Genomic DNA, 66,902 nt, shown 5'->3' with positions numbered 1-66,902 from the left:
TCATGACATTCCTTTTGCTAGTTCTGTAATTTCAATTACATGTGACTTGTTTCCTATATGTTAGAATGGGGCTGGAAACATCTCTAAATGCTCTCTGAATCTTGCTTGATTTCTACTCCTTGTTGACAATGGTCTGATCCTGAATATGCATATAGTTGTGTTCTTCCATGTATGATCCTGTCTCCTTGCATTTTAGCTTTCCTGCTCCTGCTTATTTGCCTATTTATGCAATACTTCATCTGAAATAATTCTTCACATGCATTCAGTCATTACATAGTACTTTACCAAGACCTTTGTGTGACTCTGTTTTGGGCTGTGCAGTATGTGCTATAAATCTTGCTAATTGGTCCAGAATTCTGGGTCTTAGAATGTAGATGGAGGTTTTTAGAGTTTGTTTTCTTCCGATTGCAAAACATGGTATCTATGAACTTCATTGGATAATCTGAGGAACTTGCACATGTTGGAGGTCTTATTTTGGTTGAAATATGATCGAAATATACCATGCAACACTTATGTAAATCTGTCTGTTCTTTTATTGGAAAGTACCTTAAATCAATTGTGTGTAATGCATGTCTGTATCATTTGTTCAAAAGGGGATTTCAAGGTCTGCTAATCTGCTCATTTGTATTCTGCCTATGTACATCTTTCTAATTTTTAGTGGTCATGTACTGCTTTCTGATTTGTCTCATTTTAGTGGTCAAGATGTCTAGATGTTCATGTTTTAATTTGGTTCTAGTTTCCAGCTAACAGAATCTGTCTGTTTATGTCCCGATTCCGTTCAGTTATTTTCAGTCTTTATTAGTATTTATGTGTTCACGTGAGTTTATACAATGATGAATAGGTAAATTAATAATGATATATGATGTGTTAAATGATAGAACTAGATGTTTCGTAAGTTTACATGCCTGTTTTGCTGAGATGCAAACTGCGTATACTAAAGGTATACCAAATATACCAGGTGCGTACAGAGGTCTATATACCCGTGGTATATATGAATTGTATATCCAGCGTATATATGGTATATCTTTCGATTATAATCATAATGCTCCTACCCTTGTCTAGTTTAGTCATATCATGTCGTGCTTATTCTCATGTTATTAATTTAGTTTGTCCTATAATTTTGATATTGGATTTTATGTTCCTTTGCTTGATTGGTTTGTCCTATTCAGTGGAAAGTATGTTTTTTACTACTTCTGTGGCAGCAGGCCTAATTGTTAGCCATGCCTGGGATTCCGATATTGACCTTCTATACATCCTTATGAATGTATATACATAAGATATACCAAAATATATACAGTATATATACAATCTATTGATTTGTTTTGAGTTATATTTTACATGTTTTAACCTCATCCGTTGATTATATACTAATCCTTCTCGTTTCATTTTATGCATGACCATCGCATACGAGTCTGAGGGACTCGTTCTTCTTCCGCATTCGTTGTTGGGCTAAAAGCCCAACGAAATCCTCTCGAGTCATTCCCCATCAGTCTATCCGCAACAGCATATAAAAATTATTATTGGGCCAAAGCCCATACAGCAGCAGCAGGCCGCGGCCCTACAATGAAAATTACTGGGCCGAAGCCCAATAGCATGAATAGGCCTGAAAAATGGGCCAGATCCATTCAATTTTCTTCCCCCTCTACCTTATTTTATTGTTGTGTATTTTAGATTTGCTTTGTATGACTAACCTTATCTTATTTTATTTTCTTAACTTAGATGAATCCTAATGAATTAGTAGGTTGAATTTTAGTAATGGATAGTTAGTTTAAGGAAGACTAAAATTAATTCCAAAAGATGACGCTTGGAACAATTGATTTGCAAAATACCATGACTATATATTTTAAGTAAAGGGAATCATATTTTATTCTTACTATCATAGACATTTCTAAAGCGTCACTAATACGCAAATATAAACTCAAGCATATTTTATAAACATTGTTTTCAAGACTCATCAAATTATACATATTTTTAGCCGAGCATAGTTAAATAAAGTTAAAAAGAGAAAGAAAATTCATCATCTTTTGCATTCTATTTATAAAATAAGTCTATGATTTTCTACACCACTCTACCCATATGATGTAATTTTATTCTAAGTTTAAATTGGCTAGGTCTTTTCTTAAAAGCTTGCAAGTCTCATTTTTAAAATAGCGTTTTTTATTTAAAGTCTTAGCATATTTTTTAAATCTTATTTTAAACAGCGTTATCATATTTTTTCTTTAAAACCTTAGTAACATTATAAGTCATTTTCTTAAAATTTAAGCATCTTATTTAACCTTAATTAATTAACCTAAGTTTGGTCGGATAACCGTAGTTAACGGATTCTAAAGGATGCCTAACCCCTTCCCTTTAGGATAATATATAATCCTTACCTAGAATCACACTGATTAAGCAGACTATTAATGGAGGTTTAGTTAGCTTTACCTTAGTTAATAATTAGGTGCTCTAATTCATCTTAAAATCAATTAGGTGACGACTCCTTAAAATAAAACAAATAGGAATCACCAATATGTTGTACTCCTAATTTAACCCGGTTTAAAATGATGTATAACAAGTCTGTCCACAATCACCCAAATTAAATCATGCCTCCTAGCTGAACGAGGTAGACCTAGAATGGTGAGCTTCTGACATAATTAGCTCTCTGATCCATCTACATCTGGATCGCATAATCTGCCTCGGTATCTCAAGGTACCATTATCTCCCCCTTGTTCAAAAGCTAAGGCTTTCTGTTCGTGAATTCCCTCTTTCATCTGCAGCAAGTAGGAATCACCAAACTGCTTCTCTCTAACTTCGATGACTAAGGAGGAATAAGCCATGTTCTGGGCAACAACTCCACCTACTTCGGAGCCTGAAAGTCGAATTCCTAGCTTGGATAAGCGGTGAACTTCTTTCACCATAGTTCTCTAGTCTGCCTAAATCATGAGCCATATTTCCCATACTTGATTTTTTTTTTTTTTTGAGATACTTCCTAAAATACTCATAGTACTGTTGTGTGCTAAGTCTTCCACTAGCACCTTAAAGATTAGAGTCTTATGCAATGGCACTATCCTTTTGACACATAACTGGGCATGATCTTATAGCTTTTCTATGATCGCCTAATCGATAGTAATTGAACTTGACACGATCCGTTCGACGATCATTCTACTCACTTCGGGTTTTCTCTAAGATGAGGCATATTCCTTATGGAGACTATCTCATTATGTCAACCTAACTGAACAGAGGTTCTTCATATCTCATACTAACCCTTCGAGTCTTCAATTATCTCATTGGACTTACTGGCGATTTATGTATCTCCCCCTTAGACCAAGGCTAACGTCTTATACTTACAAATTCTTCTCTTTTGATGGGATCCAATTAACATTCCTTACCTTCTGCAATTCCTTTGTACTCTACAACACTGACTTTTTTTTTTACTCACATCCGAGCAATTTCTCATGGGGAAAAAGAACTAAATTTACTTACATGAACGGGTTGCTCTGTATTCATAACTGGCATACTCCATCTTAACGACTTAACTCTGCTCACACTTGTAAATCTTAGGACAACCTCTTTTGACAACTCTTAAAAGCTATTCTTCTGTAGTTTGCTCTCTTACGGCTTTAGCTGATTTCTTCTTCCACTAATCACTCTACTCTGAACTTAACTTAAGCCCTTGTTTTCTAACACACATTCGGATGTATCCGAACTGTCACCCACTCAAGGTGTTCATCTGAATAGGAAATCAAATCTTATTTCTCAAAGTCATCCGTACTCGTAACTTAGTCAAATCTTATCATTACTGTTGACATGGCTTTTCCAGACATATTACGAACTTATATCTTTTTCTCCTTTTATTTCTAGGAAAATTTTGGCAGAGTTTCCTCTGTATTTCTTACTATCTCAAAACCTGCACGTAGGAAATACCAACAATGCCTCACAAGGCCAGCATATATACATATATATCATATCATATCATAGCCACACAGGGCTCCCAATTTCAACAACAGTATAAAAATGATGAACTTACCTCATATGTCCAAATCAAACTGTACCTGTTACACTTTCCTGTTTATTTTCCCTTTCAATCTTTAATTGTAGATGGAGTGGGTCCTGATGACCTCCGGTAGAAAACTGTCTGCCACCACTTCCTTGAGATCCTTCATGATTTACGTTTCCTGCAGACTTAGCTCCTTTTCTAATTTCTCTAATATCCTCTCCCTGTGGTATCCCATTCTTCTTTCTCAAGAACATCATTATCATTCAACATACCATTCATTCTACTACACCCCTTCTCGGGCATCTTACATTGTATTCCACTTTCAATAGCACTTGAAGTCTCATTCGTTACCAGTAAGTACTGCACAATTGTACCCCCTATGGGTAAACATCCTTACTTAGACCTTGAATTATCTGTTCGTCGTCTGCGCATTCGAAACATACGTAATTTGATTGGAAGAAAAGGTTACTTATTACTCAAAGACATGGCACGATCTAGAGTAGAAAGAAATGAGGCAATCCTGAATGTTTTGGTGGTCAACTGTTTATATGTATGGGGCCTTCACACATATAAAAGTGACCCCACTGGACACGGTTTCATAGACTCCCTAAAGACACTTGAACCTAGGCTCTGATACCAAGCTTTGTCACGCCCCGAACCATGGCCTGGACGTAACACGGCACTCGGTTCCTGACTGCATGTGACCGAGCGAACCACATGGCTTGTTGAATCATCATGATACATAACATATGCGGAATATAACGTGAATGCATGATGAGCCTTTATAAAACGTAGTAAGTCATAATACTTAATAAAAATACTTATTTAAACATGAGTGCAGAAATAACATGAATGAGCCAAAATGGTTATACGACTTCGAATGTCTGACATGACATAACTGACTTGTATAGTCTATGAAATCTCTATCATGAGTCTGACTGAAAGACATACTTACTGGGACAAGGCCCCCAGCATACCTTAGTTGCATAACTAAACATAAAACCAAAGTTGACTAAACCCCGAATGAGATGGGGCTCACCAATAAGCTGATACGAATGTTGTCCTACTGAGCAGATGTGTCGTCCTGTATATCAGTACCTGCATCGTGAAATGCAGGCCCCCGGGCAATAAAAAGGGGACGTCAGCACATTGAATGTACTGGTATGTAAAACAACTGAAAGAAATAACATGGGACATGGAATAACATGATAAGAACTGAAACTGAAAACCTGGACATGAACATGAGTGCATACATATATATATAAAACATGGTAAAAATATCATAAGTAGGGAGAGCAATAACTTATAACCGATCCATGGTCTGGTGCTTGCATCCCGCCAGCAGAACACTCAGTCCTTGCCAGGGAACATGAGATTTAATAAAATATTAAAGGATCCAGTCATTATGAGAGATCGTCCGGGACATGGGTGGAGCGATCCTCATCCTACGGTGGCTACGTAGTTTCAGGCTATCTGAAGCCCTCCTCGGTAATTAATGCAACTCCCAAAACATGAACATGTAAAATAGTGGCACTTGCTGCCCATGGTATATCATGAATCATAACTTACTTGTACATGGTTTTCATGAATCATACATTGCTTGTACATGGTTTTCATGAATCATAACTTGCTTGTACATGGCTTTCATGAATCATAATTTGCTTGCACATGGTTTTCATGAATCATAACTTGCTTGTACATGGTTTTCATGAATCATAACTTGTAAATATAGCTTCATAAGATAACTTGTCATAATCTTGCAAAACATGTTTTTGGTTCATGAGTAATAACAATAGTTCGTAATCATATATATATATACTTGACTTGAAAACATGCTTGTAACTTGCTGGATGAAATCATAAAGTTTCATATAAACATAATGAGAACACATGAGGAAGAATTCATGATTCATGGATTAAGCTGGGATTCCTAATAACCGTAATGGAAGATTAGGAATACAATAACGAATATAGATACAAGATTCATGTACATAAATACATAACTACGGGCTACCAATAAGTTGGATTTAGTGCCCTAGGATTTGAACTTCATGAATATCAAGAAACGGAGCATGGGGAAGAACGTAGAGATTCCCACATGTGGATGGAAGTTCTACATACCTTAACTTCCTGCTTTTGAGCGTATCACAATGTCCTTCAATCCCTTCAACTTTAATCTATAGCAATACAGATCATAGGGACTCTATATTAGCAACAATATCCATGTTTTGTTCATCTAAGCATTTTATCAAACACTTGGTGGGCATGAAGCTCCACAACCTTCATTAATGGTGTCTTCTTCACCCAATCCTCACTCTATTACTTCTAGCTGATTCTACAATCTCAATTAGGTGTAATTAACATCATTCTTCATCACCCACATGAATACAACTATCCCAAGTCAACAATCCAAAAACTCTAGCATAGGTCATATAATTCTCTTTATCAAACCCATTTATTATTCTCCCAAGAATTCATCAATTCACAACTATAAATGATTAGGGAGTAGAAACATTACCTTTTATGAGTAGTCACCACGAAAACAACATCCCCAAGTTCTATTTTTAGCTTAGAACGACGGCAACAACTTGTACTACACTTTATCCTTCACGAGCCTCGGGATTCGGGGCCTCCAACTTGATTGATTCTCTACTTTCTCTCTCTAACTCTCCTCTCTCTCTCTCTCTCTCTCTCTCTCTCTCTAAAATATGAAAATATGAGAAAATGGGGCTGCTAGGGTTGAGCATTTCCCTTAAATACCAAGGGGATATGGGTTTGACCCGACTTGAAATCGGGTTGGGACCTTTCTGTCTTAAAACGTCCATATCTCCCTATCCTGATGTCACATTTAGGCCCACGACCTATGGTTGGAAAGGTATTTCAATTATCTACAACTGTCCTTCTTTGCGTTTTCCCAAATTCCCAATTTATGATTGGGTTATGGCCTCTCGAAGTCAGGTTACCCGAAACGTACTTAACGGACCAAAGGACGCCCCATGTTACGGCCCTGTAACACGAAGGACGGACCGTAACTTGGGACCGCTCCTTTGTGAAAATTTCCAGTGAGTTTCTAGAAATTTTTGGGACGTTACGGCTCCATGTTACGGTCCCGTAACACGTGTTACGGCCCGTAACGTCCACCGTAACACAAGCAGAATTTCCAGCGAAGACAAGCTTCAGTAAAATGGGCATAACTCTTTGCACAGATGTCCGTTTGACTCCCATAATATACCGTTGGAAAGCTATTTCAAAGGTCTACGACTTTCATCAAGGAGGTTTCCTCAAATACCCAACGTATTTTCACGAAATTTGACTGGAAGGAAGACGTATCGAAAACTTAGCCGATTCTATAGGATTTCAAGTGCCTTACTATTAGCCATATTGAGACGATCATATCTCCTTGCTCCGATCTCTGATTGGCTTGGTCCTTATATCGTTAGAAAGGTATTTCTACATACTACAACTTTCATTGAGGGTACTTTCCCAAATTCCAAACCGATCAAGGAGTTATCGCTGCCCGAAGTAGGCCTATCAATCATTTTCGCAAAACGTTCAAACCTTCAGTGTTTCCACTAGAATTCTAATGATATGAGCTTAAACTCAGTTCCAAGATGCGGGGTGTTACAGTATTGGTCTTTCCTCCTTCATTTTAATTGTTCTTGGGCTTCTAACTTAATAACTAATACAATATATACTATGTGAAGACAATTAGTAATTAATATGTAGAAAGTAAAGGACTTACTAAAGTATTGACCTATAATTAATTTAACGAGTACAAATTCCGAAAATGAAACGATGACGAACCATTAAAAATTGTGATAAAGTAATACTAGTAATGTTTATAGTAAAATAGTGAAGATGAAAATAATAAGAAGGATAACAATGTTAATAGTAATGAAAATAAAGTATTTAGATTGTTAATAAAATTAGAAACCCAAGGAAATAAATTGGAATAAAGGAGGGACAAAATTGGGTGTCAACAGTAGGCACCACATAGAATAAGTTAAATAATATATAGCGTCCATGTTACCCAATTTCAATGACTAGACTTGTTTATATGGAAATATATTAGAAATGAGGGTGTTTTTGAAACTTTGCTAGCGGTAAGGGTATATTTGGCCCCAACTTGTAATGGGAGGGGTATATTTGATTACTTTAGCTAACGGAGGATAAAGTTAGCCAATAAACTAAAGTAGAGCGGTATATTTGACCCTTTCCCTATAATTTAAGTAGTAATAAAAATAATTTACTCCCTCCGTCCGATTTATGTGATATAATTTAATTGGACACGAAATTTAAGAAATAAAAGAATTTTGTGGTTTAAAACATGCCAAATAAATTATTTTTGAATAAAAAAATGTATCATTCTTTATGGAACGGACTGAAAAGGAAAGTGTATCACATAAATTGGATAGAGAGAGTACTGTATATCAATAATGATTTTGTGAAGTTCTTTGTTTTTTTTGCAACCTAACATTACAATGTAAGTGATACACTTTCTTAACATTATAATTTATGTGATACGCTTTCCTAACATTACGATTTATATGATACGCTTTTCTTTTTAGTTTGTCCTGAAAAGAATGAGTAAATTTCTCTAGTTAAAATTAATTTAACTTGAAACTTCTCATTTTATCCTTAATGAAATGATTTACAGCCACACAAATATCAATGTTTTGTTTCAGACCACAAGTTTCAAAAGTCTTTGTTTTCTTAAATTTCGTATAATCAAATTATACCACATAAATTTGAAAATAAATGTTTGGCTATTAAAATTAGAAAAAATGAGGGCAGATAGGTAGTGGTTATTGTTGGGTGTGCGAACCGTGAGGGCTCTGATACCAACTTATTGGGTTTTGGGCTTTTTCCCTTCCTATGTGAATAAATAAATACCCAACTTGGTCCAGCCCACTTATATTTTTTGGCTCATACATTAAAAGACCTATTAGGTCTAATTTTGGGCCAAGTAACATGAGGAGAAAGAGCAGCCTTTCAACAAAAATAGAGAGCGAGAGAGAGAGAGCAAATTTTTCCTTCTTAAAAATCAATCTGTGCAGCCAAATTGTTTTATCGATTCTCGCTTCGTTCCTTGTCCGATTGAGCTGATTTTTGGACAGCGTGTTCCTTTCATCTTAATCTTTGATTGGAAACTGACAGAGGTGGAATTGGAGACCCGCAGCTTCATATTTTCGTCAATGAACAGTAGCTGCGTTTTTTGGGTGACTTTCTTCCAATTTTCTCTTGTTTGATGGTTGTTCTTATTGTTATTATTGCTCCGCAATTGGCATTCATATTGTAGCCATTTTGGAGAACTTTGGAACTCTCTCATTTGATAAAGTGGAGCTTTTGGACCCGTGGATGTTTCCTCTTCACCTTGAAGGGGTTTTACCACGTAAATTTGGTGTCTCTTGCAATTGATTTATTTTGCTTACTTTGCTATTTTGTTGTTGGTATAGTTGTTGTCCGGATTTCCATTTTGTGCTAGTGTATATTGTTTTCTCTTGGTTCAAATAGTGTTGGAAGTTTTGACTTGGTATTTCTTCCGCTGTTACCTCATTGTGCAATTTGGTTATTGTTTGTTTCTTGTCAACCGTTATAGCTTTCAACCTTTTCATTTTTGGGTAAAGATATGTCAGAATAATCAAGAAAATGAATTAAAACGATCGATCTTCTAGCAAATTAATTTGGTTATTTGTGGAAAAGATTAAAAAAGAATCTCGTAATTTTTCTTTGCTAAAGCTCATCATATTTATATGCAGCCAAATATGTTGTATGGCCCTTGGAACGATGAGAACTGTTGATCGTTTAAAAGAAGCCGATATCCGTCATAGATGGAAGATCTGCGAGTAACAAATAATATAAAGAGCGTGGAAAATATTTATTTCTATCAATATTTACATTAAATTGATTATTTAATATTATCGTATTTGTAAATTAAAATGAGAATATAATCATTTAATGTAATAATTGAAAAATACATGGTAGGAACCTATGGATTTGATGTATACGGATAATTTGTTTCCAGAAAAGCTATAGATGACAGGTGAAACAAACTTTAATTCACTACTCCAATAAATTGAGAAAATGATCAAACTAGTAGTCTTTAATATATATACCCCTCAAATAGTAAAAATAAAAGGACTTTTCTAAAGTAACCTTGTCAAAAACTGTATTTTTTTTTGCGCGGATTGTCCTTCTTTTGGGGCGGTCTTTAATTTTTTTTTCCCCTCAAATTGCTTTAAATTTTGCTCTCGCTTGAAAAGAGGTTTTGGGTTTGAATCTCCGCTTAGTAAAAAAATAATATCGCAAGGCAAGACTTTTGGAAAAAGTCTGCATTATGCGGCAGACTTTGCCTTAAGACATAACTAAAAGTTTGTCTTACAAGGCAAAGTCTATCGTCTCCGGCATAGGTTCTATGTAACTTCGTCCGAATAGGCATAAGTTCATAGAAACCTATGTCTTGCGAAAATATTATTATTTTTCACTCTACTGGGTTTCGAACCCAAAATCTCGAGATATTTTCGGCCACCTTTTTAAGCGGAGGGTAAAAATTAAAGACCAGTTTGTATGAAGGGAAATCATACAAATTGCCCAAAACTGTTACGTTCAATTGAAATAGTTTTTATGAACTGTTTCCGCTAGTTTTAAGATTTAGGACTAAAAATGTTCAGTGTTTGCATATTTTAAGAACAATTTATGTGAATTAAGATACATATGAAGGACCAAAATAATTCAAACCCCCATATATTATGGGCTATATTTATTTTTTCTTCCGATAAGTTACTTAATACTTTAAAATTGGTTAACATCATTGTTCCAATAATTGCCCCCCTAAAGTATTGTCGTAATTGATGGATATACTGCAGTGGTTGGTTCAAAAGCTATACATATATGATAAGGCGTTTCAATTTGAAATTGATCACTTGATAAAAATACCAAAAAGTTTTATCATTACTACCAAATTCTTTTATTATTATTAAATATTTTATTATTATTATTATTAAAACATGGACGAGCCTTGTAGGTACTACACTTTTGGCTTTTTGTCACTGTACACCATAAGAATAGTAAATTAGCTAAGCCAGTATTGAAAACTAAAACAAAGTCCCATAAACTAATAAATTTTGATTGTAAATGAACAAGAAACTGCTTAATTTAATTACCAAAATTCTATGATAGTTACACGGATTATATCAGTTTACTTTTCAAACACATTTAGGAGTGTATATATCTATCTCATAAAGTACACCTCACATTCTCCAGACCTCACTTGTAAAATCACAGTTGATATGTTGTTCTTGTTTGTTTTCGAAAAAAATTAATAATCTCTCATTATTGAGCAAGCAATTCTATCTATATATTGTTTGAAACTATTATATCATATAGTTATATAGGGGAGTGTGTTTGGCTCAAAGACTCTGTGATATTATTCTTTCACATGATTTTAGTCTATAAATTTACACGTTTGATGCCTCTATCATTGAACAAGAGGCAAGACATGTTTCTGCTCAACTGCGTAACCAACTTGCACACTGTGAGAGCAATTTTTAACATATGAAAAGCCTTAATTCTTGCTGCATGGTGTATGGATGTGGCCAATTGTAGTGAAGCGACACCCATGCCGAGGAATTTCACAATCATCAATTGACTTGTCATATTCCTATGAACTTGAGGCACCAGACTTAACAATCCCAAAAGGCTATAGTCCCAAAATATTAATATTTGTCACTTTTTGTTTCTCGATATTCAAACTACATGAAGTTTGATCAACATTTTAAGATATAATTTTTCACCATAGTGATATGAGAAGAATTGTAACTTATAGTAATTTTTGAACAATTATCAAATATCTAATTTTAATTATAAAATATTAAATTAACCTAATTTAATTTAGCTCTTAATATTAATCAAATTGACTTTCTAGAAGATAATGTGACAAGTATTTTGAGGCGGAGGGAGTAGAGATTTTAGCTATTTGGGCCAATTTGTGCATATCGGTAATTGCTAGTTTTTATTTTATCGATACCTGCTAGCTTCTATCGGTGCATATATTGAGAACGCTGCTTACCGGTTACCGCGCAATAAAGAGATGAATGTAAAGAAATTACCTAACTTGGTCTATTTCTACTAAAATTAAATTTCGACTTTTCTTGATATTCATCCATTTGGGGTACTCTCTAGAATTTGTAAAGCAGGAGACTTAAGGTATATTGACGTACAAGTAGCATGAAATTGGTTAATTTATGATGAATTCTCATAATATAATCGGAGATTAATTTAAATAGAGAAACATAATCAATGAGGGTTCATATAGCTAGCCAGCCCCATAATATTTGGTATTGATGCATAGTTATTATTATTTAGGGGCGAAGCTAGCATAGGAAGTACGGATTAGGTAGAACTTCGTAATCTTGATCCGAATCTTGAATATTTATTGAGAAATTCACTAACTATGTACGTATAATAAACTTTAGGACCCATAAATTTCGAGTCGAGAACTCCTAAAATTTGAATCCTCATATACTACAAGTGATTTCAATTCCTCATATACTACAAGTGATTTCAATTATAATTTGATCTTTATTTTCATTGGGATGAAATGGCGTATGTCTTATCATATTTCTTAAGCGTTTTGCATGCCCTATGATTGAGGGAATAGATAATGACAAACTACCTTTTCTTTTACTTATTATGAGGGAATATATGATGACAACCCACCTTTTGTTTTACTCATTATCAGCCTTTTTAGGCTCCTATTTTTATTAGATAAGATAATGACAGTGGGATAAGACGTATGACAAAAAGCCACAGAGAATTATCAACTACAAAATTCAAACATGTAAGTTCAAATGTCTGAATAGATGAACATTTTGGGAAATTATTGATGGGATGATAACAGAGGCAAGTGGCAGCATAGGAAATACGGATTTGAGAAACATAACCAATGAGAATTCATAGCTAGTTAATCCTAAGATATTTGGGGGCATAGCTGGCATAGGAAGTAATTCGGCAAAATCTAATAATTTTTGTTTGAATCATGTATACTTATTGAGAAAGACGTATAATAAATTTTAGAACTTATAAATTTCATATTCTAAATTCGTCATCTCTGGTGATCGTTGAGTGCACTTTTCGCATTATTTCACTAGGTACAACGACTCTCAATTTTTCACATCATTTTTTTGTAACTAATTATCCGCATTTTAAGTCTCCTATATATTTTTACAAGATAATGGGAAAAGGCAAAGAGAGTGGGCATAAAATGATAAGATGTATGACAAAATACCACATAGAATTATTACTAAAAAACAAACTACGTACAAACATGTAAAGTTCAAATATGTCTTATAGATAAACATATTTTGGAAAATTATTGAGGTGATATGATAAAAGTGTGATAAGCTTAATAAAGGCAATACGTATAATAAACTTTAGAACTTATAAACTTTAAATTCTGGATCCATCATCTCTGGTGATCGTTGAGTATTCTTTACACATTGTTTCACTAGGTACAACGACTTTCAATTTTTCACACCATTTTTTCTAATTAACTAATTATCGGCATTTTAAGCCTCCTATTTTAACAAGATAATGGCAATGCAAAGGGAGTGTGCATAAAATGATAAAACGTAGTATGACAAAATGCCACAGAATTATTACTAAAAACAAACTACGAACATGCAAGTCCAAATATGCCAAATAGACTTATTACTAAAAACAAAACTACGAACATGCAAGTTCAGAAAGTCTTATAGATGAACACATTTTTGAAAATTATTGAGATGATATGATAAAAATGTGATAAGCATTAAAGAGATAAGTGGTAGAGAGCCACTCATCTGTTTCTCCTAATCGGATGTGGTTTCAAATATTCACCTCCAAATACTCATCCCAATGCCAAAGAGAGTGGGCATGAAATGATAAAATGTATGACAAAATACCACATAGAATTATTACTAAAAGCAAACTACGAAACATGCACGTACGTTGATATGATAAAACTAGGATAAGCACAATAGAGACAAGAGAGTCCGGAGCCAAAATGACTTATTTTTGCGGCTATTAAACTAAAATAGGCTGTCTTTTTTTTTATATACCACAATGGGCATTTCGTTCATTATTCAACGAAATACCCAGCATTTACTGTTCATAGCCGCAACATTTTTTTTTTGTTTGCAGTTCGTGAACTGCTTAACGAAATAGCTGTTTACCCAGAATTTACTGTTCATAGCCGCAACAATTTTTTTTTTTTTTTGTATTTCCTGAATAAAAACGATTTTTTTTTTTTTTTTTGCATTTCGTGACACAATCAACGAAATAGATTGTTTTTTTTTTTTAACTTCGTGAATAAAAATCGAAACTGTTTAATTTATTTTTTTTGGCATTTCGTGAATTAATCAACGAAATGTGTTTTTTTTTTGTTTTTGTTTTTTGCATTTCGTGAATTGATGAACGAAATAGGGTTTTTTATTTTTTTTTCTTATTTTTTGTATTTCGTGAATAGAAAAACGAAATAGGAAATTATATATATATATATATATATATTTGCATTTCGTGTATTAAAAAACGAAATAGGAAAATAATTTTGTTTTCATTTGGTTTATGTAAAAACGAAATACGAATACATATATATATATATATTTTTTTTTTTTTATTTCATTCATATATATATTTATACCAATGAAATAGGATGAATATATATTTTTTTTTTATTTCATTCATATACCAATGAAATAGGATGAATATATATATATATATATATATATATATATTTGTATTTCATTTATATAAAAACGAAATAGGAAATAATTTAGTTTTTTCGTTTATATACCAACGAAATGTTTTGTTCCATTTCGCACGTATATAACGAACCCCCCCCCCCCCCCTTTTACCGCTTTTCTGCTCTCCATATCGCTATGGTTTTAATTTTATTTTTTTGTTCATTTCTGTTGGTTCAATCAGTTTTAGACGAGCATTGAATAGTTGTCAAAATAATATCTTTTAGATTTCGTGACTTAATTTACGAAATTTTTTACTTTTCTTCATTTATAAATATTGTCCTGTCTTTACTTATGGTATATGCTTAGTCTTTCAATTTTCTTTTATCCATCTCATATCTTTCATCTATTGTTTTTCTCTTATCTGTTTCATATCCTTCAACTTTTATTTTTTCTCTCATATATTTCATAAAAGATGACGGAAACTCATGTTAAAGTGTATTTATTTTGGGGTGGTGAAGTTGTGTATGAAGCAGGTTCGGTTAGATACAACTGTGGTCCTGAAATAGGGCAACAACTTCACCACCCCAAAATAAATACGCTTTAACATGAGTTTCCGTCATCTTTTATGAAATATATGAGAGAAAAAATAAAAGTTGAAGGATATGAAACAGATAAGAGAAAAACAATAGACGAAAGATATGAGATGGATAAAGGAAAATTGAAAGACTAAGGATATACCATAAGTAAAGACAGGACAATATTTATAAATGAAGAAAAGTAAAAAATTTCGCAAATTAAGTCACGAAATCTAAAAGGTATTATTTTGACAACTATTCAATGCTCGTCTAAAACAGATTGAACCAACAGAAATGAAAAAAAAAAAAAAAAAAAAACCATAGCGATATGGAGAGCAGAAAAGCGGTAAAAAAGGGGCGGGGGGGGGGGGGGGTTTCGTTATATACCTGCGAAATGGAATAAAACATTTCGTTGGTATATAAACGAAAAAAATAAATTATTTTCCTATTTCATTTTTATATAAATGAAATACAAAAAATATATATATATTCATCCTATTTCATTGGTATATGAATGAAATAAAAAAAAAATATATATATATATATATAATTTCCTATTTCGTTTTTTTATTCACGAAATACAAAAAATAAGAAAAAAAAATAAAAAACCTTATTTCGTTCATCAATTCACGAAATGCAAAAAACAAAACACATTTCGTTGATTAATTCACGAAATGCCAAAAAAAAAATAATAAACAGTTTCGTTTTTATTCACGAAATTTAAAAAAAAAAACAATCTATTTCGTTGATTGTGTCACGAAATGCAAAAAAAAAAAAAAAAAGTTTTGTTTTTATTCACGAAATACAAAAAAAAAAAATAGTTATTTCGTTAAGTAGTTCACGAACTGCAAACAAAAAAAAATGCAAAAAAAAAATGTTGCGGCTATGAACAGTAAATGCTGGGTATTTCGTTGAATAATGAACGAAATGCCCATTGTGGTATAAAAAAAAAACAGCCTATTTTGGTCTAATAGCTGCAAAAATAAGCCATTTTGGCTCCGGACTCAGAGACAAGACGTATAATAAACTTTAGAGCTTATTAACTTTAAATTTTGAATTCGCCGCCTCTGGTGATCGTTGAGTGCTCTTTTTGCATTCTTTCACTAGGTACAACGACTCTCAATTTTTCACACCATTTTTTCTAATTAACTAATTATCGGCATTTTAAGCCTCCTATTTTAACAAGATAATGGCAATGCAAAGGGAGTGGGCATAAAATGATAAAACGTAGTATGACAAAATGCCACAGAATTATTACTAAAAACAAACTACGAACATGCAAGTCCAAATATGCCACATAGACTTATTACTAAAAACAAAACTACGAACATGCAAGTTCAGAAAGTCTTATAGATGAACACATTTTTGAAAATTATTGAGATGATATGATAAAAATGTGATAAGCATTAAAGAGATAAGTGGTAGAGAGCCACTCATCTGTTTCTTCTAATCGGATGTGGTTTCAAATATTCACCTCCAAATACTCATCCTCTATATGTGTCTCTCTCTTCTTTTAGGCTCAACTTCTTTGTCTTCTTTCTTAATTCTTCTATTTAATTGGTGTCTTCCTGATATCTTTGTCAGTAGTATTTCTTATGTTCTTTTCTCTATCTTTATATCAACTATAGTTTCACTCCTCCATTGCTTGGGAGTACTCTAAGGTTTTCTCTAACTTCCTTTCAAACACTTTCTTTCTTTTTTCTTCTCAAGAATCTTGAACTCTTTACTATTTGTAGTTGGCGTAGCTACATAGACTGAAGAGTGGTCAGTTGAAATACACACCTTGTCGGAAAATTATACTTTGTATATCGAAAATAATATTGCATATATAGATATATATTAAATCTTGAACATCCCCTAAGCTATATTTGTTGCATGCATGTTTTATACCTCTTTTTGTTCAAGATAGGTAGGAAGTACCTCACTATGTCCTACTTGATATCTTTAATCTTTATTCTTGTTTTCTCTTATTCAAGTGATGTGTTTTCTTCCAAGCATGTCAATGTTGCATCTTGTTTATAGATAGATATATAATCCAATATTATCTTATCTATTACTCTCTCTGTCCTACTTTATGTGATGCAGTTGCTATTTGGAGAGTTATAGGAGTTTTTCTGAGATTTTTTCGTATTTTAATATTTTGAATTTTGACTTAACTATTTGTTTATATAGTTTCTGAATATGTAAATTTTATTTCAAAAAGTTTAAAGATTTTATATCTGAATTCACACAGAAAATTAGATAATTTGACGCTCGTACTCTGAATCCTCTCATATAAAATGGGACGGATGGAGTATTATATAAATATGGTAACCCCGTTATACCCTAGTTGGATGATCAATTATGGCCCAAGTACCAACAATGGTTGTGGTGAGATGGATAAGGTCCTCTACCCTTACCTAGAGGTCTCAGGTTCGAGCCCTAGATATGGAAAAAAACTTGTTAGGGCGCTTTCTACTTAAATGGCGGATCCAGATTAGTCGGGCCTCAATACGGGTACCGGATACTGGATTGAAAACCAAAAAAATTATGGTCTAAGTAAACTTTACATTTTTTGTGCACCCCTTGGCTAGATGGATCTTCTTTTTTTTGCATCATAAGATTATACAGATTCATGGAACAGTACTAAAGCCTGTTGAAATGTTTGTTGATTTATCACTTGACAGACTGAACTTATATTGTTTTTACATAATTAAGGGGAGCATAAAACAACTACAAAATGGGGGAGATTACCAATGTCATGGAGTATGAGGCTATTGCCAAGGAAAAGTTGCCAAAGATGGTGTATGACTACTATGCATCCGGAGCAGAGGACCAATGGACTCTGGCTGAGAACAGAAATGCCTTTTCAAGAATTCTGTAAGTTGCTCTAGCCATCATAGACCTAAGTCCTAAATTGCTTGAGAGTTAATATCGGTCACTGAACATTATCCACTATATCAGCAAAGTCATAAAACTTTTGTCACATTAAAGTAATTGAACTTTACTGGCTAAGCAATAAAGTCATACTCCCTCCATCTCAATTTATGGGCATCTTTCGGATTTGAAGAGTCAAACAAGTTTTTCTTTGACCGGGATTTTTTTCGATATGCCTTTCAAAAATAGTTTGAATTGTTAATTATTGTGACGTATAATACTTCTTACATAGTTTTTCAAATATGTAAATTTTATTTTTAAAAACTTAAAGATTCTATGTGCGAATTCACAGTCAAAATCAAAAAAATTGACTCTCGAAATTCAAACTGTGTCACATAAATTGGGACAGCGGGAGTAAAAGTTCACCTATTATGACAGTAAATCACAAAACCATGTATTCTTACATAAAGTAACTCAACTTTACCCAATATAGTTAAAGTGGGTAATGTTTAGTGACTTCACTGTCATAATGGGTAAAGTTTTTTGACTTTACTGTTATAGTGGATAAAGTTCAAGATAAAGATAGTTTTGTTACCTCACTGTTATAGCGGGTAAAATAGTTCTGTGACTTTGTTGTTATAGTGGATGAAGTTTAGTAATGATATGTGAAGTTAATTCCAAGAGATCATTCAGGATGACTTTTGGCCATTATCCAATATCTACATATTTGTTGTATTCATGAGCTGTTCTTTCTCTGTTTTTGCAGGTTTAGGCCCCGTATTCTTATTGATGTAAGCAAGATTGACATAAGCACAACCGTGCTCGGCTTCAAGATCTCGATGCCTATCATGGTTGCACCAACAGCTATGCAGAAAATGGCTCATCCTGAAGGTATACCTTGATTCTTACAAGTATCTTCATATTTTATCCTTAAGTAATGTTGCCATATAAGTTCTTTTAGCAAAAATAGAGAAGTTTTTCATTGTAACATTCATAAGCGCTCAATGAATTTGGAATGTTTAATGCCTAAACTATTAGACTATTTCCTGTAAGACTTACTGCAAATATGAACCAGATATTTGATATGTATGTTATTGTAATGGATAAATTGTGGATCATGTTTGGTTTAATCATTTTGTCTATGTTTGCGCGCCTGGATTAACGAGTTTTTATGTATAATGTCAAAAGTTCTTTTCGAGGACTTTAAATCCTATGTATTTGTAAATCTAGTAAAACAACTAGAATTTACATATCTGATGACTTTAATTGATTATTTGTAGGTGAGTATGCTACTGCAAGAGCAGCATCAGCAGCAGGAACAATTATGGTGAGTCTGTTGTGGTCTGTCAAGTATGACTTTGAACTATGCTGTCCACATTTTCAACACAAATAGGCTTTTACGCGCGTCGAGTTATTGCTGAAATTATCACTAAAATCCTAGAACACCTTAGATAATATGCATGATATCTGACTAAACCATCCAAGCAGCTCAGTCAAGATTTAGCCTTAACTTGAAGAACGGAAAGTTACTGTGAGTTGTAATGTTTTTTCTTTCACTTTGTTGATGGCCTGACAAATTGGTGTTGCAGACATTGTCATCTTGGGCAACTTCAAGTGTAGAGGAGGTTGCTTCAACTGGACCTGGTGTCCGTTTTTTCCAGCTCTATGTAAGCATGAAACTAAAGTATATCAGAAGTATACACAAATTATATATACTACTCTAGAGCCTAAACATATATGATGTGGCGATTATCCAGGTCTATAAGGACAGAAAAGTTGTTGAGCAGCTGGTGAGAAGAGCCGAAAGGGCAGGTTTCAAGGCTATAGCCCTTACTGTTGATACCCCGAGATTGGGACGTCGAGAAGCTGACATTAAGAACAGGTGCATATTCCAATTGTGTAATCACTACAAAAAGAATTGGAATTAGCAATAAACTTTGTCTCTAAATTGCTCATAGCAACAGATTTTTCTAATAATCCGTTGCTAAATTGGATTAGCGACAGATTTTTCTGCATAGCTACAGAATTTGCCTGTCGCTAATTCCTGCTTTTAGTAGTGAATTGTATTACTTGTCTTGTCAGCTAAGGCGCTTAAGATAAAGTTCCACAAGTTAATGTTTTCTCGCCCTTTGCAGATTTACTTTGCCACCAAATTTGACACTGAAGAACTTTGAAGGACTGGACATTGGCAAGATGGACAAAGTGAGTGGAAAAATCAGAGTTTTTTCTGGCCCCATTGTACTAAATAATTTCTAAGATTTTTCATGTGTCTTCTTAACAAAATTCTATTTGCAGGCTGATGACTCTGGATTGGCTTCTTATGTCGCTGGCCAAGTTGATCGCTCTTTGAGTTGGAAGGTACGTTAACATCCTTATGCTTATGTAGCTCAAGAACTACAACTTTTAAAATCTTAAATTAGGTAGAAACGGATAAAAGTGTACAATACAGATATTTTGACCACAAAATGAAATGAGAATTCTGCAGGAGCTACCAAATGTTGTAGTGCTCCATCTTTTAGCCCCTTGAATTCATAGGAAATGGTATTCAAAACTATTTGGCATATAAAATGTAACTCCGTCCTAGTAAATGTGATGCAGTTTTCTTTTTAGTCTATTAAAAAAGAATGATAAACTTCCTATTTTACCCTTAATGAATGATAAACTTTCTATTTTACCCTTAATGAGATGATTTATAGGCACACAAGTATCTACGACTTATTTTAGACCACAAGTTTCAAAAGTTTTTCATTCTTTTATGAACTCTATGTTCAGTCAAAGTGCGTCACATAAATTGGGAAAGAGGAAGTTATTGTAAAACTTGCGCATCGGGTGATGTCACTATCATGTGATTTAAAACGAACCTCAAAGTATCAGATATCAAAAATTTCTTTCTGAATACGCACAGGATGTTCAGTGGCTTCAGACAATTACTTCACTGCCGATCCTGGTAAAGGGTGTACTTACAGCTGAGGATGGTAATATTATAACACTCTTGATAATTTCTCATCTATCATTCGGTTCAATACTTGTGCACATATCAGTGGTGAAACACTTTTTACCTTGGACCTGCAGCTAGAATTGCAGTTCAGTCTGGAGCAGCTGGTATCATTGTGTCGAACCACGGTGCTCGCCAACTTGACTATGTCCCATCTACAATTATGGCTCTTGAAGAGGTATCTCACTTGTTTCTAGTTTACTGATTATCACTATCAAAAAACAGGAATTAGCTATGAACTTCAGTGCTAATCCATTGTTATATTGCTCGTAGCTAACAAAATTTTATGATAATCCATCTCTAAATAGGATTAGCGACAGATTTTTGTTTGTTTCTAGTTCCTGTTTTTTTTAAGTAGTGTATTGTTTTGGTTCCTCTCGCCTCGTCAGTCGTCTGTCCTCTGGAATTTGCGTTTGTTTGAAAGCTTGTATACTCTTCTTTACAAGCATCGGTTTTCATGTGAATTTATAGGTTGTGAAAGCTGCACAAGGCCGTGTCCCCGTGTTCCTGGATGGAGGTGTCCGTCGTGGAACTGATGTCTTTAAAGCTCTGGCACTTGGTGCCTCAGGCGTGTTTGTAAGTACAACATAGCACAAACCTCAATATTTTATTGTTCATTAGTCATTGCCAAGCAAAAACGTGTCGTTTCAAACTTTAAAATTTCCATATTTAGGACTAGGAGCATATCGTTCTATGGGCTCAACTGAATCCAGTATTTCGGACACGAAATATAGTACGTGAAAATCACTAAATTTACAATAAAATATTAAATTCTGAACCCTTGGTTTCCAACAGTGCAATGAGTCAGTGCAACTTTAAGGTTGAACTCATCGAGTTTAAATCCTAGATTTGCGTTAGGACCATTCTGGAAGTGATTGTGAAACTTGTATATCTTTTATGGTGATAATTAACCATACCTTTGTGATGCAAGAATGTGACATACCATCAATAATAACTTGTTCATTTGAAGTCTAATTTAGCATTTTCAGTAGAAGTCACTTCCACTTGTAACAAATTTTCAAGGGGGTCATATATATTAGCAGAGCTGGATTCAAAATTTGAAGTTTAGTGATTCCTTCAGCGAACACAAGTTAATATACAATAATAACTGGGCTCAAAGTCATATAATTATAGATATTAGTGGATTTCTTAATACAAATACAGGGTTTGGGCAAAAGTCACTAGATTCACATGAATCCATAACTTCTAACCTAGTCCGCCCTTGTATAGAAGGCCAGCTTTTTGGCACTTTGGTTATGACATACTATTCTTGTTTCTTCTTATAACTCACATGTTTTAGAGAAAACATGACATTTGTGGTGGCATCTGCAGATTGGGCGACCGGTTGTTTTCTCATTGGCTGCTGATGGAGAAGCCGGTATCAGAAATGTATTGAAGATGATGCGCGAGGAGTTTGAGCTAACCATGGCATTAAGTGGCTGCCGTTCACTGAAGGAGATCACCCGTGAGCACGTCGTGGCTGATTGGGAGGCTCCACGGGCTTCTCTTCCAGCGCCAAGGTTATAAACATAAAACTTTTGGTGTCAAATAATTTCACCAAGGCTAAGTATTATCAGTTCCATATAAGTTTTGAATAACTTATTTATCTTTCATTGGAACACTCATTTCTGTGTGATGAGTTATGCATATGTTTTGATGGTGTTAAAGGTATTTGTAATTTTGTATTAGTTCCACATGTTCTGAATAACTTACTCATCTTCATTGCAACACTCATTTCTGTGTCATGAGTTTGCATATGTTTTGATGATGTTAAGATATTTATTCCCAGTAATGTTAGCTGATATTTTTTTGATCAATGGCCAGAGATTCCTCCATTATATATTCTCCCTTTTTGTGGTATACTGATAAGAGTTTTAAGTAATATACACAGTCAGTGTATATATATTTTACACATGTTATAGCAGGTAACAGATCTTAATCTCAAGATTTTAAATCTCACATTTTAAGGAAGTTTACCTGTACATATCATCTGGAGACCTGATGGTGTAAAAAAATAATTTACTCTAATGGTGTATAAAACTTAAACTCTACTGATAAAAGTCCATAAGAAGTTGCAATGCACTCCCTTATTATATGACATTTTTTCTTATCAAGAGTCTATTTGATTAATCTCTGAAGCTATATTGGATTAGACAAACTCAAATTTTAAAATTAAAATTTTGATGTTAAAAGACTATGCGAAAAGTACTATAAGTTGTAATTCTTCTTATGTCAATATAATGAAAAAACATATTTTAAAATATTGGTCAAAATCTAAATAATTTAAATTTTGTAAAGCGAAAAGTATCACATAAATTGAACGAATATTTAATTAACTAATAATTCTTTGCAACATAAATTCTATCTAAATGTCTTGCTCTCTACTTCTGAATTTAAAGAGACATTCTCTCCATTTACTATTTTGAGTTCTGCAGTGTTATATGGACTTATTTGCTAAATAAAAAATTTTATTTTCACATTCTCACTGTCTGACAGTAGAAATAGCATTAACTGGCCATTTTTCAGCCCAATCTTTGAAAAATAGCGGCTGCCATGAAGTTTTTTTTTTTTACTATATAGGGTGATACAATAACGGATACGCGGAAGCAATAAAATAACAAGGAAAGTAAAAGATAGATAGATTGACACAAGAAAATGGAATTAAAAGCAACCTAAAGTTGTATCAAACCTAAAGACCTCAATTAATTAGCATAAACAAGCACCAACCTCTTAGGATGACCTCAAGGGAATTGAATTCCCAAGCAACCAATCCTCTCACAATCAAAGGTTCAACAAGAGCCATCCATGGCCTCTCTACAAGTTTCTCTCTCTAGAGACAACTCTCTCAAAAATCACTCATCTTTTCTTCAAATGTCAAAAGTCCCCTAATGAAATGAAAGACAATGTATTTATACTAACTAAATAATAGAAGACCCTATTATTACACAAATGTCATTAATGAGGCAAGGGCCTTGTTTGGCTAGTCTTGTGGAGATGGAAATCTTGAATTTGCGGATGTGACCTCTTGCGTATAGCCTTCCTTACTCGGTGGCCACTTTAATGCTGTTCCATTTCCCATCCGTCCTCTCCATGCTATCATCCAAACTTTGGCTCTACGAGACGGTCCTTTAAGTGTCCTTGAGGCAACTCGTCTTGCATCATTCTCCCCTTCTTGAAAAGGATTCGTCCTCGAATCTAAACCTTGAAAAACCATAAGGGAGACAAACAAAAACATACTCCTCAAGGATTAAGGGTTAGCACACAATGCAATAATCACATATTCATGCCAAGGATGAACAAACTTGTGGTACAACCACACATCTATGACAATCATGACTAACATTTGCACACATGAGGTATCAAGTAGTTGATTCCTCCAAGGTTCATGACATAAGGGAATAATAAAACCAATGGGTTCAAAATACGAAGTATGCCACTCGACATTGGTTCTATTTGACATGTAGAATAATGTCCAAACAAGAACACTCTCATTTTTCAAGCAAGGACTCCCCCAAGATAGTGTTCTCAAATCACACAAGGTGTCACCCGGATCAAAGGGAACGAACATCCATCTAGTGTGGTCAAGAACACAATCGGCTAGATCATAAGAGCCTTCTCCCACATAAGATGCACTCCCTATATGCTCGAGAATGTCATCATAGGCAAGCAAGTAATAAAGAAAGGTATCACGTAAAATAACTTCCTCATCAATATCACTCCCCAATGTAACCTCACCATACGGTTCAAGGACAAGATTATCCAAGGGGCTACTATGAAGTTGAACATGAAAGGAAGAATTTGCAATTTCTAGACAAGAATTACCTTCCTTTGTAACACTTTCCTTCCCCACAAATGGATCACAATTCCTCAAAGGAAGATCTCCATCATGGGAAAGAGTGTCTTCATTCCATAGTGGGTTACATATCACATTATAGCCTCCAAAGGAAACTAAACGTTTGACATTACCAAACATCCCACTAGGTATTTCACTCTCAACAGTCATGTCATCCTCAAATAGAACATTATCCTTTACAAGAGAGTAATCGATGAACAATGAGGAGTCAAACCATGTCATTTCACTCTCAAAACAACCAATGTCATCTTTCAATGCATTTTCGCTCACATGACTATCCACATGATACACATCACCACTACAAATTGGAGTCTTATCACGTGACACTAAAGTACGATCAAGAGACTCATTTTGACATGAAACAAACAAGGGTGAGATGTCACATTCTTTCAATTGAACAACTATATCAACATTATCACTAACTAGAGGTACATTAAACACATCACAAAGATCCTCACGTCGTGAATTATCATTACAAGCAAGTTGATCAATACAGGTTTCAACACGATTTGGTAGCATGTCAAACTCGCAAGACTTACTAACAAGATGACCACATGACATTGTACTACCAATCAATTCACAAGTGCCAACACTAGGTGGACACAAATCTATCTTGCAAGAAGAATCAATTTTGTCATCTAAAGGATCAACTAGTGTTTGAGCACCTTCATTTGATAATGCATTATCATTCAAAGCACAAGTGTCAACACTAGGTGGACACAAATCGACCTTACAAGAAGGAACAATTCGGTCATCAATAGGATCAACTAGTGTGGGGACACTTTCAACACTGGCATTACTAATACACGGCAAAGAAGCATTAGGCGTAACGCAAGGCAAACTAACTTTCATGCTTGACTTGACATTAAAATCACACAAAGATGTAGAAGTATAAGGATAAGTGATTTTACCTTGGTGTTCATGCAAGCTCCTTTGACCAATGGAAAGAATGGTTGTGGTCGCCGTCCTTGCCTTCAAGCATGGGGCCCTCTCAAAAGAGGTACCCCTCAAAGATTCATTTCTTCTCACATGTGGCTTGGGATATTGGCTTCTCAATATCCTTTTCATGTCCTCCCAAGTCTTGATGGGATTCCTCACTTGTCTCCCACAACATTTCACATACTCCCAAAATTTGACAAGCTTTGAGTCAAAAGTTTGAACGGCTAAGCCCATCTTCATTTCTTGTGAATAGTTGTAGCTAGCAAAGATTTCATCTATTATGGACTCCCATTCCTCATATTCTTCTCCACTAGCTTCCCTAGCCAGGGTAGGCCATTTCACATGGGTAGATCGCACTTTTGCACTTGGACTCTTCCTAGTAAGTATGCATGGAAAGAGAAATTTCCCTTTCTTGTCCACTACAAATCGATGCCAATCTTGTTCATGTGGGATTCCATGGTTTTGGAACCAAGGGACTCCTAAACATACATGACAACTATCCATTGGAAGCACATCACACCAAACCTCCTCTTGGTACTCGCCAAGTGAAATGGATACCATCACTCTCTTATCAACCCAATACCCTCCCTCGTCATAATAAGGATTTCGCCTATTCACACAAGGTAGCCTTAACTCTTCAACCGCGCGAGGGGTGATGAAATTGGTGTAACAATCGTCATCAAGCACAAGAGTTCCCTCTCTACCACACAGGTTTACCTTGGTCTCCATGAATCTCATCTTTGGAACCACCTTCTTTTGCATAGGACGACTCCAACTAGTACTCACATTCCCACTCATGCCTCTTTGCTTCGGGTAGGAAGTACTACAAGAAGAAGCATATGTATGCCCACTAGACGTCCTTCCATAATCCACATTAGCACTTCCACTACCTCCATAGACATACCCTCCATGAGTCCTATTTGTATAAAGATTTTCCCCATAAGACCCATAAGACACATACGAAGGAGAGTCATATTTCGAGTCGCCTTCATCATCACGATGTATAGCACAAGACTCTTCACCTTCATTATCTTCGTCATACAAAGCATAACAAGGTTCTTCTTCATCCCCATCTTCCTCATGAGACACATGAGAACCGCTCTCTTCACATTCTCCTTCAAAATAGTAATTCTCTCCTCGAACTTCCTCATGATCACCATTCCCCATATAGCCCTCATATTCCCCATCGTCACACCCTTGATAGCTCCCATAGTCCTCCCCTTCGTAACTACAACCATCATCATCATAACAATCATAATCGCCACCACATGAATCGGAATCCATGGAGAAGTACCTGCAAAGAACACTTAGCAAACACGTTAGTAGTAAAGAAACCTCACCACACTCGTGTTTACACTCGTTTGTGCTCGGCTAGCACCACTCAAATGAACTCACACACTCTTGCCTTTTACCACTCAAATGGATTGGCCAATGTCGATTATCGATTGGATTCGGTTGATTGCAAGGTGCACAATTACTACTCGAGATCGGAATGGATTCTTGTAGACTCAAGAAGAACGCGGACCACTCAATAAAAACAAACACACTTGAGCCAAGAAATTAACAACGAAGCAAAAACGAAGAAAAGCACGAAAGAATTGGCACGAAAGAAATGCAGACACAAGAACTAGCAAACACAAGTAGGAACAACTACTAAATGGCTACTAGTTAAAAGGCACAAGAAATTGGAATGCTAAAAATCGGGAAATAAATCGAATTTCGGGCCCGGGTAGGTGATAACTTGAAAAAGTGGTCTTGAAGTCCCAAATGATCCAAGGTATCAATTTGAAATAATGAAAATTTTAAAATTTAGATACTTTTTTTTTTTTTTTTTTTTTTTTTTTTGTTCCCTACCAAAGGATTAGGGACACAAGATCATCAACTAAGGATCAAGAAATTTTGAGAATTGGAAGTGGGATTAAAATGAATTTTGGACTTGAAAAGGTACCTTGAAGTATACGGTTGGAGCTTGACAAAATACGGTCCGTATTGTGGTTTACGGACCGTCCTTCGTGACCGTATTTAGTGATGCCCAAAACAGAATGTACCTTGCACTTTACGACCCACGAGATACGGGTCGTATTGTGGTTTACGGACCGTATTTTGGGTTTACGGTCCGTATTTAGTGACGTCCAGATTCCAGTGACCTACTATTGATTTACGGTCCGTAAATTGATTTACGGTCCGTTTTTAACAATGTTGGCCATTTCCAGTGAGCCACTGTTTGAAGATCCAAGTTTACGACTTCAAATTACGGTCCGTAAATTGATTTACGGTCCGTCTTTAACGAGGTTGGCAATTTCCAGTGAACTACTGCTTCAAGATCCAAGTTTACGACCCCAAATTACGGTCCGTAAATTGCAATGTTCCAGCTTCGGTGATTTTTGTGTTGAACTCGAACTTCTCGAATTTTTGGACCAAATGTACCCTTTTGGGGTAGAAAAACACTTTTCCCAAATCTTGACTTGAAAACTTTGAATTAAATGCCCTTTTGGAGAGTCTTCTTCCCTATGAAGATTTGAAGATCTTCAAGAACATCAACAATTTCAAATTTTCAACTACCTTCAAATCAACTTGTTTTTCCTTCAAATTTCTGATTTAGACTCCCCAAGACTTTTAGAACAAAGCCCAATAAGTTTCAAGCCCCAATTTCACCCAAAACAACAAGACCCATTTCAAGTTCTTCAAGTTCTTCAACTCAACAATGGTGAAAATCTCAAAACAACTTGAAATGATTCGAAACTTCGGATTTGAAACCCTAAAACTCTAAGGAACTTAAACCTAACACCAGATTCAACAAAAATCAACAAGAGAAATTCGTTTTTTTTTTTTTTTTTTTGAATTTCGGTTTTTTTTTTTTTTTGTTGAATCGAAACCCAAGATTAGATTTGGTAGAACAAACCTAAACTAAGCTTTGATACCAATTGATACAATAACGGATACGCGGAAGCAATAAAATAACAAGGAAAGTAAAAGATAGATAGATTGACACAAGAAAATGGAATTAAAAGCAACCTAAAGTTGTATCAAACCTAAAGACCTCAATTAATTAGCATAAACAAGCACCAACCTCTTAGGATGACCTCAAGGGAATTGAATTCCCAAGCAACCAATCCTCTCACAATCAAAGGTTCAACAAGAGTCATCCATGGCCTCTCTACAAGTTTCTCTCTCTAGAGACAACTCTCTCAAAAATCACTCATCTTTTCTTCAAATGTCAAAAGTCCCCTAATGAAATGAAAGACAATGTATTTATACTAACTAAATAATAGAAGACCCTATTATTACACAAATGCCATTAATGAGGCAAGGGCCTTGTTTGGCTAGTCTTGTGGAGATGGAAATCTTGAATTTGCGGATGTGACCTCTTGCGTATAGCCTTCCTTACTCGGTGGCCACTTTAATGCTGTTCCATTTCCCATCCGTCCTCTCCATGCTATCATCCAAACTTTGGCTCTACGAGACGGTCCTTTAAGTGTCCTTGAGGCAACTCGTCTTGCATCATAGGGGGTAGGAGAAGGGAAAATGGGGAAGGAAAGCTGCCATAAAGTTTCAAATTTCAAAAGTGACTGAAAAGTGACTGTTTGTGAATTTTACCCCTTCAAACAATATACTAAAAGTGTTCACATAATAAGAGAATAGTGATATTTTTTAAGATTTAAGTAGTAGCTTATGGTTTAGTGGTTGTATATATACCTATGTTTGGGTCAAAATGAAGATTAAGCCATTTGCAGGTTTATATAATTGTAACCCGTTAAAAATAATGACTAATATTAAGGAATTAAGTAAATAGATTTGTGAAGAAAGAACCAAATTTTCCAACATGTATAAGATTTGAAAATTGACACGTTTCTATTTTGGGTTCAATGGTCTATTGAGAAAATACTCAAAATACCTCCCAATGTTTGACCAAAATCCCAACTATACACCTAACCTTTGCGAGGGTCCTATTACCCCCCTGGACAAATTTTTTCAGTATCAAAATGCCCCTTTTTTGCTGACGTGGATAAGAGCGTGAATGCACCGCTCAGTGGCGCGTTATAGCCTTCAAAAAACTGCATCTGACGTGTTTTGGAGGGCCAACTAAGCTGCCACATAGATGCCACACAGATAAATTTAAATTCTCTCCATTTTTAGGCTACTTCATCTTCTTCTTCACCCTATTTAATACCCATCTCCATTTTTTTTGTCAAAATAATACCCATTATAAATTCATAAATTAAACTCCGTTGCTACTTGTTGCTTGGTTGGAGATTCTTTGAGTTGATTTGGGGAGAAAATTAAACTCCATTGTGGAGAAAACTATGAAGAACACCAAGTGGGTTTCTTTAAATTCTTGAATGTTTGATCAAATTAATGGATGAATTTTGTTCTACTTGGTGTTAGAAAGCTTCCTTTCACATTTGGGTTTGTTTGGATTATAACCACTGTTTTCCAAATCAAATTCAAAAAAAAAAAAAAAAAAAAAAAAAAACTGAAGAAAAAAAAAACGAAAAATCTGGAAAAAAAAACAAGGTTGAAAAATCTAATCTTGTTAAAGAAAATCTGATTGGAAGTTGCTTGTTTGGAGTTGCTACTTGTTGCTTGGTTCGAGATTCTTTGAGTTGATTTGGGGAGAAAATTAAACTCCATTGTGGAGAAAGCTATGAAGAACACCAAGTGGGTTTCTTTAAATTCTTGATTATTTGATCAAATTAATGGATGAACTTTGTTCTACTTGGTGTTAGGAAGCTTCGTTTCACATTTGGGTTTGTTTGGATTATAATCACTGTTTTCCCAAACCAAATTAAAAAAAAAAAAAAAAAAAACTGAAGAAAAAAAAAATGAAAAATCTGGAAAAAAAAAAACCAAGGTTGAAAAATCTAATCTTGTTAAAGAAAATCTGATTGGAAGTTGCTTGTTTGGAGTTGCTACTTGTTGCTTGGTTTGAGATTCTTTGAGTTGATTTGGTGTGATTTTTTTTTTCAACTCCTAATGAAGACGATGATGACGTGGCACGTGAGCCAGGCGTGTGTGGACAAGCGTCTGTTAATAATTGGAGTTGTCATATTAGACTGCCACATCAGCAAAAAAGGGGCATTTTGATATTGAAAAAATTTGTCCAGGGGGTAATAGGACCCCCGCAAAGGTTAGGTGTGTAGTTGAGATTTTGATCAAACGTTGGGGGGTATTTTGAGTATTTTCTCATGGTCTATTATTGGCTGTTATCTTGACCAACTCTGTAGCCAAAAAGGTTTTTAAAAAGCAAGTTAAATGGCTTTTAGAGAACAAATTAAGTGGCCTTTTAATTTAGGGAGAGTAGGGAAAACCCTATTTATGTTTGGTTAGGCTATGAAATTGATGTATCACAAGTAGGAAAAGCAAACATAAATAGAATTAGATATACATTTAAGAGTTCAGTATAGTCTATAATAATCATTACACCAATTTTTAGGAGTTCCTTGGAGATAAAACTTTACGTCCTTAAATCGTCATGCCCAGGTTACTTGGTTTGGTAGATCTTTAAAAATTTGCTTTTAGTTTTATATTTTTTTTTTAGTGAGAGATTATTAATTTTAAATGTAAAAGATTCGAAAATAACATTCAAGAAATTCTTGTAAGATAACTTTCTTCTATTCAAAATTTAAGAGGCTATATTCACCCATTTATTTATTTTTTCTTATAAAAGATTTGTAATATATGGGAATATAGAGCGTGAAGTGGTTAATATAGAGGGTAGAATATGTACATTTATGTGAGTCTGATTTACACAACCTATGCGGTCATTTAGATTTTGCATTATTTTCAAAATTCTATAACTATGACTCTGGGAACTGACAAAATATTAGACAACAAAAACTTAGATTGCAGTTTAATGTTTTCTCATAAATTTTCAGTTTTCTCAAAAGTTATCTTTGATTTGTAGTCTAGGAGGTTCATAAGTTGCACGAAATTAAATAAAAAATTATCGGTTACTAAACAGCTGTCCAAACAAAGACAACTGGCGAAAGTTTCTATTTATGTAATTATTATTTAACATTTTTCTTAAATGAAAATTCAACATATTTGTACCATACTAATTTATCATAGTTACATCATAAACTAAGATAAAATTATAATTTAATGATAAAATATATGTAAAACTGTGTATCTTGTATTGATTGCGTTATTATAAATACCAAAGGCGATTAAATATTCACTCACATATCATGTGAAACAGTGAAAGGGACATTAGATATGTATGACACACCTTTTGTGTTCTTTTCTTCTTCATTTTTAATCTTTTGTATGTGGAGATCAACAATTCCTCTGGATAAGTTTATCCTTCCAAGGAATCCCTCAATTTTATAAAATGAGGCCGCGGTTGATAGAAAAGAAAAAAAAAACATAGTAAATAAGAAAAACGAATATAGAGTGCTTGTATAAATTTGCCTAAGTTTGGATAACTAAATACTATGTTATATATTATCAAATCGTATTAGATTGCGGTGGATGTCTATAATTCTTAAGAAATAACACCTACTATTTTTCTCGATTAAGTAGATAACAACCAACTAGTCCAACCGATTATAGTTGTAACTATCACACCTTCGTAACTTTCTTCGTGATCTTCCCAGGATCTTCCCCATGATCTTAATGGTTAATGTCATGTTTATAACTCTTTGTAACCATGGGGGGAGTCAAGTAGCAACGAGGGGGTTAATTCGAAGGCCCTAGCTGAAAATTACACTATATATATAAATTTTATTTTTTATTTTTATATATATTAAATGTTGAATCCCCTTGACTTGTTTGTGTGTTTACTTCATCATATCATGGACCCCCTTAATGAATATTCTGACTCATGTTTGTAACCACATTTATATACGTAATAGTATAAATAAGGCATAAGATGTAATGTACGACAACCTTAGAAAAGTATAAGAAAATCTTTATACTCTCATCTTTTGTATTTCTTTATTTGTTTTGTCTGCCATATATTTCTTATGTTCTCTCATTTTATAACATTATACATGTGAGTAAAACATTATTGTGTTATCTAAGCAACAATGGAATTGGATGGATTCATACCTGTTGACTTTCAAGATCTTTTGTTTAGATTAGCCGAATTTTGTAGTGTCATTAATTAGAAATTGGAAACATAAATAAAATAAAATAAAAATAAAACTACAAAATCAAAGTCCACGTTAATCGCGTGCTCCTCATAGCCCAGTAGAGTAAACAATTGGTTTAACACAAGCACAAGAATATGCTTACGTGCATATCTTGTATAAAGTTTCTTATTTTGCAAGATATTTTTAGAAGATGTGCAAATGGATTACTCTCTTCATCCTCTTTTACTAGTCCGTTATCTTAATTTTTTTTTCTTTTACTTGGTTATTTTAGAATATCAAGAAAAATTTATTATTTTATTCTAGTATTATCCTTATTATGAAATAACTAATAGACAGTGTTTTAAAAGGCAGGGCATTTTATGTATGCCTCGGCGAGGTGTAAGTCCCGAGGCACGGGGCGTAACCCTCATGGGTATTTAATTTTTAATATTTCATAAAATAATATAATTACAATATATATTTTTTAATAGGTTAATTAACATTAAAAAAATTGTATAAATGAAATCTCTCTCTCTCTCTCTCTCTCTCTCTCTCTCTATATATATATATATATATATATATATATATATACACACACACACTAATCAAAGTAATCCATTATACGTCACTTACAACTTGTAAATATGTATAACATAATTTTACAAGGATAAACAATACAATGAAATAAAAGTTATTATGAAATGCAAATCAACTCTAATATTTTAACTTTCAAACAATGAAAAAATCACAATTTTTGAAAACAATATAACTATCATACTATTTATTTTATCTCCCTATAAACAAATAATCAATCAAATTTATCAGTATTATAATTAAAACGTAACTCCTTCATGAATAAAAATAAAATTACTTTCAAATAGCGCAATAATAAAATATGATAATTTTGATACATAGGACAAAAGACTAATGACAAGTGAAACTGTACCATTCAGCATCAGCTATGTATTTTTAAAAGAAATATTAAGTGATATTCAACCTCACGATATTCTCAAATAGTAAATATGCAACACTGCGACTTGTTATTTGAGTTAAACCCAATCTTCTTATTTCTATAGATAAAAACTATTAAGTATCATTCATTTGTTAAAGAATTATAAGGCTCAACGATTTTAATTAAGGAATTTAACATATAATTTGTGTAAGAACTGTTAGGCGAGCCCCGAGCGTTAGGCGTGTTTAGGGCGTACAGTTGGGCGTTTAGGACGTAAGCCTCAGAGGAACTAAGCCCCGCACATGAGCCTCGGGGCGTTTTACCATTGCCCCGCCCTAAGGCGAGCCCTGAAACTGCCTTTTTAAACACTTCTAATAGAGTACTAAATAGTAAATTTTAATTTTTAAAGCGTAGTTAATATGAATAATTAATAAAATTGACTTTAATAAATAATTTCTTATAGGTACTATCAAATTAATTAAGAAATACTCCCTCTGTCCCATAATAAGTATCATCTTAGCAAAAACACGCATATTAAGAAACTAATGATGAAGTGTAAAGTTTACCAAATCACTCTTATGTAAACAAAAAAAATTCTTCTTGATGATTAAAGCATGCACAAGTAGTCCATCTTTTGACATTGAGAATCCAACCATCATTATTTAAATTACTACTACTTCTTTTGCCTCTAACTAATCTTATCTTCCATAGGTCAAAACTTTCATATTCACGTGAAACTCAAAATTTGACATTGTGAATCTAACTTTTGTCTTTGAATAAAGAAACTTGTTTGTCCAAGGGCAAAAATGGAAAAACTAGTCAATATATGCATTGGTATCTTAAGGTGACACTTATTATGGGATAATTTTTTTTTTTGTTAAGGTAACACTTATTATGGGACGGAGGGAGTAGTAAAAGTAAATAGAGAAAATACCGTGAAAACCTAGGGAATACTCAATAACTCAATGCACCAATCAATTTACTGTCAAATCCTTTTTAAATTGCCTTCAACCTCCTCTCACCTCCATAACTTTAATTTCTATTGCTGCTTGCTAACAAGAAAAAATAATTAGAATCGCTCAATTTCTGTATTTTCACCTAGAAAAGAAAGCCCTTTTGCAATCTTTTCTCTCCAATCTCTATGAAAAGTTTACCAATCATCAAGTACTCCATTATGTAGTAGTGGCACCAAGAAAACAGCAGAAGAGGCAAAGACAAAAAATACTTATTGTTTAAAGCTAATATTAATCTAATATACTGATATCTAATGCAAGTAAATGTAAAATAGCAACAAAAACTTTAGAAAATACTTATTGTTTAAAGCTAATATTAATCTAATATACTCATATTTAATGCAAGTAAATGTAAAATAGCAACAAAAACTTTAGAAAATACTTATTGTTTAAAGCTAATAGTAATTTAATATACTAATATCTAATGCAAGTACATGTAAAATAGCAACGAAAACTTTATTCTAACTAATTGATATTGTTTGTATGATCCTTTACTTTTCTTAAAAGATAATTAACCATTTTAAACGGAAAAGGATCATATTTATTCTTTTATATTATTCATATTTACCATACTTTTGACTATTTGATTATAGAACTCTCTATCGTTATACATTGGTCCAAATCTTCCCCTCATTCGTTTATAGATCGGGTCCTAGCACTAAAATAGATACATAGAGGACTAGGAACCAATTTTAGAGACCCGGGTTCATTTTGCCTATTTGTATGACTATTTGTCATTACACTCTCCTAATTTGTTACTTTCTCCGTCCCATAATAAGTGTCATCTTAGGTAAAAAAATTATTCCATAATATAAGTGTCACCTTAAAAAATCAAGACATAAATTGCCTAGTTTTTTCCAACTCTATCCTTAGACAAAAAATGACAAATTAAAGTAACATCTAAATGATAATTGAAAAAAGCACATAGTAACTTGGTATTATTGGATTCCCAAAGTCAAAAGAATTACTATTTGTGCATGCTCTAATCAAGAGGAAAAAATAATTTATTTTTACTATATAGTGGCAATTTAGCATACTTCACATTATATTATTGGTTTCTCAGTATGCGTGTTTTTGGCTAAGATCACGCTTATTATGGGACAGAGGGTGTATTTGAAAAGGCTTGTCACGCTCGAAAAGAAGAGTATGTTACGTGACGTGACAATCATTTAGACTGTATTTACATATATAACTATAATTTCAAAAAATTACAAATTGTAGCTACATTTTGAGTTTTGTAGCAAATACACAACGCACACGCGTAATTATATGTGCTGATATCAATGTGCTGATACAATTGATATCGGGCTTATACAACTGAAACCGTCCTCCTGATACAGTTCTTTCGTTGATACTCACCTGATACAATAATTGTAGCTAAGTTTTGCAAATACATAAACTGTAGCTAACGTTTCATAAATTCGCTACCTATTTGTAAAAAAAATCTCTATATATACATAGCCATATTAGCAATGCACGTTAAATAAATATAATTTGACTATAATTTGACTCGAATTCAAGTGTTTAATAAGTGCAATTTTTTGTTTCCATGTTTAAAAGGGAAAAACAAACAAATATAATTGAGGGATCATATACATATTCAGCCCATGATATAATTCATGCAAAGGACACATGTCATCTCCTAATATTTCTTATTCATACACCTGTAAAGATAAATCTATTTTCCCTACAACTCCTCGGTATGTGTAACACAATGCACAATATGCAATGACTTATACAAACAACAACAACAAAAGCAATCGGATATGGTGTAGCAGATGAGGTTGCTCCTTTCTTGATAGAAGTCTTGAATTCGAACTCTGGTTATGAAAAAATCTTTGATAGAGAGTGCTTCTCAACAAATGAATTCTACGCAACGTAAATCTGAGTAATAATTAGGCTCTAATGCAGATACCAGACACGGAACGGAAAAAAAAAAAAAAAACACAAGATTGGCAATTTGCAAAAGGCCAAAGCCCAGAGCCACTTGTTGTTTTCTTGATAAACCACACACACCCTACTCAACCTATGATCAAATTTGTCACAAAACAAAAACCCCTTCTTACCTCTCTCTCTCTCTCTCTTCTTTCTCACTCATCATTTTGATTCCACTTCCATCTTTTTTGTTTTCCTCTAAAATAAATGGGTCTCTATTAATAGTCTTTTCTTGAACACATTTGGTCCAAAATAATCAAATTCACATTAAAGATTGAGTTTTTGATCTATACACACACTTTATTCTACATTTTCCTATATTGGGTCATATAAAGATTAGATTTTTACACAAAAAAAATCTGATCTTTAATTTATTAGAATCAAGAATTGGTCTATTTTTCTGTAATTTTGAGTTTTTGATCTACACCCATAATTTATTATATATATATTCCTATATTGGGTCATATAAAGATTAGATTCTTACACAAAAAAAATCTGATCTTTAATTTATTAGAATTCCTCTTATTTTCCTTTTTTCTTGTTAAAATTTGAGTTTTTTTCTGTGTTTCTGGTATTTTTTCTATATTGGGGTTAAAAAAAGATTAGATTTTTACAAAAAAATAAAATAAAATCTGATCTTTAATTTATTGGAATCAAGAATCCTCTTTTTTTTTTCTTTTTTTTTTCTTGTTAAAATTTGAGTTTTTTTTTTTTTTTTTTGTTGAGTTTAATTTCAATGGCTGGTGGTGCAAAAGGGTGTAATGAGATAGCTATAATTGAGGTTTCTGAGCCAAATGTGAAATGTGAATCTGTAGTTAATAATAATAATGGTGTTAAAAAAGATTATGATATTGTTGATCATATGTTGAATAATCTCAAGTTGAATCCAATGGCTAAGGAATTTATTCCTTCTTCATATAATCGTGATCATATAATTTTCAACAATTTTGTGACAGTTGATAAGACTCTTGTAGGTGGTGATGGTATCAGAAATAATAGAAGGGTATAGCTTTAATTTTTTTTTAATTATTTTTTTTGAAAATGATTTTTTTTTAATTATTGTTATATTATTTGTAATTTAATTTAATTTTTTGAAGGGTTGTTGATATTTTATTTTGTTGTTTTAGTCTGTTTTAAGGTCTTTTTGATGACTGAACAATTGTTGGTTGGAGGATTACTAGGAAAAAAATGCAATTTTGATTTTGCTATTGTATGTTCTAAGGTCTTTTTTCATAACTTAGTGATGTTTTTTTAATTATTGTTATATTGTGCATAATTTAATTTTTGAAGGGTTGTTGAGTTCTTATTTTGTTGTTTCAGTCTGTTTTAAGGTCTTTTTGATCACTGAAAAATTGTTAGTTGGAGGATTTTACTTGGAAAAATTGGAATGTTATATTATTTTAGTCTGTTTTAGGTCCTTTTGATGACTGAATATTATTAGTTGGAATTTCCATATTGTTTGAGTCTGTTTTAAGGTCTTTTTTTATGACTGAACAATTACTAGTAGAATTTCCATAGTGTTTTAGTCTGTTTTAAGGTCTTTTTGATGACTGAATAATTATTAGTAGGAGGACTTTACTAATCAAAATTGGAATTTCCATATTGTTTGTTTGTTTTAAGGGCATAGCTTCAATTTTGATCATTGTTATATTATTCATGGTTCACTTTTTTTCTTCTGAAGGGTTGTTGAAATTTTAATTTTCTTGTTTTAGTCTGTTTTAGGTCTTTTTGGTGACTGAACAATTTTTAGCTGGAGTATTTTACTAACCAAAATTGGAATTTCCATATTGTCTTAGTCTGTTTAAAGGTGTTTTTGGTGACTGAACAATTTTTAGTTGGAGTATTTTACTAACCAAAATTGGAATTTCCATATTGTCTTAGTCTGTTTAAAGGTGTTTTTGGTGACTGAACAATTTTTAGTTGGAGTATTTTACTAACCAAAATTGGAATTTCCATATTGTCTTAGTCTGTTTAAAGGTGTTTTTGATGACTGAACAATTGTTAGTTGGAGGATTACTTGGAAAAATTTCTATTTTGATGCTGCTATAGTCTGTTCTAAGGCCTCTTTTCATGACTGAACATGGTTTAATGGATCCCATGCTGAATTTTGTCTATATCAGTGAACTTGTTCTTTTTAGTATACAAGGATTCCTCTAAAAGATTTTATCTTTAAGGTATATCTCTCTGTGTGTGTGTGCACGCATTAATTTGTGAGTGTAATGGATGGAATTGAGGGAAATCTAACTGTTATTTTCATACCAGTTTGAGGAATGTCAATATTTGTTAGGTAAGGAATGCTTGTTTTTGGATATTCCATGTATTTTGGGAAGCTATTGATCCTGTGAGGATTTTAAATAATCAGTTTCCACTTTAACTTGTTGCAACGGTCCAAATGTTTTCAATGGCTGCTGATTGAACAGAATTTAGAAACACGGGTTTCGCAACTATCAGGGAAACGTGGAATGTATAAAGATTTAAATTTGCAAAAAAGGTTGATGACTATTGGTCTATTAGTAGGCCATTTCTGGCTCTCCATTTGTTAAAAACAGACAATTGACACTTGTTAGTTAAATGGGATCAATTACTTCGATTTGTCTGTTCAATTTTGATGCTTAGCTGGTTTGAATGGATGAGTACCGTTGGATCATTATAGTGGATGACATGGAATTTGTCGTTTCAATCTGAATGTGCACGTGCTAGTTGTGCCATTTCATTACATTGGTCGTTTTGTGATACTAAAACAGAACTTTTGTTATATGTGGATGAGATATTAAGGGTTAATTTGTTACTTTGTTATATGTGGATGAGAAATTAAGGGTTAATTTGTTACTCTTTCATATAAAATCAAAGTTTTGGTCAGATCATCAAATTTGCTTACCTTCGAATGAGAGTGCATAATAGGTCAGTATCAGCTATGCTACTAGTTGAAAACCACTTATATTTTTTACCTACTTGACATTTTCTAATTTACTATGGCGTCGCATAACTCAGTTTGGTATCTTGTTTAATGCCTTAATCACCAATCTGAATCATGAATAACTATCTCAAGTGATTACGTTTGTCATGTTTTCTTGTGTGCCGAAGTTACTTTTCTTTTTGTCTCACTTTCTTTTTTCGCAGAGAGGAAACAACTTTAACCAGGGCAGAAGGAGGATGAACAGTAGATCTTTTAGAGCTCAAAGAGAAGATAGCATTAGGCGAACAGTCTATGTCTCGGACCTTGATATCAATGTATGCAAGGATGGATGACTGTTGAATTTTCTTTCATGTTTTATATTAGTACTTATGTAGTTTTTCTTATTTTTACCTTAAAATATAGATCACGGAAGAGCACCTTGCTGCGCTATTTAGTGCCTATGGACAAGTAAGTCACTGTGCCCTTCTGAACATTGATTGAAATCATCATATTAGATATAATAACTTGAGAAAGCAAGAAACAAGTAATTCCCTTCCCTCTCTGTTAATTTGTATAAAGATGCACTATCCGTGCTAACTTGGACTACCTGTAAAATTACTATTGTAGATTACTCCTCTCAGCATAACATAAAGAAAAAGCAGACAGCCGGTTAATTTACTTCTATATATTTTTGCCATTTTAAACCCAGTGCATTTCTTCCGACCTTTTTCAAAAAAGCGCATAGTTTCTCCTCAAAAAAGATCTCCCCAGTCGGGGAACGCATAAGATATTTACCTAAACCAGTAGGTGCTTGAGTAGATCCCATGTCAGCCCCAAGACGTTGGTCTCGAACTAGAAAAGTAAATGCGTGAGCTTTAATGAGAAGGACCTCCTCGCTTATTGACTTGAACCACTAATCACACCCCCTCATTGATTTCACATATTTTTGTGTTTCACCAAAAAAATATATGTTTTCAATCTCCAGCAAATCTCCAATCCCCATTTGATGGGAAAATCATCTCCTTTTAGCAATTTGCCCATAAATAAGAAGTATGTTCCACTTCACTTTTCTGAAGATGCCTTTGACAAAAGGGAGTTGTTATGCTTATCATTGTTGAGGAATATCCTAATTTTTGTATGCAAAGCCCTACATTTTTCAAATAAGCCCCCTATGGTACCCTGCAGAGGAATTCAGATCCTGGTTCTTGTTGTCTCCTAACTTCCATCATCACACTCAAGAGCGGGCAGTTTGGTCTATGGTTGGACCTGCATATACTTGTTTTCTCGGGGCATAGCATTTTTACGTTAATAGTTGGGCTCTAGAACTTATGCTTTGTCCTTTCAGGGTGCCTTTAATGAGAATTGGCGTTTCCATACACTCTTTTCGACTATTTACTATTGGGACTGAAAATCTGTGAAAAGACGTTTGTTAGTTGCAGAAAGGCATAGAATTAATATGTTTGTGTTGGAGCTGCAACCTGGAAAGGCGGGAAAGTAGTAGTTACGGGTTCGGACAAATCCAGTAACTTTTGTTTAGATTCTGTAATTGTAGTAGGAAATTCATTAAATACGTATAGATATTTATTAATGATGTTCTGTTGGTTCGGTGGCAAATTCAGGACCCATAAACTCTAAATTCTGGCTCCGTCTTTGGGTGCAACGTGTGGGTAAACGTTGAATGAAGTCATGATGCTAATGGTCCTGTTTGTCATCTTAATTTGCCTTTTGTAATGACTTAGTTAGAATTTTTTCATAAGTAGACTGTCTTCATAAAACTTCTCTATTAAAAAGTGTAAGAGTGGTTGATTTCATTTTGGTGGTGCTGATTTGCAGGTCGTTGACTGCCGAGTTTGTGGTGATCCACATTCCCGCCTTCGCTTTGCTTTTGTGGAGTTTGCTGATGAATGTAAGTAGTATATTTTGACTTGAAGTTCTTAAGATTGCTGAACATTTGAAACTACTAATGTCATTTGGAATTACTTTACTAATATCATTACGATTCATTCTGAACAGATTCTGCAAAAGCTGCACTTAGTCTTTGTGGGACAATATTAGGTTTCTCTCAACTCAAGGTTCTACCTTCAAAAACCGCTATACTACCTGTGAATCCTACATTCCTTCCAAGGGTAGGCAAATCTTTGGCATTTCATTGTGCTTGTATGTGGAGAATATTATCAAAAAAATTGTTTATGGTTCTATCTCTTCCTTGTGGAGTCGAGGTCAACTAATTGATTTCTTGTCAATTGATGTGTTTTTTGTTTTATATGCAGTCAGAGGATGAGCGTGAGATGTGCGCGAGGACAGTTTATTGTACAAATATCGATAAGATGGTATAGTGTTTCATGTTTTTCTTGACTGCATAGCTATTGGACATTTTTGGAGCACTAGGGGTGTGTTTGGTACAGTTCCAATTTTCTCATGTTTGGTTGGTCTAAATGTTTGGAAAATAAGTTCCTTAACAATAAGGAAAACGACTTCCCTTGTGGAAGCAGGCAAAACAAGTTCCATTGTGGCATTTCACTTTGATTGTCTCCCCCCTTCCTCCAACACATTCCACCCCCACCCCACAACCCTACCTCCACCCTATAGCGTTTGTCTAAATTATATACAAATGAATTTGGAACAATATTTGTTTACTTACCAAACACCAAAAAATAAGCAAGAAACCCACTTATTTTCCAGGAAACATTTTCGAAGAAAGTATTCCGTGGAAAGCATTTTCCTTCATACCAAACAGACCCTAGTGTTATTGTGTTATCTGGCTGCCTCATATCTTAGTTGCTGGTTGGATTGTATTTTGCTTATTGTTGTATTTGCTGCTTTATTTCATATTTGAGAAATTAATGTATTCTATGCTCAACAGGTTTCTCAAGCTGATGTCAAGTTCTTTTTTGAGACAAGATGTGGTGAGGTCAGTCTGATGTTCAAAAGCCCTCAATACAATGCGAAGGGTGTGTTTAATATGGAGGAAACATTTGAAAAATATTTTCCAATTTTCTCATGTTTGGTTGGTCAAAGGTTTTGGAAACTAGGAAAATAAGTTACTTAAAATCGAGGAAAATGACTTCCTGAGTAGAAGTAGGGAAACTCGAGAAAATAAGTTCCATCCACACTGATTGTTTCCTCCGCACATCCCGCCCTCATCCCCACCCCGATAGCCCCCACTGGTTCCATCCAAACTAGGAAAATAAGTTCCTAGATTATATATTTTGGGACAATATTATCTGTTTACTTACCAACACCAGAAAATAAATAAGAAAATCACTGATTTTCTAGGAAAGTATTTTCCGTGGAAAACACTTGTACTCATACCAAACACATCCGGAATCTTGACTCAAGAGGTGAGATTGAATGATAATTCTTCATTTGCAGGTTTCTCGTTTGAGGCTTTTGGGGGATCAAGTGCACTCTACCCGTATTGGTTTTGTTGAATTTGTTATGGTACGTTGTTTCTTCTTTGCAATGTATATGCTAGCATTATGCATCAATGACCCATTCCTATCTGCACACTAGCCTTTTTGCGGTAATATACCCATGTCCACCTGCATACAGAGAAATAGGCACTTTGTGTTTCAAATGCTGCGAGAGTATACTCTAGGGGTGGGTGTACGTTCGGTTAAAACCCGAACAAACAGAATTTTTTTACTTTTTCGGGTCTTTGGTCTGTTATGATTTTGATGTTTTGAAATTTCAGTTATTTGGATTGTTAGAAAGGTTCGGCTTAAACCAACAATAACAACATACCCAGTGGAATCCCACAATGTGGGATCTGGGGTGGGTAGAGTGTACGCAGACTTTACCCTTACCTTGGGGGGTAGGGAGGCTGTTTCCGAAAGATTCTTGAGCGAAAACATGGCAAAAAGGTCAGTTAGGGACAAGCAATTGAAAATAATGAAATCGAGAAAGCCATGATGAAACAATCTAAAAAATGAGCATTAGCTACCACTGCTAAATAAGATACTTGTAGTACAAGAAACAACAAATAGTAGCACAAATCAAGGGACAAAAAACTAGAGAGCAAAGCTGCTGCGACTACTAGTACAAAAAGGGTAAGTACAAATCAAGGGACAAAAAACTAGAGAGCAAAGCTGCTGCGACTACTAGTACAAAAAGGGTAAGTGGGACTACCTACTAACCTCCTACCCTAATATGAGTCCTCCATAACTTCCTATCTAAGGTCATGTCCTCGGTAAGATGGAATTGTGCCATGTCCTGTCTAATCACCTCTCCCCAGTACTTCTTCGGCCTACCTCTAGCTCTCCTGAAACCGTCCATAGCCGACATTTCACACCTCTGCACAGGGGCATCGGTGTCTCTCCTCTCACATGCCCAAATCATCTCAGCCTCGCCTCCCGCATATTGTCCTCCACCGAGGCCACTCCCACCTTATCCCAGATATCTTCATTCCTAATCCTATCTCTCCTAATGTGCCCACACATCTACCGCAGCATTCTCGTTTCCGCAACTTTCATCTTCTGAACGTGAGAGTTCTTGACTGGCCAACACTCCGCCCCATACCACATAGTCGGTCTAACCACCACTTTGTTGAAAAGGTTCGGCTTAAACCAAAAAAAAAGAAACTGAAATGTTCATGTTTTAAGCTTTGTCCCCTCGTACACCAACCTTACCCGTTCTTACCTTTCACCAACATTTACCCTCTCCAAACTTCGTCCTCAGTTGCAAAACCTTTCCATAATTGATGATGATGTCAAAGAAATTTAAGTTCTTGGAGAAAGAAATTTCTTTGACATCATCATCAATTATGGAAAGGTTTTGCAACTGAGGACGACGAAGTTTAAGTTCTTGGAGAAAGAAAGGGACAAATGGAGAATACAGTTACCAGTTTCAAAAAAAAAAAGAAGGGACAAATGGAGAAATGGGATTGAGAATATTTTGCAAAAACTAATAGTAGAACCATTTCTGTTTCATTGTCAAATTTTGACAAGGCTCAACCAAAATAAACGGAACTGGAATTACAAAAAATCTAACTGAACCAAATTTGTTTCCGTTAGGTTTGGATTTGCGATCTTCCAAACCAAAAACTCAAACCAAAATTTTCAATAGCCAAACAGACTGATGTCTGCCCCGAGTAGACTTCTATCTGCCCCTCCTTCTCTCTCTCTCTCTCTCTGTCTATATATATATCGAATTATTGTTTAATTATGTCATAGGATTTCTTAATATCATCTCACCATTAACTTTGTGTGCTTTTAATGTAATTCTTGTTATCGTTGGTGCTCTGGGGTCACTATTGGGGTGAGGAAACTCTTTGCTGTTTGGTTTGAGGGGATTTTCTTGGTTTACAAAAGAGTTTGGTGGGAGAGACAACAATAAAATACACCATCAGGTTTCGGCAAAACTAGATACGAACCTCATTATTTCCATTCTGAACTTCCCGCTTCTTTTTTTTTTTTTTTTACACTTACCCAGTTTTGGCCTTATTCTCTTTTCTATAATTGACTTTTTAAATTATGCTATATTCTCTCTTTTTGTTAAAATATCAATTGAGAAAGAACAAGCTGGAAATGAGTCTTGATGATAATTTTATTTAAAACAGTCTCCCTAACAGCGGAGCAATGTTCGCCGTCAAACTTATACCTGAAAAATGTGCAGGCCGAGAGTGCAATTTTGGCGTTGGATCTATGTGGTGAGATGTTGGGCTCCCAACCTATCAGGTAAAATTTATTTAGAAGTTCCTTATTAAAAAAGTTTATTTAGATTGCTTCAGCTTGATCCACATTGACCTTTTTCCTTATGAATGCATTTTTGCTCGTTGGACCTTTCTACTATCGGCATTTTTGTACTCAACTGTATAGATTAAGTTGTAGTTAGTTAAAGATGATTGTATCCTACATGCATCGAATAAAAAGTAGTACTATTAAGTGATGGCATCCTTAAGTAGTACTCTACCTAAATACATGTCTGTTTTGAACAAGTATGACTAAAATATGTGACGATATCCTTATCTCAATTCTCATGATTAGTACAATGTAATGGAATCTTGCTTTAAAAAAAATGAACAAGCTAGGTATTTTAAAAAGATTATTGTTGGAGTTTGAACATGCTGGAGCCCCAAGAATACTTTTGTAATCATTAGTATTCATTAGCTTGTAAATATACGAGTGATTGTCGAGTCAAATATGTGAAATGGAGAAAACGCGAGAGCTGCACGCAGATGCTTTTATAGGAAAGAGTTGTCAAAGAAAATATGTAAAATTTGTGCTATTGCCATAATCTGGCTTTTAACTTTACATTTGAGGTGATTCTTGAAGTACGTTTCTTCGCTCCCTTGGCTCTCATCTGTTTTTCTCCTCTCTTAGAGGTATTTCAATATATAGTCAGACCTTTCTATCACAACATTTCACTATAACAGCCGTGTGGAACCGATCTTTTGTGTTATGCATATTATATGTTCTCTCTATAGCAACATTTGACTATAGCAAACCAAAAAATATCGGAACAAACAACGTTGTTATAGAGAGGTTTGACTGTATATCTGAAGTATGACTTCTGACTTTACAACTTTATTAATGTTGTAGGGTGAGTCCTTCGAAGACACCCGTGAGGCCACGAGTTTCCAGCCCTTAGATGCATTAGGCGATGCGTGGAGTTCAAGGTCTTGAAAGAGAACGGCGCAAGCTCTCTTAGAAGACTTGAGGTCAAAATGGGAAGGCGAAATGAATATGTTTCTGTAGTGTCCATGTTCCATTACCTTGTCAGTTCTAGTACTTAATTAGTGCTGCCGAACATGTCTATTGACCTTTGCTTTTGCTAGTGTATTAATGGTAAATGTCCTACCTTCACTACAGTTAGCTTTGATTAATCTTATGCACTTTTGAAACTTTTTTTGATAACCGAGAAATTCCCGAGGGCCATTGGCTCACGGTTCGAAACTCGGCGGATGATGGGAGCCATCCTCTGCCCGTTTTCATTTAAATATCAGACTTTGGTCTTTGGTCTTTGGCAGAGTCCGATTATACCTTATTGAATCTCTTGTTATTTGGCGGTGAAAATGCCTGCGCGAAATTTGATATTCCGTTCAGGGCGTAGCTTTGCGTGCATGCTCTTCGTACATTGTTCTTTTGGTTTACGTACATTGTTCTTTTGGTTTATAATATTACGTGTACCTCTCTAATTTTGATTTTCTTAACCTTTTTTAAACTTGTTTATTATCATTACAATAAAATATGAATTAACATCTTTGACCTTACCTCCAATTAATTAAATCCATCAAAATACCTTAATTAACAAATTCTTTAAAAATTTATTTATGAACAATAAGCTCTACGAGTACTTAGACATGTGCCATGTGGCAAAAATCTTTTGGTTTTGTTAAAAATCGTGTACTGCCATGTAAAATGGTATGGAGCAAGTACTATATTTATATGGGTTAAGGGTTTTTTTAAAAAAAAAAACTTTAAGTATCATCTTCATTTGAGTTCTACCTAAACTATTATAAACTAGTTTGCAGAACATTTCAATTATCAGTCGTTTATTTTTCTTACTTAAACTCTTACCAATTAATTTGTATTAAAAATGAACAACTGAAAGTTAAAGTGTGTTTTGCAAATTAATTGATGATAATTTAGGTAGAAAACTCTCATACCTAATAATTTAGATAGAAAATTCAAAAAAAAACTGATACTTGAGCTGTGTTTTGATCATTATCTTCTTTTTCTTTTTCTTTTTTTTTATAAAGATGATGTTTGCACAATTTGTGAAGCTCGATTTCACTAAATAATTGATATTTTTCATTTATGCACGTACTAAACAAATATCTAAGGTCACCTATGCTGGAATTGGACCTTTGGTTTGTATTATTATATAAATTAAATTCTAGAAATAATATTTTGGTTTAAAAAATATAGGGGAAAGAACACCCATGCCCACTAAACATAAAATAATTACCCTTCTATGCCACCCTTACTTTTATACCCCAAACTACTTATCTTTAATACACATTATAGCTTTTTTCTTTTATTTCTCTACTTCTTATCTTCTTTTCTTTCTTTTATTTTTTCTGATTTTTTTCTTTTTTCTGATTTTTTGTTCATTTAGTTTTTTCATACTATATTTTATTTTCTTTTTCACTATAATCTAATTCTATATTTAATTCTACACTCTTTATTGCCATTTTTTCTATTTTTTTTTTAAATTTCTTTGTTTCTTGTTCCTTTTTTAATTTCATTTATTCTTTTTATTTTCTTTTTTATCTCCATAATCTAATTTCATTCACTTTTTTTCTATTTTTATTTGTTTTTCTTTTATAATTTCAGGTGATTTTCATTTTTTTCTCCTTTTATAATCTCATTTTTTTTCCAATTTTTTTTCTTTATTTTTATTCTTTTCATAATCTAATTCTACAAACCTTTTGGCTCCTTTATCTTTTTCTATAAAAAGGATAACTGATATATTATCTTTTCTATTTTATTTTTTTAGTTTTTTATATCTCAAAAAATAATTTATTCTAGCATATAGTATATCAAATTAGTAGCAGTTGAAGTATACAGTTACAGTATATTATGATACCCACATGGTATACATCATATACTAAGAGGGTATCATACATGACTTGTGGTTCTTTCCTTCAAGAAAAACACTTAGTCCTCTATGATACCAACCAGATATATATAATGTACAGACAAAGTATCATAGAGGACTGATTCATCCCTTCAATAAAAACACAAGTCAATCATTTATGATGCCCACATGGTATATATCATATATTGACATCGTATTATAGGAGATTGATTCATTCCTTAAAAAAAAAATACTAATAAGTCATTTCTGATACCCACATGGTATATCATAAAGTGAGAGGGTATCATTGAGGACTGATTCATCCCTTCAAGAAAAACACAACTCAATCTTCTATGATACCCACATGATATATATCATATACTGATAGAGTATCATAAAAGATTGATTCATTCCTTCAAAAAATACAGTTAGTCCTCTATGATACCCACATGGTATATCATATGCTGACAAGATATCATAGAGGACTGACAGTTCATTCCTTCAAGAAAAACACCAGTCCTCTATGATACCATCCCGGTATATATCATATACTGATAGGGTATCATAGATGACAAGTTCATTACAATATTACTTAGTCCTCTATGATGCTCAGGCGGTATATATCATATACTGATAGGTAATCATAAAGGCAGGCTCATTTCTTCAAGAAAAACACTCTTCAATCCTCTATGATACCCCCATGGTATATATCATATACCGTATACTGACAAGGTATCATAGAGGACTGGTTCATTCCTTCAAGAAAAATACAAATCAATCCTCTATGATACCCATATGGTATATATTATATACTGACAAGGTATCATAGATAATATCATATACTCGCAAGATATCCTAGAGAACTGATTCATTCCTTCAAAAAAAAAAAAAAAAGAAAAAAAAAAAAGCTCAATCATCTATGACATTCATATGGTATATATCATATACTAAAAGGGTATCATAAGCTGATTCATTCCTTAAAAATAAAAATAAAAAACACTTCTCAATACTCTATAATACTCACATGGTTATATCATATATTGACAGAGTATTAGAGGGACTTGTTCATTCCTTCAAAAAGAGCTCAGTCCTCTATGATACCAATCTGAAATCTATATATACTAACAAGATATCATAGAGGATCGACAGGCCGACTCATTCTTCAAAAAAGGAGCTTAATCATCTATGATACCTACATGGTATATATCATATATACAGACATGGTATCATGGATGACTGACCCCATAATATATCATATACTCAAAAGATATTATAGAGGACTGAATATTCTTCTTGAAGGAATGAACTGTTAGTCCTTTATGATACCCTGTCAGTACATAATATAACATGGGTATCATAGAGGATTGAACAGTGTGTGATATTTTAATATTTATATCATTTTTAGGGAGTTATATTTTGTAAAAACAGTTAATTTTATATTATTTTTAGCAACTTTTATTGGTGATCTAAAAAATAAAGTCATATTTTAGATAAAAATATATTTTATATTATTTTAATTTTTAATAAATAAGTTAGTGATTTTAGTATTTTTTTAATCTTCTTGTTAAAGTCTAATAATTTAAGTTTTATTTTTTTATTAGTCTAAAAATAGTTAGCTAATAGTTTTACCTTTGTATCTTATTTTTATCTTAAAAAAAAAAAGACCAAAAACTAAATGAATAAAAGATAAAAAGATTTTTATCTTTTTTTTTTTTTTTTAAAAAGGAACAAAATCTAAATGAATAAAAGATAAATAGGCAAAAGAGAAAAAGACTAAAAAAAAGTTTGGTACAAAAGCACTTGAAGTGCACCATATTTGGCGCCGAAATTTTGCGTAAAAGAATTAAGGGATACACGAGTAATTAATTAATAGCTTAAGGGATACACGAGTAATTAATTAATAGCTATACAGGTATCTATGTTATTTATTTGGGAGGGGATATGAACGGGTAATTTTTTTTCTCTTCCATGGACATTTGTGTTGTTTTTTCTAAAATATACGCATGTACCTATCGACTTTATGAAACTCTAAATTGACAAGTTCTTCATTTTATTGATATTAATTAAAAGAACAGTCGACTGTAACGCAACGCTGTTGACCCCTTTTGTCAATTAAAAGATCCAGTTTGACCTTTGGTTTGTACTATGTGTTGTGTTAACTATAGTAGAAAAAAAAATACCAAAATAGTTGGAAAATCAACTTGATGGAAAGACAAAAAATAAATTTTAAATTTTTTGATAGAAAAATGATTTTGAATTGTCAAAAGTTGTATAAAATATCATTTTTAGTGAATTAGAGGCAAACATTCCAGAACTGGAGTTGCAACTCTATCCTGTATTATTTCGGTACAAAATCTTAATCCTGGTAAAACTTCCTTTGCTGCCTCCTCCTCTCTCATATTTATTCGCCACATCACCTTAAAAGAACATATAATAATAAAAGGTAATATTGCTTACTCTTATATGTTAGAATTTGTTATAAAACTATATAAATTGGAAATAAATAAGAGAAGCAAACTAATAGCTTTATAGAGAGGAGGGGGAGATTGTATTTCACTTATTGATGGTATTACAAATGAGAAGGCAAATGTCTCTATTTATAGAAGAGTTTTGTCTCTCAGTCTTCAACATACAACTTGTGCAAATTGAAAGCTACAACTAAGATACAACTTGCAAGTTGTATTTATCACTTAATGTGCAAGTGGTATAATTTACACTTAATAATACATCCAAATATCTACTTGTAAAATAATTCATAACACTCCCCCTTGGATGTTATATTAATAGATAGTGTGCCTCGTTAAAACCTTACTAAAAAAAAACCCTGTGGGAAAAATTCTAGTGAAGGAAAAAGAGTACACATATCTAGTAATATGCATTGCTAGCTATCTCATTAAAAACCTTACCAGGAAAACCCAATGGGATAAAATCTTGGTTAAGGAAAAAAGAGTACAATACGTATTTTACTCTCCCTGATGAAAACATCAAGTAATGTCTCGGAGATGACACATTCAATCTTGTATATCAACTTCTTAAATGTTGAGGTTGACAATGCCTTAGTGAACAAATCCGCTAAATTATCACTTGACCAAATCTGTTGTACGTTAATATCACTATTTTTTTGGAGATCATGTGTGAAGAATAACTTTGGTGAAATATGCTTCGTTCTATCTCCTTTTATGAATCCTCCCCTCAATTGGGCTATGCATGCTGCATTATCTTCATATAAGATCGTGGGTACTTTGTCACATTTTAAATCACATTTTCCCGAATGAGATGTATCATTGACCTCAGCCATACACATTCTCGGCTTACTTCATGAATAGCTATTATCTCATCATGATTTGATGAAGTAGCCGCAATAGATTGTTTTGTAGACCGCCAAGATATGGCAGTACCCCCACACAAACACATAGCCTGTTTGAGATCGAGCTTTGTGTGGGTCAGATAAATACCCTGCATCGGCATAACGAACAAGATCGGGACTACAATTGTTAGAATAAAATAAGCCTATATAGATAGTCCCTTTTAGATACCGTAATATGTGTTTGATTACGTTCCAGTTTCTCCTGGTTGGAGCAGAGCTATATCTTGCTAACAGATTAACTGAAAATGTTATGTCAGGCCTTGTAGTATTAGCAAGATACATTAGTGCACCAATCGCACAAAGATATGGTACTTCAGGACCAAGAATCTCTTCATTCTTTTCTTGAGGTCGGAACGGATCCTTATTCACATCAAGTGATCGGACAACTATCGGAGTACTTAATGGATGTGCTTCCTTCATGTAAAATCATTTCAACGCCTTTTCTATATAGGCAGATTGATGGACAAAGATACCATTTGTCAAATGTTCAATTTGCAAACCAAGACATAATTTTGTCTTTCTAAGATCTTTCATCTCAAATTCTTTCTTTAAATAATCAATTGCCTTTTAAAGCTCTGCTGGAGCTCCAATAAGGTTTATGTCGTCAACATAAACAACAAGTACAATGAACCTCGATGTTGTTTTCTTTATAAAAACACACGGACAAATGACATCATTTATATAAACTTCCTTCAATAAATACTCACTAAGGCGGTTATACCACATGTGTCCTGATTGCTTCAAACCATACAGTGATCTTTGCGATCTGATTGAGTATATTTCCTGAGACTTTGAACTATATGCTTCAGGCATCTTAAATTTTTCAGGGATTTTCATATATATATATATATCTCACTATCAAGTGACCCTTAAAGATAGGTTGTAACCACATCCATCAAATGCATCTCAACTCTCTCATGGACAGCAAAACTAATGAGATAACGTAATGTTATCGCATCCATAACCGGTGAGTATGTCTCTTCATAATCGACAGCAGGTCTTTGTGAAAATCCTGGTGCAACAAGGCGTGCCTTGTATCTTTGTATTTCATTTTTCTCATTTCTTTTATGCACAAAGACCCATTTATAACCAACAGGTTTAATACCCTTAGGTGTTTAGACTACAGGTCCAAAAACTTCGCGTTTGGCAAGTGAATTCAACTCTGATTTAATTTCTTCTTGCCACTTTGGCCAATCGCATCTTTGTGGACATTCTTCTACAGATTGAGATTCAAGTTTCTCGGTATCTTGCATAATTCTTGTTGCAACATTATATGCAAAGACATAATCCACCACTATTTCTAATCGATTTAAATTGTTTCCATCATCAATTGGATTTATTGATAGTTCCTTATTTTCTTGAGTCTCAGGCTCATTGATCTCTTCAAGGATCATAGGATTTCTCAAATCTTGAATTCGTTTATGAGATTCTTTCGTAGTGTTATCTTGTTCATTGGTTTTTCGTTTTCTAGGATTTTGATCCTTAGAACCCAATGGTCTACCATGCTTCAGGCGTGCTTTGGACTCATTAGCTACGACATTAGTAGATGGCCCTACAGGGACATCAATCCGAACTGGGACATTCTCTGCAGGGATATGTGATTTGGTAATTCTTTTCAAATCTGTAAATGCGTGTGGCATTTGATTTGCTATTTTCTGCAGGTGAATAATCCTTTGAACCTCTTGCTCACAAATAGAAGCACGTGGATCAAGATGAGACAATGATGGATTATTCCACAAAATTTCTCTTCTGATTTCACTATTTTCTCCCCTTATATTTGGGAAAAGTGTCTCATTAAATCGACAATCTGCAAATCGAGCAGTGAACAAATCTCCCGTCAATGGTTCAAGGTAGCGAATAATGGAGGTTGATTCAAACCCAACATATATTCCTAACCTGCTTTAGGGACCTATCTTAGTACGATGTGGTGGTGCTACAGGCACATATACAGCGCATCCAAAAATTCTTAGATGGGATATATTAGGTTCTTGATCCAAAACTAATTGCAACAGTGAGATTTTAGAATTGTACTCAATAATTGACTTAAAGTCTTGTAACCTTAGATGAATCCAATTATATCGTGCTTTTGGGAGGATGACCATCTTCAGGTGGCCATACCTTTCTGTCACGCCCCAAAACCCACCCTAGACGTGACCGGCATCCGACGTCATGAACAACATCGGAAGAACCTAAACAACACAATAACAATACTTGAACCCGCCAGGTTCAACATTCGCCTCCAACAGTTTATAAAATAAAGGTAAATGAATTACGCATATAAGAATTAAATCAGCGGAAGTCTTTAGTTATCAATACTTGTCAAACATAACAACGTGCCCAAGAGTTAATCAATAACTCAATAACTACCCACAAATGCATACTAGGGAGCTTCTAAGATAAAGGATTAATAGTCTGACTCATCGGGACGCAGCCCAGACAACGAATGTAATAAATAAGTAAATAAATAGGGTGTCCCACGAATGAATGTGTGGGCTCACCAAATTAGCCGCAACAACAAGTCCTTCCTAAGCACCGGGAGTATCAAGAACCTGCTCTTCTCCGTTACCTAACATACCATAAAAAACAATGAATAATACGAAAATAAAGTAAAAATAATACATGAAGAAATCAGTCTTGAAAATGATATGAAATCAACGTAAGGACAGTTATTCAGTTTATGTATCTCGATAATAAATATCAAAACCCATTCATAAAGCCTCTTGTCAAGTTACAACTTCAAATATGCCCTTTTAATCAATTAAGATAGTCATGAACAATTCCATAAGAGAATAAGAATGTCACACATGCCAATACAGGCCCAAGAATCAAGCATATCGCGCATAGCGCACCACACCGGAACATATAATTCTCGGTGGCTATCCTTCCTCCCGAATAGCTAGGCATAAATCACACCGGACTATGTAGTACGCGGTGGCTATCCTTCCTCCCGAATAGCTAGGCATAAATCACACCCCGGGTAGCGAACCCAACGGTGGCCACTCTTCCTCCCGAATGGCTAGGCAATGACACACTAGGATCCATAGTGGCTACCCTTCCTCCCGAGTAGCTAGGCCAAACACAACAATAAAGTTCATAGCATAGAAGCCGATTCACAAATTGTCTCACAACAGTCACACCACATATAACATTAAAGTTCATTATGCCATATTGAAAGAATCAGTTATTCCAATCAATGTTTTGAAAACGTACAACTCTTTACAAAGATTTCCATGTCCCAATTCACCAATGAAAATATCATTACCAACTCTTAATTAACATTAATAAACATCTCTCGTAGAGGGAAACATTTATAATATCTTATACATATATATAGGTTTTGTTACAATCTAGGTTTAATGTGGGTTTGTCCCCTCACACACATTAATCACCATTTAGTCATGAATTAGGGTTCAAGAAACCATGAAAAGATTACTCATTAAAGAATCTTGAATAAAACTTATACTTCCAACAATAGTTTCAAGAAGTGATTTTCATCCAAAAATAAGTTTTTAAAAGAGAGACATACATTAGGGTTTTGTATGAGAAGTTCACCCTTTTTGTTCAATAAAGAACGTTCAAGAAAAGAAGTCATGCATTCCAAAATGAGGTTTTCAAAAGAGACATACCTTAATTTTTTAAACAAGGTTTAACAAATCACTTTTTTAATGACGAACACCCAAACCCTAGCTTGAATCACTTTGGGAAGAATTATGTTGCAACCCTAGGTTTTGGTCACAAGAATCATGGGTTTATTGTTAGGATTGATAATCAATGATTAAGATGTTCTTACCTTAGTGTTGGAGCCCTAGAGAGATATTTTATTCCTTAGGGTTTTTGAGAGTGAAAATAATGGAAGAAAAACTAAAATTTTGCAACTTATAAATTTTCAGCCCGTCAGGCACAATCGACGGTTCAAACGACGAAGCGTCGATCAGATCGATGGAGCGTGGATCTGCTCCGTCGAATTCATCAAATTTCCAGTGAGCAATGACCAATCGACGGTTTAAAGGACGGACCGTCGATCAGAACGACGGAGCGTCGATCAGAACGACGCCGTCGAAGTCACCTAATTTCCAGCGAAGACAGTCTTCAGTAAAACGAGCATAAATCTTTGTACAAAACGTTTCTCGGGCTGGGCGACCTACCGTTGGAAAGATATTTCAAAGATCTACAACTTCCATTGAGGGAGTTTTTCCAAATTCGCAACACATTGTCACGAAAATCGTCCAGAATATAGACCTACCAAAACTTAGGCGAATTTAAGGGCCCTTAAGAATTTCACTAGTTGGTTTGACTTCAAATCGATCATCCTCCACCCGAATTCACCAAGAATGGATTCATATAGATAAAATATCATCTTAATATTATATTTTTATATATTCACTCCTAGTTCAAGTTTACGGGGTGTTACATTATCCCCCCCTTAAGATCATTCGTCCTCGAATGAGGATAGTATTCTAGGAAGGTAATTTACCAACATGAATTTTAACCACACAATCACCTTGTGCACGAATAGTTCAAAACTTAACTCATACCTGAAATAGGGAACAAGTAAGGATATCTCTTCTTCATGTCCTCTTCCGCTTCCCAAGTAGCTTCCTCAGTATTATGATTTCACCACAACACTTTGACCGACGCAACGTCCTTTGTTCTCAACCTTCTAACTTGGCGATCCAAAATCTGAACTGGTTCTTCTTCATAAGACAAGGATTCATCAATCTCAACCTCTTCATAGTTCAACACATGAGAAGGGTCAGGTTTATACAACCTCAACATCGAAATGTGAAACACCGGGTGAACCATGGACATCTCAGCCGGTAACCTCAACTCATAGCTACCTTCCCAACTCTTCTAATAATCTCATAAGGACCAATGTAGCGAGGACTAAGCTTGCTATTTCTACCAAAACGCATTACCCCCTTCATAGGTGACACTTTCAAGAAAACCTTGTCACCAACAGCAAATTCCAATTCCCTACGCCTCATATCCGTATACGACTTTTGTCTACTCTGAGCGGTTTTTAACCGTTGCACAATAAGATTTACCTTTTCGATCGCCTCATGAATTGAATCAGGACCCAACAACTCTACTTCCGTTGGTTCAAACCAACCAATTGGAGACCGACAACGCCTCCCATAAAGAGCCTCATAAGGAGCCATCTGAATACTAGCTTGATAGCTATTATTGTAAGCGAATTCCACCAAAGGTAGGTGTTCATCCCAACTTCCTCCAAAATCGATTGCACAAGCACGCAACATATCCTCCAAAGTTTGAATAGTTCTCTCTGCTTGCGCGTCAGTTTGAGGATGAAAGGCAGTGCTCAATTTCACTCTAGTCCCCAAACCTTCTTGAAACGTCTGCCAGAAGTGAGTAGTAAATTGCGTACCTCTGTCAGATATGATGGATGTTGGAACACCATGTGACCTAACAATCTCCTTCAAATATAACTTAGCGTACTCTGCAGCGGCATATGACGTCTTTACAGGAAGAAAATGGGCAGACTTCGTGAGTCTATCCACGATCACCCAAATTGAATCATACTTGGCCCTTGTGTGAGGTAAACCTGCAACAAAGTCCATATTTATCATCTCCCACTTCCATTGAGGAATCTCAATGTTTTGAGCCAAGCCACCAGGCCTTTGATGTTCAGCCTTCACCTGTTGATAATTCAAACACTTAGCCACAAAGTTAGAAATATCAACCTTCATACTCTTCCACCAATAGTGTTGTTTCAAATCCTTATACATCTTGGTGGATCCCGGATGAACCGAATACTTGGAACTATGAGCTTCCATCATTAGTTCTTGTCGAAGACCATCAACATCGGGAACACACAATCGTCCTTGCAATCGCAGAACACTATCGCCAGTCCCAACAGTAAATGAAGTGTACTCACCCCTTTCCACTCCATCTCTCAGCTTTGCCAAAAGTTCATCATCATATTGCTTGAATTTAATCCTTTCTACAATATCAGAACGTGATGGAGTGATTCCCACTAACTCTCCATTTTCAGTTTCATCAAGCCTAACCCCAAGACTGGCGAGCCTTCGAATCTCTTTCCCTATGGGTATGTCATGAGCACGCAAATAAGCCAACGTGCCCATAGATTTTCTACTCAAAGCATCAGCAACCACATTAGCCTTACCAGGGTGATACAAAATATTCAAGTCGTAGTCTTTTAACAACTCCAACCACCTCCTCTGCCTGAGGTTCAACTCTCGCTGCTTGAAGATATATTGCAGACTCTTGTGATCAGTAAAAACATCACAATGCTCACCATACAGGTAATGACGCCAAATTTTCAAAGCAAATACTACAGTAGCCAGCTCCAAGTCATGAGTCGGATAGTTCTTCTCATGCTTCTTCAACTGACGCGAAGCATAAGCAATCACCTTACCGTTCTGCATCAACACACAACCCAAACCAATTCTAGAAGCATCACAATACACCACATATCCACCAGACCCCGAAGGTAACGTCAAAATAGGAGCCGAAGTCAACCTTGTCTTAAGCTCTTGGAAACTCTTTTCACAAGCTTCAGACCACTAAAACTTAGCAGTCTTCTGTGTCAATTTAGTCAATGGAAAGGCTATTGATGAAAAACCTTCCACAAACTTTCGGTAATAATTTGCCAAACCCAAGAAGCTACGAATTTCAGTCTCACTAGTGGGTCTAGGCCAATCCTTCACCGCTGCAATTTTCTGAGGGTCTACTTTGATGCCGTCACCAGTCACCACATGGCCCAAGAAAGCCACAGAATCAAGCCAGAACTCACACTTAGAGAATTTTGCATAAATCTCGTTCTCCTCAAGTGTTGTCAAAGTTATCCTCAAATGATTAGCATGATCCGCACGATTCTTAGAGTACACCAAAATGTCATCAATAAACACAATAATGAATCGGTCTAGATACGGCTTAAAAACACGGTTCATCAAATCCATGAATGCAACAGGCGCATTAGTCAAGCCAAATGACATGACTAAAAACTCAAAGTGCCCATAACCAGTACGAAAAGCAGTTTTCGGGATATCCTCCTCCTTTATCTTCAATTGATGATATCCAGACCTTAGGTCAATCTTCGAAAAGAACTTAGCACCCTGAGATTGGTCGAACAAATCATCTATCCTAGGCAAGGGATACTTATTCTTAATGGTCACTCTATTATGCTGACGGTAGTCAACACACATTCTCAGGGAACCATCTTTCTTCCTAACAAACAAGACTGGAGCACCCCAAGGTGAGGAACTTGGTCGGATGAAACCCTTATCCAACAAGTCTTTCAATTGATCCTTCAATTCCCTTAGCTCCGCTGGAGCCATACGATAAGGTGGAATAGAAATAGGTTGGGTGTCGGGGATAACATCAATCCCAAAATCAATAACTCTATCAAGAGGAATACCAGGAAGATCTTCAGGAAATACTTTGGGATAATCACTTACTATGGGAACAGATGCAAATTCGGGTACTACGGCTTTTGTATCATTCACAGCAACCAAATGGTAAATACACCCCTTAGTAATCATCTTATGAGCCTTAAGATAGGAAATAAATCTACCCTTTGGCTTAGAAATTTCACCCTCCCACACAATAACAGGCTCATCGGGAAAGGCGAAACGAACTAACTTATGACGACAATCCACATTAGCATAACACGCAGACAACCAGTCCATCCCCATAATTACATCAAAATCCACCATCTCAAGTTCATACAAATCAGCCACGGTCTCAACAAAGATCTACAACTTCCATTGAGGGAGTTTTTCCAAATTCTCAACAAATTTTCACGAAAATCGTCCAGAAGATAGACCTACCAAAACTTAGGCGAATTTAAAGGCCCTTAAGAACTTCACTAGTTGGTTTGACTTCAAATCGACCATCCTCCACCCGAATTCACCAAGAATGGATTCATATAGATAAAATATCATCTTAATACTAGATTTTTATATATTCACACCTAGTTCAAGTTTACGGGGTGTTACACTTTCTTTCAATTTATTCCATAAAATAAGTGGATCCTTGATGGTGAGATATTCAATTTTTAAAATTTCATTAAGATGATGACGCAAGAATATCATTGCTTTAGCACAATCTTGCTTGGATGCTTTATTTTGATCTTTTATGGTGTCTCCAAGACCCATTGCATCTAAATGGATTTTAGAATCTAGCACCCATGATAGGTAGTTCTTGCCCGAAACATTAAGGGCAACAAACTCAAGTTTTGTAAGATTAGCCATAATTAGAAGGAAAAAAAAAACGTACCTTAGTCTTCAAAATAATTTCTTGAGACGGTAGAACGTCTGATAACGTGTTATAAAACTATATAATTGGAAATAAATAAGAGAAGCAAACTAATAGCTTTATACAGCAGAGGAAGAGATTGTATTTCACTTGTTGATGGTATTACAAATGAGAAGGCAAAGGTCTCTATTTATAGAAGAGTTTTGCTTCTCAATCGTCAACATACAACTTGTGCAACTTGTGCAAATTGAAAGCTACAACTAAGATACAACTTACTACAACTAAAATACAACGAAGATACAACTTGCTACAACTAAGATACAACTTGCAAGTTGTATTTATCACTTCATGTGCAAATGGTATAATTTACACTTAATAATACATCCAAAAACTCCGCCTGTGTGAGCTCGCTCACATTGCCGGTCCCAAGCCCGGATAATGGAGGAGGGTTGCCGAGGGTCAATCGGAAACAGCCTCCCTACCCAGGTAGGGGTAATGCTGCGTACATCTTACCCTCCCCAGACCCCACTATTGTGGGATTACACTGGGTAGTGACCAAGACCAAGACCAATACATCCAAATATCTACTTGTAAAATAGTTCATAACAAAATTCTTTTTGAAATGAAGCATCTAATACTTTAAGTTTTATTAGCCAAACCTCTTTATAATAATGTTGTTCGTCAGAATAACATTTTACTGTTGTAGTGCTGCCGTAGTGAAATATTGTAAGTATCAGAGAACATATAATACTCCCTCCATTCTATAATAAGTGGTGTTTTAGGCTTTTCATTTTGTTTCAAAATAAATGGTATTTTAGGATTTCAAGAAGAAATTAATCTTAATCAAGAATCATTAAATAGTTTTTTTTTTTCTAGGCACTAATTAAGGGTAAATTAGTAAAAAATTTCATAATTTTTTAGGAGTATGAAATTTCTTAAGGTGTGTGCATATAAGCTAAAAACATCACTTATTATGGAATGGAGGGAGTATAACATAATATGAAAATCCGGTTCCAAAAAAGAAAGATTGACTATCAAGAGTATTATCTCTGTCTTGGTTGGCGTAAAAAATCAATCAACAACAATTGACTATAATTAAATTATATTTGTCAAAATCTCATAATATAGAGACGGTGCTGTTTTGTCAATGATCTATTCCCCTTTTGGTTAGTATGATGTGAAATGTTGACCAAAATAACAATCACAAATTTGATTAGGTCTTTTTTTCTTTGATTTTGAAAAGTATTCCGTGTAATTATCAAATTATGTTAGGCTAACGATCAATCATTAAAGCATTACGTAAAATTATTGATAGGATACGTCGTAGCTTTTAAAGAAAAAATAATGAGTAGTAGAGTTCATATACAGATAAATCCAAATAATCAATTTATCCATGCTGGCAGAAAAGGAAATAGTTATTTACACTTATTATTATATAATACATATAACTTAAATTCTATAAATATTTTATAGTTTATAAAATAGGGCAAAGTCATTTGACAGGGGCTACAGCCGTCGGTGTTGGGAAAGGAAATGGCAGAAGTGGTTGGTTGAGATGGACTTCACCGGAGCGGTGGGTTTGAGAGTCAAGTTACTGTGAGAAAATATGAGAGAGAAGGAAGACTTGAGTTATTTTAGGAGGCGAGTTGGGGCGAGTAAAATATGAGAGTGGGTTGTTTAAATCAATTTGGGAATTTTCGTCAAAAAAGGGTATATTTGTTAATTTTCATAACGGCAGGGGCATAAATGACCCAAAATTATCACAACAACAACAACAACAACATACCCAGTGAAATCCCACAATGTGAGGTCTGGGGAGGGTAAAGTGTATGCAAACCATACCCCTATCTCGGAAGACAGGGAGGCTGTTTCCGAAAGACCCTCGGCTCAAGAGAAATCACAACGAGAAAGGTTAGATAAGCACAAGCAGTTCAAAGCAGAATGCAAATGAAACTAAAGAAAGCGAATAAGTCAAAATAAAGCAGTCTGAAAAAAAAGGGAACGGTAGCTACCACAGATAAATAAGATAATCGAAATACAAGAAACCACATATAGTAGCAAGAAACAAAGGGCAATAGACTATAGATCGAAACAACGACTACCTACTAGCCTTCTACCCTAATATGAGTCCTCTAAAACCTCCTATCTAGGGTCATGTCCTCGGTAAGCTGAACCTGCGCCATGTCCTGTCTCAGCACCTCTCCCCAATACTTTTTCGGCCTACCCCGACCTCTTCTGAAACCATCCATAGCTAACCTCTCACACCTCCACACTGGAGCATCTGTGCCTCTCCTCCTCGCATGCCCAAACCATCTCAGTCTCGCTTCCCTCATCTTGTCCTCCACTGATACTACTCCAACCTTATCCCGGATATCTTCATTCCTAATCCTATCTTGCCTGGTGTGCCCACATATCCATCGCAACATTCTCATTTTCGCAACTTTCATCTTTTGAACGTGAGAACTCTTGACTGCCTAACACTCTGCCCCGTACAACAAGGTCGGTCTCACAACCACTTTGTAGAACCTGCCTTTAAGTTTTAATGGCACCTTCTTATCACACAGCACTCCTGAAGCAAGCCTCCATTTCATCCACCCTGCGCCAATACGATGTGAGACATCATCATCAATATCCCCATTTTCTTATATAATAAACCCGAGATATTTGAAACTTCTTTTCTTTGGGATGACCTGGGTACCAAGCCTCACTTCCACACCAGACTCATGTGTCACGTCACTGAACTTGCACTCCATGTACTCTGTCTTGGTCCTACTCAATGATACGCTCAAATTACACCTATTAATGGCGTAAAGCGGACGTTGTCAAATATAGTAACCCAACAAGGTTGGGGTCGAATCCCACAGGGAATATGGAGAGAAAAGAGTACTAATCGTATGCGATACCAATCTTTAAATGCTTTAATCCTATTCCGGATAGTTTGAATTGATTGTTGAATAATGTAATTGAATACTTTGACTTAGAATGTAATTAATATGAGAGAGAGACTAAGGTTGTGTTTCCCAATTTGATTAGATATTATGCTTCGGATTTCAATGTGATATACTTCTAATGGTTGTTCTAAGAATATGCACTTGATCTCTTAAAGACTTCTTAATGTTTCCCAACAGTTAAGCAGTATTTCCTCTTTATGATTCTTCCGAATATAAAAGAGTTACAATCGAAGAGCGACCAATAATGCCAATTTAGACTTATTCTTATTCCTAAGTTAGTCTATTAAACGAGGGTTAACGCCTCGAGTCATTGTTATTCAATCTTACCAATATTGACTCTTTCCCAAGAAAAGTCAATATAATGGCTTCGGCTAATGCTTGCAATCATTACCCAACGTTACAACACAAAGATAGAATAAATAACAACAACCATTATGCATATATCAATAATAGAAACCCATTCACATAATACCCATCATGGGATTCACAACCTTAGAATTGAAATTAGCTACTCATAATGTTTCTTGACAGAAAAAGCTTAAAGATTAACATAATACACTTACAATACTAATACAAGATGGAATGAGAGTGAAGTTGTTGCCTTAAATGCTCCAATCACTTCAAGATTAAAAATCTAGGGTTTATGCCTCTAAAATAAAATCTGAATAATGAATTAAAACCCTACATTATGTATTTATAGAGCCAAAAATCGCGCCAAGTTTCTGGACAAAAATGCCCTTACGCCGCATTGTTACGGACCGTAACTCAGGTTACGGTCCGTCCTTCATTTCGTCATTTGACCACTTCGACGTTACGGCCACCATGCGACGGACCGTACCCTGTGTTACGGTCCGTCCTTCTGAAGCGTAAGTGGTGACAATTACTTGGCAACTCTCTGGAATTTTGGATGATGTTACGGTGAAGGGTTACGGACCGTAACATGAGTTACGGACCGTAACACTAAACCGTAACACTGAAGATTTTATTGAAACTCTCTGGAAATTTAGCTCATGTTACGGTGACATGTTACGGACCGTAACATGAGTTACGGACCGTAACACTAAACCGTAACACTGAAGATTTTATTGAAACTCTCTGGAAATTTAGCTCATGTTACGGTGACATGTTACGGACCGTAACATGAGTTACAGACCGTAACACTGATGGTTTCAATGAAACTTTCTGGAAATTCCGGCCTTGTTACGGTTCAAAGGTACGAACTGTAACATGAGTTACGGACACCGTTACGGTTAGCTCAAATTTGTCCGTTTTTCCAGCATTACTTCTCATTTCCGATCCTTAGTTAATCAACCCTATAAAACACAAAAATAACATAAGAAACAATATAAAAACACTTAAAATCAAGCAATATTTCTAGTTACAAAGGCATAAAATGTGCCAAAATTCACGGCACATCAACACCCCCAACTTAAGCTTTTGCTTGTCCTCAAGCAACTACAACAATACTCACTACTAACACACGACATCTTAGCAAAATAAGAATGACTACGGTGGTTTTGGCATGTGTTCCTAGCACGGACTCTTCAATTCAAGAAAAATATTTAGGCTCTTATCCATCTCCTATTTGTGACACAAGATGCACATTTCGGAAAAATGTCAATTCACTATGCAACCTCAATTAATGACATAATCATAGTACGGGGGCCTCTATGCACATGAATTTCAACTTCCGGAAAGCCAGTTACTTTGAAACCTACAATCCTTATGCCCTCACATAGACCAAAGAATGTCCCAACACACATTTACGACATAAATGGGACAGAAGACTAAAGAGACAGAAGAACACTCATACTCACAAAGAAATTTGCATACCATGCGTGCACATACCATAGGCTTGCCTTTATTTTCCATGCATTCAACTTTGAACAATTTGATCGTGATCACATTAGGACTTTTTGGGCTTGTAACATTGGCTTAGGGACGGGTAGGATGAATATTTGGGTATCGGTGACTCACTCTCCTCGACACTTCTTTTTGACTTCATTCACCATTCTTCCTATCATTTCCGACCCTCCATTTTTAGCGTGAATTTATTTAGAACTTTGAACAATTTTTTTTTTTTTTTTTTTTTTTATATATATATATCCACGCTGAATTATGTCCCTTTATATTCGTGATTACCCCCAACAGGCCTTTGACCTCATTTTCCTCATCTTTGACTTATCACCCCCAACTTAGGCTTTTAGCCTCATTTTCCGCATTTTTGACTTGTCACCCCCAACTTAGGCTTTTAGCCTCATTTGTCAATCTTCCGTGTCAAGGAGGGACTTGGTGCCAAATGGGTTTATTCGAAGAAAAAGTCTATAGGCTGAAAAATGGGAGACTAGGGATCATTTTCTGTACGGGCCAGGCTCATTTAAGATACTTTGGGGTTAATACAAAGAAAGCCTAAGATCACTTCACAATCTAATTCTCCTTAGAATTCACGCACGACCAACCGGGCAAGTTCTAGATTGCAGGCATCATATGCAAATAGAAGCTAAAAACTCACAACACAATGGCATAAGGATTGTTTAAATACTCCGACTTCATTTCCGTTTGAAGATTTCACATACATAAACACCCTTTCTTTGCAATGTCATTAAAAGAACCATACATGTCAATATCAACAACTCAGTTTTGATGTACATCACAAATTATTTTTCGGAGGGATATCATTGAACTTGTAAAAACCATTTTTATCTATGCTAGAAACACGGACCACCACCACTTAAGTCAGCATTACTTTACTTCTATATTAAACATTCTAAACATGCTAGGTTCAACATACACACAGCATTCTTCGGGAATAGAAACACATAGCAAAGAACAGCCGAAGAACGTCCTAACACATACTTGTTAATAAAAACAATACCAACAAAACAAAACAATAACAATTGTCTTAAACACATGCTTACTATCACAATTTTGATAAGATATTTACCAAAACAAAACAATAAAAACAATATCCAATATACTAAAACAGCAATCCCAACAACCAATCAGCAAATACCACACCCCCAACTTAAAAGCATGCATTGCTCTCAAAGCATCAATATAACGCAGTAAAAAAATTGGAGGGCCTCCCTGGAGCGCACTAGGCACTCGGATCTGTCGCAGCATCATGGGGTGGAGCAGTGGATGGGGGAGAAATACGGTGAGCCGGCTCTGTAGGCTGAGTTGAGCTAGAAGTAGCTCCTACGGTGTCGGAACTTAACCGGGACTCCTGGCGGATTCTTTTCAAAGTACGCCGCTCCTCTTCCTCATTCTGTGGGCGTAACTCAGCATATGGATCAAGACTTTGGAGAATGGGCTCGAGATCTGGCGAGGCTCTGCTTCGCTTCCCTTTGTCCAAAGAGGGGATATCCTCCTCCAACTCCTCGTCGTGCTGTTCCTCAACCGTGTCATCGTTGTCATCATCCCCTAGTAAGCTCTGAATCGGCTGGTATAGGGTCTGTACCAACTCTGTGTGTACTTTAGGAAGCTGGTCTGTCGCCACAGCCACTTCCTGGGCCTTCAATTTCTGCACATCATCCTTGACAGACCGCAACTCACTCCGAATAGCGCCCAATGCCATAGTAGGGTGTGTCCTAGTCAGCTCAGTCATCCTGCGCTCAATACCATCTATCCGGGAGTGGATTTGTAATGATTGTAGGTGGTCCGCAGCCATCTGTTCTTTTATCTGTTCTTTTATCGGTCACAGCGCTGCATCAATAGCCCTTTTTGTGTATAATTTTAGCTCAGTCATGATCTGCTTGACCTGCCTATCTGTGCGATCCGCTTGTAAGACCACCGCCCCAAAATTGTCCCGGTTGAACATCATTTTTCTCGCAAGCTCGGGTGGGACTCCTGGTGTTGCCGGCGGTGGTGCTGGGCTTGCTCGAGTGGAAGAGGTAGGACCACCCGAAGTAGGTGCGGCTGGAGGTGGCATAGGCTGTGTAGCATGATCAGCCGGTGGAGCCTCAGAATCTGTGTGCTGATCCGCAGCAGCTCCCTCTTCACCCATGATAGCCAAGGGTATAACATCTGATCCCGTAGGCCCC

The 66,902-nt window shown here is 34.9% G+C and overlaps 2 protein-coding genes across 4 annotated transcripts; both read left to right on the top strand.

Annotated features, from left to right (window-relative positions):
* The first annotated feature begins 16,769 nt into the window (after window positions 1-16,769).
* LOC132629359 (glycolate oxidase 1-like) lies at window positions 16,770-22,939 on the top strand. Of its 2 annotated transcripts, none has more exons than XM_060345040.1 (12): window positions 16,770-17,035; window positions 17,969-18,130; window positions 18,894-19,018; window positions 19,408-19,454; window positions 19,717-19,794; window positions 19,885-20,009; window positions 20,263-20,329; window positions 20,423-20,485; window positions 21,033-21,102; window positions 21,200-21,300; window positions 21,594-21,698; window positions 22,455-22,939. In XM_060345040.1, exons 2-12 carry the CDS (start codon window positions 17,991-17,993, stop codon window positions 22,647-22,649), a joined length of 1,116 nt encoding a protein of 371 aa, XP_060201023.1. In that variant the 5' UTR covers window positions 16,770-17,035; window positions 17,969-17,990; the 3' UTR covers window positions 22,650-22,939. The 2 variants fall into 2 exon arrangements, with proteins under 2 accessions (XP_060201023.1, XP_060201017.1); XM_060345034.1 differs by having other exon boundaries at window positions 16,771-16,932.
* A 14,040-nt stretch (window positions 22,940-36,979) lies between these two features.
* On the top strand, window positions 36,980-46,589 carry LOC132629342 (polyadenylate-binding protein-interacting protein 9-like). 2 transcript variants are annotated; one of them, XM_060345023.1, is made up of 10 exons: window positions 36,981-37,890; window positions 40,008-40,118; window positions 40,207-40,251; window positions 41,617-41,689; window positions 41,797-41,909; window positions 42,054-42,113; window positions 42,647-42,694; window positions 43,156-43,224; window positions 45,397-45,458; window positions 46,323-46,589. In XM_060345023.1, exons 1-10 carry the CDS (start codon window positions 37,624-37,626, stop codon window positions 46,369-46,371), a joined length of 897 nt encoding a protein of 298 aa, XP_060201006.1. In that variant the 5' UTR covers window positions 36,981-37,623; the 3' UTR covers window positions 46,372-46,589. The 2 variants fall into 2 exon arrangements, with proteins under 2 accessions (XP_060201011.1, XP_060201006.1); XM_060345028.1 differs by lacking the exon at window positions 46,323-46,589 and having other exon boundaries at window positions 36,980-37,890; window positions 45,341-45,455.
* The last annotated feature ends 20,313 nt before the right edge of the window (window positions 46,590-66,902 follow it).

This window comes from Lycium barbarum, chromosome 1, assembly GCF_019175385.1.
Source record: "Lycium barbarum isolate Lr01 chromosome 1, ASM1917538v2, whole genome shotgun sequence".
In the NCBI taxonomy this organism is placed as follows: Eukaryota; Viridiplantae; Streptophyta; class Magnoliopsida; order Solanales; family Solanaceae; genus Lycium; species Lycium barbarum.
This window is presented reverse-complemented; position numbering and strand designations above follow the sequence as displayed.

What these genes read in the sequence shown, in the direction of transcription:
- LOC132629359 (XM_060345040.1), top strand. Translation starts at nt 17,991, where the DNA reads ATGGGGGAGATTACCAATGTCATGGAGTATGAGGCTATTGCCAAGGAA. An exon ending in AATGCCTTTTCAAGAATTCT is followed by an intron (nt 18,131 to 18,893) that starts GTAAGTTGCTCT and finishes CTGTTTTTGCAG; the next exon opens with GTTTAGGCCCCGTATTCTTA. An exon ending in TGTACTTACAGCTGAGGATG is followed by an intron (nt 21,103 to 21,199) that starts GTAATATTATAA and finishes TTGGACCTGCAG; the next exon opens with CTAGAATTGCAGTTCAGTCT.
- LOC132629342 (XM_060345023.1), top strand. Translation starts at nt 37,624, where the DNA reads ATGGCTGGTGGTGCAAAAGGGTGTAATGAGATAGCTATAATTGAGGTT. An exon ending in GTTTTGTTGAATTTGTTATG is followed by an intron (nt 43,225 to 45,396) that starts GTACGTTGTTTC and finishes AAAAATGTGCAG; the next exon opens with GCCGAGAGTGCAATTTTGGC. An exon ending in TTGGGCTCCCAACCTATCAG is followed by an intron (nt 45,459 to 46,322) that starts GTAAAATTTATT and finishes TTAATGTTGTAG; the next exon opens with GGTGAGTCCTTCGAAGACAC.